The 72,089-nt window shown below is 38.9% G+C and overlaps 1 protein-coding gene and 1 long non-coding RNA gene across 2 annotated transcripts; one reads left to right on the plus strand and one right to left on the minus strand.

The window, feature by feature from the left end:
• The first annotated feature begins 4,832 nt into the window (after window positions 1-4,832).
• LOC127542713 (uncharacterized) lies at window positions 4,833-15,310 on the plus strand. Its single transcript, XM_051968485.1, has 2 exons — window positions 4,833-4,986; window positions 14,442-15,310. The coding sequence occupies exon 2, from the start codon at window positions 14,467-14,469 to the stop codon at window positions 15,133-15,135; it is 669 nt and encodes a 222-aa protein (XP_051824445.1). The 5' UTR covers window positions 4,833-4,986; window positions 14,442-14,466; the 3' UTR covers window positions 15,136-15,310.
• Window positions 9,302-53,604, minus strand: LOC127542716 (uncharacterized). Its single transcript, XR_007948796.1, has 4 exons — window positions 53,284-53,604; window positions 52,372-52,441; window positions 43,140-43,214; window positions 9,302-9,501 (listed from the first exon to the last, which is right to left on the minus strand). It is a non-coding gene; the product is annotated as an uncharacterized LOC127542716 (long non-coding RNA).
• Window positions 53,605-72,089: the final 18,485 nt, after the last annotated feature.

The raw sequence follows: 72,089 nt of genomic DNA on the forward strand, positions 1-72,089 counted from the left end.
GAGTGAAATGAGCAGACCAGGAGATCATCATACACAGCAACGACGAGACTATAAAAAGATCAAATCTGATGGACGTGGCTGTCTTCAACAAGGAGCTGACTAAAAACAGTTCCAATTGTTCAGTGATGAAGAGAGCCATCTATACCCAAAGAGAGAACCGTGGGAACAGTGTGGACCATAACATAGCATTTTCACTTTTTCTGTTGTTGTTTGCTTGCATTTCTTCTTTCTCAGGTCTTTTTTCTTCTAGATCTGATTTTTCTTGTGCAGCAAGATAACTGTATAAATATGTATACGCATATTGGATTTAACACATATTTTAACATATTTAACATGTATCAGACTACCTGCCATCTAGGGGAGAGGGAGGGTGGAAGGAAGGGAAAATTTGAGACAGAAGGTTTTGCAAGGATCAATGTTGAAAAGTTACCCAAGCATATGTTTGGTAAATAAAAAGCTTTAATCAAAAAAGGAATCCATGAATGTGTGTGTGAGCAGGCTCTCCTCTGATGAAGATACAGATGCATCCTCTTGTTAGCCCAACAATGAGTGTAGCTGAACAAATCCTAGGATAGCAGAAAAGTGTTTTCAGGCTGTTTGAGCTTATGTTCCTTTTCTGTAGTCACCTTCAAAAATCCATGATAATGTCTTCAGTCTAATGGGACATTAGAGAAAGGCTCCAGTAAGAGCAAAAAACTTATAATCACTAGAAAATGAATTCAAGGAAGAGCATGCCTCTCCATCTTAATACTAAAAAGGGTTCACTGCAAGGAAAACATTCCAAATAAACATTTCTTTTGGTGTCATGGGAAAAGTATTAAATGAAGTCAGAAGACATGGGGACTCCATCTCCTCCCATATAAAATGAGGTGGTTGGACCAAATATGCACTCAGCTCCTTTGCAGCTCTAGCAGTATTCCTTTTTTTTTAAAAAATTTAATTTTATTTAATAATAACTTTGTATTGACAGAATCCATGCCAGGATAATTTTTACACAGCATTATCCCTTGCAATCACTTATGTTTCGCTTTTTCCCCTCCCTCCCTCCTCCCCCCCACCCCAAGATGGCAAGCAGTCCTATATATGTTAAATATGTTGCAGTATATCCTAGATACAATACCTATTTGCAGAACCGAACAGTTCTCCCACTGCACAGGGAGAATTGGATTCAGAAGGTAAAAATAACTCGGGAAGAAAATCAAAAATGCAAATAGTTCACATTCATTTCCCAGTATTCCTTCTTTGGGTGTAGCTGTTTCTGTCCATCATTTATCCAATGAAACTCAGTTAAGTCTCTTTGTCAGAGAAATCCACTTCCATCAGAATACATCCTCATACAATATCGTTGTCGAAGTGTATAATGATCTCCTGGTTCTGCTCATCTCACTTAGCATCAGTCCATGTAGGTCTCTCCAAGCCTCTCTGTATTCATCCTGCTGGTCATTCCTTACAGAGCAATAATATTCCATAACATTCATATACCACAATTTACCCAGCCATTCTCCAATTGATGGGCATCCATTCATTTTCCAGTTTCTAGCCACTACAAACAGGGCTGCTACATTTTGGCACATACAGGTCCCTTTCCCTTTTTTAGTATCTCTTTGTGGTATAAGCCCAATAGAAACATTGCTGGATCAAAGGGTATGCACAGTTGGATAACTTTTTGGGCATAATTCCAGATTGCTCTCCAGAATGGCTGAATTCGTTCACAACTCCACCAACAATGCATCAGTGTCCCCGTTTTCCCGCATCCCCTCCAACATTCATCATTATTTTTTCCTGTCATCTTAGCCAATCTGACAGGTGTGTAGTGGTATCTCAGAGTTGTCTTAATTTGCATTTCTCTGATCAATAGTGATTTGGAACACTCTTTCATGTGAGTGGTAATAGTTTCAATTTCTTTATCTGAAAATTGTTCATATCCTTTGACCATTTATCAATTGGAGAATGGCTTGATTTTTTATAAATTTGAGTCAGTTCTCTATATATTTTGGAAATGAGGCCTTTATCAGAACCTTTAATTGTAAAGATGTTTTCCCAGTTTGTTGCTTCCCTACTAATCTTGTTTGCATTCGTTCTGTTTGTACAAAGGCTTTTAAATTTGATATAATCAAAATTTTCTATTTTGTGATCGGTAATGGTCTCTAGTTCATCTTTGGTCACAAATTTCTTTCTCCTTCACAAGTCTGCGAGATAAACTATCCTATGTTCCTCTAATTTATTTATAATCTCGTTCTTTATGCCTAGGTCATGGACCCATTTTGATCTTATCTTGGTATGTGGTGTTAAGTGTGGGTCCTTGCCTAATTTCTGCCATACTAATTTCCAGTTATCCCAGCAGTTTTTATCAAATAATGAAATCTTATCCCAAAATTTAGAATCTTTGGGTTTGTCAAACACTAGATTGCTATAGTTGACTATTCTGTCTTGTGAACCTAACCTTTTCCACTGATCAACTAATCTATTTCTAAGCCAATACCAAATGGTTTTGGTGATGGCTGCTTTATAATATAATTTTAGATCAGGTACAGCTAGACCACCTTCATTTGATTTTTTTTCATTAATTCCCTAGCAGTATTCCTGCATGTAGGCAAGGCAAATATGATTTCCATTTGAAAGTTCAGAAAACTTTGTAGCATAATTTGATATCTAGTATTGGTCAATTCCCTTCTTCCCGGTATCTTATGATTATTGGCAACTGATTAGATATAGGGTAGGGATTGGTATGGTAACAAGTAAGTGTGAAGAGTCAGAGGTGACTTCTAGATTGCTAATGTGGGTGAACAGAAGGATATATGGCTTAAAACAGATCTTCAATTCTGTTCCTCAATTGTTTAGTATAATAACTTGAAGGAAATAATGGGGGGAAAGCGATCATTAAAATGACTTGGTATTGGTTAAAAAATAAGACAATCAATGAACCAGACTAGTTATTCAACATACAAAAGTCAACCAACACAGTATTTTGGTGATTGAAAGATCTAAGCTTTAGGGTAAAATCCATTATTTGACAAGAACTTCTAGGAAAACCAAAAAAGATATTTGACAGAAATTAGATACAGACCACATGTCAAGAAAAGCTCAAGAAAAGATAGAATGATTTATGATTACACATAAAATCATAAGTAAATGATCATAAATATTAAAGAAGCAAAGAAGAAATTATTTTCTAGATCTACGTATAGGGGACGAGTTCATGACCACTAGTAGTGATAGAGAAGATCACAGAAGATAGGATGGACAATTTTGATTCTATAAAATTTAAAAGAATTAGCATGACATCCCAGCTTTTGGAATAGGAACTCACTAATTGACAAAAACTTCTGAGAAAATTGGAAAGCAGTTTGACAGAAAATAGGCATAGATCAACATCTCACACTATATACCAAGATGAGACCAAAATGATTTAGATTTAGAAACAGAGTGATGCCATAAGAAAATTAGAGGAGCATGGAATAGTTTACCTGACAAATTTATAAATAAAAAGAAAATTTATTAGAGAAATAAAAATTAAAGCCATTCTTAGGTTCCACCTCACACCCATTAAAGCAACTATGACTTTCTACTTCATAAATATCAGAGTAACAATGTTCACGAAAAGCAAAATAATAGATGTTAGAGGGACTTCAGGGAAAAGAGGCAAACAAATGCTGTTGGTGCTATGAGTTGGTCCAGCCATTCCAGATAGAAATTTGGAACTATGAACAAAAATGTCGCTGAACTATTCACACCTTTTGATCTAGCAATACCATTACTATGTTAAACCATGAGATTAAAAGGGGGAAAGCACCCGCATTTACAGAAATGTTCATAGTAGCTAAAAACTGTCAACAAAGGGAATAATGGGGAATGGCTAAACATTATAGTACAGTGTAACTCAAAAGTCTTAGTGAAATTTCAGGCTAATTGAAACTTAGAAAAGTAATTAGGCTTTTGTAATACCCTGTAGATGAATGTGGAAGATTTGCACATAAGAAATGACAAAAATGGGCATTTTCAGAGGAAACTGGGAAGACCTCTATGAAGTGATGCAGAGTGAAGTAACTAGTACCAGAAGGACAATTTAAATAATGACATTTTAAAAACAAACAACTTTAAAAGATTTTCAATACAAAGCATCTTCTGACAGAAAAGTAATGGACTTGAAATACAAAAAGAGATGTGTTTTTTTTTCAACATGACTAATGTGGATAACTTGTTTTACTCAACTGCATTATTGCTTATCTGAATTTTCTTTTTCTTTTAAAAGAAATTCTTCAGTGGGGAGTAGAAAAGAGGGGTGAAAGACAATAAATGCTTGTAAAAATAAATACAATTTTTATAAGAAAGATTGTAGAAAATGGGAGAGATACTATAGTGTAGTATTGTGGAAAGTCAAATATCACCTTCATTTTTAGAAAAAGAAGGAGAGTAGAATATAAAAACTTTAGAGCAGTGAGCTTGGTGTCTATGACCTATAAGCCTGCTTTCCTTTGGCACAATGCCTAATTTCTTTTTTAGCCCTCTGCTCGATTTTCTTATATGTAATAGTCTTTCTGCCTGATTTCTTTTCATTCCCCAGCCTGATTTTCTTTCTCAGCACCACCATATTTCTTTCCAGATTTCTACCTGATTTCTTTTTAGACCTCTGATTCATCTAAGTCGTCCTTTGCCTGATTTCTTTTCAGTCTCCTACCCAGTTTATTTTTATCTCACCCACTTGTACGCCTCACTCTCCATTCTGCAACCAGGGAAACATGCCCAGGGAGGGGCAGAGACAGGGCCGAATTGGGGGCTGGGCAGGGAGAAGCCCATCCAGAAATAGAAAGGAGAGGAGGGGGAGATTGAGTTTCCAAGCAGTTGTAGGGGGCAAAGAGGGAGGAGGAAACTCGGAGGAGGAAACTCAGAAGAGAGATTCTGATATAAAAGAAACTCCCCTTCCCCTTGGGCCTGGAATCCTGAACCTCTGTACCTTCTCCTGTCTCTACCTATAAAGAGGTCCAGGTAAGGGGTGCAAATATCAATACTGGGGGAAGGGTAGTGAGACACAGAAGAATCAATGGGGAGAGCTTCTCTAGTACTGTTGGACAAGGCTGATGCATGGGAAAGGTGTGTGTGTGTGTGTGTGTGTGTGTGTGTGTGTGTGTGTATGAGTATGTATGTGTGTGTGTGTGTGTGTGTGTGTGTGGTGAGACTGACAGAAACTGAAAGACAAAAGCAGAGGGAGAGCATTGTGTAGATAAGAATTAGAAATCTTATATAAGTTAATTTTTTAATCAGTAAGTTTTACATACTACTTTATTTGTTATATTGTTTTAAAATGCAGTTGTTAAAAGGATTAATTAAAAAGTGGTTTCCACTTTCCTATCCTTTTCTTTTGGGGTGAATTTATGGCTCAGATAACTTTTTAAATGATATAATTCCTTTTAGCATTTATAATGCAATTCAACAAATGTGTATCAAGCACCAACTAGATATTTAGATAAAAAAGCAAAAATGAAAAAAAAAAATAACAATTTGGTGATGCCTCAGAGACAAATGACAAATGATGGAAGGGCTGCCCCAAAACAGGCATGTATTAATATAGTCAAGAATCTTATAATCTAGTTATGGAACAAAACATGAACCCAAATAACTGAAATAAAAATTAGAATGTGATAAGTGCATAGAAGAGGCCTATTATAATAGGAAAGATTTCTATCTTATCTATCTTATCATAGTACTACCAAAATCTTAAAACCCTTTCCTTTTTATAGCATTCTCCTAAAAGCACTAGTATTTTAACACTTTACAAAATAAATATAATTCTAAAACATTGTGGTTGAAAGCAGTTTAGATTTTCCTAAGTTACATGTCTATATCAGATAGATTCTGATCTGGAAGGAAATGAAAAGGCTACTTGAGATTGTTAATGTGTTATTAGTTGATATTTGTAGACATAGATATACAAATTTATTCTGACAACCTAATTGCCACATTCCAAATGTAATCAAAGTTTTCAATAGTAATGGGAAATATTTTCTCTCATTCAGAGTCCTAATATTCCCCCTTGGAAATGTTACCCCAAAGACAGCTAAACAAAATGTTTCTATAGGCAGCCCCTACCTAATATAGTTTAGTGGTTTCCATGAAAACACGGTGTTAGGTGAAATAATAATACAGGTGAGAACAGTTAGTCCCATAGCGACGATATCACAAATGTAAGGATGGCACAGTAGGAGGTTGTCAACATGGTCATAGGTTTTGATCATAATGGATAAGCGATATTATCAGGAATGATGTTGACCAGAACAACACCATACAGGATATGGCAGGATTAAACCCCTCACTCTTTATTTTTTGAATTCCTATCCATTTTCCAAAGCCCAATTCAAGTGCTCTTTCCTACAAAAAGAACTCTCTCTCAACCTCTTGGACCTTACCTAATATTTTGCTAAAGAGCCCTTTAATACACCTTAGTTGCTGCTGCTGTTCTTGTTCTTTAGTTGTTTTCAATCGTGACTTAGTGACCTTACTTAGAGTTTTCTTGGCAGAGATACTAGTTAATCATTTTCTTCTTCAGCTCATTTTGCAGATGAGGAAACTGAGGCAAACAGGTTGAAGTGACTTGTCAAGGGACACATGGCTAGTAAATATCTGAAAATAGATTTGAACTCAGATCTTCCCAAGTCCAGGCCTAGCACTCTATCCACCATGCCACTTAGCTGTCCGATTTGTGGTAGAGCCTTCTAGGTTCATATTAGTCTGATCAATCACAACCAGATATACTATATCTAGACTCCAACATAGTGACATCATTTTGGGCCTCTTCAAAAAACAAGGACAACAGTCAAACAACCAACCAATTGCACTCATTGTGTGATATTGTGATTTTACCTAAGGTAGGATCATGCTCTCCTTCTACTGTGGGCTTCACACAGAGAGTGGCTCCATCACAGACTACTTTTCTATCTCCTCCAATTCCTCATATAGTGTTTTACACACCATACGCACTTTATAACTATTTTAAATCAATAGATGGTGATATTAGAACCAATTCTTAATCTTGGGAATGGATTGTTCCTCTTTGGAAGAAAGGGAAAATACAAAAGAAAATGAATAGATTTCTTTTGAAACAAAACAGAAGTGTCATTTGTGTGTGTATGGATATTTCTAAATTAATGACAGATTTATGAGAGATATTTCAGACACTTTTATATTTGAGGCTTTTATTTTGTTAGAATAATTCATATAAATGGTTATGGTCACAAATATTATTTTAACTAAAAATATTGCTAGTTCACCAAATTACTAGGAATGAGTCACTGTAGATGATAAGATGCTGCTACCCTTCAGCAATCTAGTGCCTCTTTACTTTATATATACTTCAATGGGTGACCAAAAAGCACAATGCTCATTTATACAAAAGCTCTCGAAATCTCTTTGCTGCTATTGAGTTCATTCGCGGAATTCATGTCTGAATCAAGAAATGCTGCTTCTTTATTTACTGAATTAGTCTTAAAAATAAGTAAGTAAAAAGAACAAGGCATTGTGTGGCACAGAAACTCCTAATGATTATGGTCAATTCAATTCTGCCAACAATAAATGGGCTGGGAAATTTGACTTCTATTCCAGGAAAAAATCTACAACAAATGACTAATGACACTCTAGAAAAAGCAATGGGTGATTTTGACAGACAGTGATGAGATCAGGGAGATACAGTAGCTATGTTTTAGCAAAATATTAGCAAACCATTTGACAAAGTCTCTTGTGTTATTCTTGTGGCCAAGATGAAAAATGTGGCACAAGAAGGTAAACTCAGAACAGGTTAAATGATACTGATCCATCGATGGCTTTTCGTGGCTACTTGTAATGGGGTCTCCAGTGGTACATCCCAGGGATCGGACCTTGACCTTATGTTGTTTAATATTTTTATCAATGACTTATATATAAATGTTTCAGTGGTATGCTTATCAAATGTATAGCTGACACAAAGCTGGGAAGTCATAGCTTAATATATTGAACATCAGAGTCGGGATCTAAAAACATTTCAACAAGCTAGGAAATTGGGTTGGGTCAGATAAGATGAAATTTATTTTTAAGATGCTTCATTGATGTTTTTGTTCTTATATTAGTCATTTCTGGGCAAAAACATTTTAAGTCCTTATACCCTCTTGCTCCTCCTATTCCCCCTAGAATCCTCCCTTATAACAAAGAAAATAAGTAAAAACATTCCACAACATTGGGGGTAACACCCCCAATAATCTCTGTTGTGAAGAGGGAAACATTTCTAGTTATGTTTTTCCCAAGACTATTGGTTTTTCAATTACTCAGAGTTCAGCTCCCTTTTAGGAATCTTTTCTTTTATAATGTTATAATCACAATATATATGTTCTTCTTGTTATGTTTATCTAATTTTGCATCAGTTCATAAAAATCTTCCCATGGTTCTCTGAGCTCTTCATATTCACCTTTTTCTTACTGAACAATATTCCATTATGCTTATATGCCAAACTTTTTTCATCTACTTCCCACTCTAGTAAAATGAAATGTAATAAAGGGAAATGTAAAGTTGGATATAAAAAAAATCAACTTTGCAAACTCAATATGGGAAAGACAGAACAAGACAGGTGTTCTCCTAAAGAAAATATTGGAATTGTAGTAGATTATAAGCTCAGTATTCATTAATGGCGTAATATGGCTATTTAAAAAGCTAGTGTGATCTTAGGCTGAATTAAAAGAGGTATGGTGTCCAAAAAGAGGGAGTGATGGTCCTGCTATCCTCTGCCCTGATCACACCACATCTACAATATCAAAGTTCTAGACAGCGAAGTTAAAGACAGATATAGATAACCATGAGAAGGTCAAAAAGGAGAACAATCAAGATGAAGGAGGATTTCAAGATCATGCCATAAGAGAAGCCATTAATGGAGCTGGAGGCATTGGTCTGAGAAGGATTAAGGGGGGCATGAGAGATTTTTTTCAAGTATCTCAAGGACTGTTCAATGGGAAAGACCTACTATCAAGAGGTACATGTAGCTATCCCAAAGTACAGCTTTGGAAGGTGGTAGATTCCCCATCACGGGGGCCATTCAAAGAAAGGCTGGATGATCACTTACAGAGTGTTGTAGAGGAAGGAAGGATTTCTTACACCTGAGTTTGCTCCTAAAAGAAATGAAGGATTTCTTTCTGTGGGGAGGGTAAGGGGGTACAACATGAGAAGAGTGTATATTCAGCTTGGGAGATAGCCTGTGCAGATATCAAAAGGTAGAACATGAAATGTCAAATTCAGGCAACAGCTAACAGTCAAGTTTAATTAGAACAGAGGAGGCAAAAAAAGGAATACCATGAAATAAGGAAATACAAGTCAAAGAGAGACTGTGGGAGTCTTTAAACATGCTTGTATTTTGTTCCTTTGTTACAAACTTGTTTTTCTAAGAGTTCACCCATTTTGTCCATTCGATCCACAAGGTAGTTCACAAGACCAAAGATTCAGAGGTAGAACGGATCTAGGAGAAGAGTGAGTCCAATCTCCTCACTTCTGAAATGAAGAAACACAAGTGGCAATACTAAGTGCTACAAATGGAGTTTGAACCCAATACCCCTAATTCTACATTATTAGAGATAGGACTTGAAACTAGGAGTTTCTGACTCTGTCCCCAGAGCTCTATTCACTACATCTCACTCTGATACTATCGATACCTCTCCAAAATGTCAAGAAGTCAATAGAAGCTGGACATTAAGGATTAGAATCATTATTTCCTATTCTAAATGAAGGATGATGTGATCAGCCTTATTTTCCCCGCTTCCAAAATATCACAGGATAATCTGACAATATGAATTGAAAAGATCCTTAAATACTGGTGACCCAAAAGTCTTAGTGTAGTTTGAAGCTTTAAGCTCTTTCTCGTCTTCCCTCTTGTTTTCTGCCAGTTTCCCTCTGTCCTACTAGGTAAAGGAGAGGAAAGAGATTAAGAAAATTTCTATAGAATAGAGGGAAGAAGATAGTGTTTTCTAATGATTATTTTGGAGGGAGAAAAAGAAAGGTTCCGTTTCCCAAAAGTACAATAAGTGAACCACTTGCTGCAAGTTTAAGAAAATTCACTGAAAACTGCCACAAAGCTCACACATCATATGGTGAACTTGCAACAGATTCATCTGGGGTTGGCAAACTTCGAGCTGAGATTTGGACCACAAGCTAAGGAAAGTTTTGGTCAGTAGTTCAAAATTGACCCAAGGGCCTGATTTGGCCCCCAAGCAGTGTTATGCTGCCCCTGGACTAAATGATGACACTCAATGCAATTGGCAAAGCAATTAATATGTACTTACTAGGTGCCAAGCTCTCTGCTAGGCTCTGGGAATAGAGAGACAAAACTCCAGGAACTTATAGTCTTCTGAGGGGAAACAACACTCACCCAGGTAAGTAAATATAACATGTCCCAAAAGTCATAGTGCCATTTGAAATTCCCCAAAAGTCTTAATACAGTTTTAAGTTTTTAAAACTTAAAATGATACTAAGACTTTTGGGATACATTGCATATATGTACAAAGTAATTAGGGACTGGGGGGGAGGAAGGAGGCATGAGCAACTAGAGAAATCTGAAAAGGTTCCCTGCAGGAGGCCACACTCAATATCTTGAACAAGAGACCTTCACTAACCTAGTCACCTTCTCCATGATATGATCAAGCTTATAAAGACTTTTCTTCAAAATGGCACCAGATCTGAAAAAAGTACTGGAGATGTGGTTTGACTAAAATAAAGAGTAGTGACTTTCTCGCATTCCTTACTCCTGGACCTCTGTACACTATGCTTTCCTTAGACTAGCAGTGGTTAAAATGTAAGACTTGGAACCTGGAAACCTGAGTTCAAACCCTGGGCAAGAACAAGTCTACTTGGCCTCTGACTACCTCAGTTTTTTGATCTGTAAAATGGAGGTAATAATACCCCTCCCAAAGTTGTTGTGAGGATCAGACAAGATAATAATTGAAAAGCACTGTGCCTGGCACATTATGAGCACTATATAAATGTTGTGGAATAGCAAGAAGCCTCCTCTATCCTCCCCTTTCACAGCTGATTTTTTAACTCAAATATAGATTTGTCCCTATTAAATCTCATTGTATTCCATTTGGTTCATTGTTTTAACCTATAAAAATCTTTTTGGATTCTAAGTCTGATGGTCAACATGTGTTAACAATCCCTTCCAAATTCATGTCATTTGAAAATCTGACAAGTATGACTTCTGTGTTTTATCTGAGTTGTTGGTATTAAACAACACAAGGCCAAGGAAAGGTCTTTTGTCCATTCTACTTGCACAACTTTCAAACTGACAATGAGTCACCCCTGACCGGTCTTTGGATCTGATCATTAAATCAGCTCCAAAACCATCTGTAGAAACCTATAGAATTAAAGCTTCCATTATGTTAGAAAAAATAAGAATTAGGGGGTGCAAGAGTGTCCTTGGATTCTCTTGAATCACTAAATAAATGAGAATTCAGGAGTGTCCTTAATACTTAATATATCTCTTAACCACATCTTCCCAAGGCTGTGTAACTATTATCCTTCCATTATGATAAATATGTCAAAATCATTACTGAAAATGGTGTGTTGGTGTGCCTTTAGTTACTATGAAATTTCTTCATCTTTTGTTTCATGATGGCTATAAATGTGAGTCAGAAATTTCTTGAACAAAAAAGGAATTCTGACTAGCATGGGGTCATCTGTTGTCGAATTTTCCTCCAACCAATCTGCTTGTAAAATAATAAATGTGGCTGACATACTAAAACTAAACACAGAGTAGAGAGTGTTTCTTCTACACTTGTTGATATGGTGACATGATTTTCAGTGCCAGCACTCCTTGGGACCATTCCTCTAAAACCCAGAATGAAATGAAGGCAAGAGACCTTTTGAAATCTCTAAAGAAAGGGAACAAGCAGTTCTCTGATTAGCCGAGGGAAACTTTTGACCTGAATCTCTCTCCAAACTAACTGTTGGTACGCTAATAAAGCATTGCAGGTACACAAACTTCAATTAAACATAGCATCTAAATTGTTTCCTTCCACATACCTAACTTATTATTTAATCCTCTTTCTTCCTCTATCCCTATGCATCCCTAAGCATACATAAGAGCTGTCAAATACTTTGCTAAAATTTAGGTAAAATATATTTACTATTTTCCTAGCACCTAGACCATATCAGGCTCCTTTTGGTTTTGTTTTTTTTTAAATAACTTTTTATTGACAGAACCCATGCCAGGGTAATTTTTACAGCATTATCCCTTGCACTCACTTCTGTTCCAATTTTTCCCCTCCCTCCCTCCACCCCTTCCCCCAGATGGCAAACAGTCCTTTACATGTTAAATAAGTTACAATATATCCTAAATACAATATATGTGTGCAGAACTGAATAGTTCTCTTGTTGAGGCTCCTTTTTGAAAAAAAATTTCTTAACTGATTATTTTATTGTTGTATTCTTGCCAGTGTACAAAACCAATCAATTAAAATTTGGAGATATAGATATGTGTACACACACACACACACACACACACACACGTAAAAGTCTGACAGAAGTAGATATTTGTATGATTAACCTTTCACACTGTTATATGGCTAAGTTTCTATACCTACTTTAGAATTTTCTCTCTTCTAAATAGCTGCAGTTCCCATTCCCTCATATCACTGCGCAGATCCAAATATAAAAACTAGATTAGGGCATCTTTCAAAGCAACTTAAGTAATTCTTACCAGGGGAATGAAACAGATTTTGGGGGGGGGACTAAAAAGATCTATATTTGAAGATACCACAGGCAACAGGGGCTTGTATTATGTATTCTGCAGGCAAAGTGTTTCAAATCTGCTGCAGCTTGAGAAACCCTCACCGTGGTGAGCCCAATCTCCTGCCACAGCTACCAAACCATCTTCCTCATAACTTATGACAACCAGACCAGATCATAGGTAACAAGCAGTCGAATAAGAGTTTGCATGCCCACCCAGTCACTCCATTTGGTGGCAAGAGCACAGACATAATTGTTTGGTCATTTCAATTGTAACCAATTCCTCATTACCTCATTTGGGGTTTTCTTGGCAAAGATACTAGAGCGGTTGGCCGTTTCCTTCTCCAACTCATTTTATACATGAAGAAACTGAGGCAAATAGAGTGAAGTAACTTGCTCACCTGATTAATAAGCGTCTGAGGCTGCATTTGAACTCATGACTCCAGGCCTGGCATTCTGACACAGTAGTGCCATGTAATTGCCCTTTACATACCTAGATTCTCCTGACCTCCCAATCTAGGAACCTTCTCCCAAATGGAAAAAAAAAGCTTGGTTTTATATATATATATATAAACCTTTATATCCACATGGTGAATTTTAGTGAGTTCTCCTTCCCTTTCTAAGTACTCACATACTAGCTCTTTCTAAATACTCACATACTAGCCCTTTAAATGCCTTCTAGATTTTTGCCAGGAATAGAATTTAAACTCAATGAACTGTTTAATAGTCTTCTCCCTTCTTCAAGTTGTTTGGTTTTTTTCTTTTTTCCAATCAGGATATCATAGTCTTTCAGAGATCACTGAAAACTACTCAGTCATTCCAACCTGCAGTTGGTTATTTCAGTGTGCTAGAATGTGAGCCTTGTTACTTCAATGCATTAAAATCACCCAAATATTCTCTTACCATCTCCATATCCCTTCACTGGTCAGCCAACGAGCATTTATTCAGTGTCTACTATGTTCTAGGCACTAGGGCAACGGGGGCCAAAACATCAGCAATGACCACAAAAACCCTAGCCTGTCTTTGAGGCGAGGAACACTCTACTGTGGGAGTTTGAGTGGGTAAAAAGGGAATGAATGGAAGAGATGCTGTAGAGGTAAAACAGACAGGTCCTGGTTATTGATTACATTTAAGAAGTGAAAAAGAGGAAAGAGTTAAACTATAAACTGGGTAGTTTAGTGAATAGCAGCACCACAGATGGAAATAGTCAAGTCAGAAGGGGGAGCAAGGGAAAATGTTCATACATTTGGTTTGGGATACGGGATCATTAGGACTCAGTATGAGGAGCTTTATTGATCACCTAGCAAAATCTCCCTCATCTTACAATTGGGAAAAACTGTTACCCAGAGAGATAGAGGAACATATCTAAGATTTCACAGTTAGGAAGTTCCACAGGAGCTTACCCGATCAACACTTAAGCAACACTTTGTTGCCTTTTTTTTTTTTACACTCAATATACATATGATGTCATTTCCAGGGCTTTTGTGACCTCACTCATTGTGAGGATATCAGAGATACTAAGGGGCATGAAGTAGTGAGCTGAGCTCAGTCTTGTGTCTGCTAAAGACCAAAGTGGGGATGCTGCGAAGCCCTAGAACAAGGGCCTCTCTCTACCCCCTACCAGCCAAGAGGGTAATGCTCTACAGAGACTGATTTTCAGGGCCTGGAAAAAGCCTCTCTTCTCACTATTCATCATTTCTTGTTTGTTCCAGGCCCTCTGGGTAAAAAACAATCTACATGGGTTTCTCTACAGCTCTAGAGGATGTGGCCTCCCACTATCTCTCCATTTTTGTGATCGGATTCTACATCTTGGGAAGTCTGCAGGAAGGTAGGGAGCTGGTCATCCTCGTGACCCAAGTTCTATCTATGGAGCTTCTGACCCCCATGCACCTAGTTCTGATGAAGACCTTGCATGTGCTGAGGGTCTGCTCCATGCGATTCTTTTCTACCCTGTCCCATTGGAGCCAAAGATGCAACCTGTCCCTGTGGAAAGAACTGAAGCAGAAACAAGCAAAGGTCCTTTTCGACTGGACCCAGCAGGCATACATTGGGTTAATCATCTTCTACCGGGAAAAAAGCAATGCCTGCAAGACCATTCTGGACAAAACCACAAAGCAGCTTTTCTTCATCACACTTCTTGACTACCTGGACAAGTTCTGGATACTAGTCTATCAATGGACCCAGATCATCATAACTTTTTCCATCCTGAAGCAGATCAAGACATGGTGGGGCTTCCAGTCCACTGATGAAGAACCTTGTATTCCTTTCTTTTCAGGATGCCAGCTGTCTGACCCAATGAGCATTGAAGCTGACTTTGCCTACTGTAAAAAGCCTTCCCCCCGATTCCATCTACGTCAGATTCCTGGCAGGGCCCATAAAGTCAAGAGAGAAAACCAGGAGCTGTAAAGTGTTCCTCAAAACCACAGTTCCATGCAACAGAAAGAGAAAAAGCTCCACCTTATGACCTTCAAGTAGAGCTGATATCAATGCACCTAGAGCTCTGAGTATCACTGCACTTCTAATGCACCAACATCCACTTGACCTGTTAAAAAGAAAATAAAATGACCCGGTGTGAAACCTCTTGGAAGTCTCGGTGGTGTTTTGTTGGTCAGGGACAGACAAAAACCTGTTGAATTGCTCCCTATCCCTTTGATTTCAGCTTAAAGGGGGACAAAGAGGAGGGGGGCACACTAGACACAGTGAAAGGGCCAATGTGACTGGGTAAACAAGAGGAGATTACTAATGATAATTAATTATAGCTAACACTTATATAGCACCTAGCAGATGCCAGGTACTGAGCTGAGCACTTTGTAATCATTATCTCATTTGACCCTTATCACAACTCCGCAGGGTAGGTGCTATTATTATCCGCATTTTACACTTGAGGAAGTCAAAGGTAAAACACCTTGGCCAGGTTACCCAGTAAGTGTTTTAAGCTAGATGGGAAAGAAAGGCTTCCTGACTCCACGTCCAATGCCACCTAGTTACCCTAGATTAACCCTAACCATGAGAATTTTCCCAACCAAATTGTAACCCCCAAAAGTATGTCCATATTCCAATAGGGTCTGATTGAGGCCTATTGCAGCAGCAGAAGCACAGCAAATAGCTGGAAGAGGCATTCCTGAGTGGTCCAAAGTCACTCCTTTCCCTTTGTCTAGTAACAAGAGTCAAGTCCAAATTACCCTCTTTTATTGGCCAACTTAACTTTCTACTTAGCTTCTGTTATATGGGGAGAATGAGTGAAAGACACATCCCATTCCCTTAGCTGCTCATCAAAAAATGATGGGAGTTTAAGCTCTCGTTCCACAAGTCCAATTCCTAGGTAATCTCAACTAATATCTGAAATCAATCTGGAGGCCACCAACACAAGCGAATGTAACTATTAGCCACATGGAAGATGATTGAGAAAGGGAGTTTGTTTTTCCTCAAAGAGACAGAAAACAATATTCCCTCTCAAAGGAAACTAAGATTGGGGTGAGTCTCAAAATCAACTAGGGACAGAAAGACAGAGACACAGAAACAGAGACACACACACACAAAGAGAGGCACAGGCAGAAGCAGAGAGACAGAGACATGGAAACACAGAGACAGAGAAAGTCACAGTCAGAGAGAGACAGAGAAACCAGGACAGACAGACTAAGACAGGCCCAGTTAGAGATATAAACAGTCACGGAAATAAAAGCATAGACCCAATAGAGACAGAGAAACAGATATGTAGACATTAAGAGAGAGAAACACTAAGGCACAGAGACAGGGTGAGACTGAGAGACAGAAACAGAGAGATACAGAAAGAGATAAAAAAGAGACAAGAGACAAAGAAACAGAGAAAAAAGAAAGAGCTAGAAACAGAGACAGACACAAAGAGACAGAGACATAAAGACAGGGACGAACAAATGGAGACACAAAGTGAGAGATAGAACTATATACAGAAACAGAAACAGAAATACAAAGACAGACTTAGAGACACAGAGAGTAACACAGAGGCAAAGAACACAGAGAAATACAGAGACGTAGAGATAGAGACATAAAGACCCAAACACAGAGACACAAAGATATGAAGACAGAGACAAAGTGGTTATAGGAATACTGATCATCTCCTAGACATAGTCTCATAAAGAAAATGAAGCTGAGGAAAAGTCTGGATGGGAGGGGGTGGAAGAACTAGAGCCACAGCTGCTGACGGCAGTGAGACTACTTGGCATTGGCATTAGTGTGGCGGGCCAAATAGCTTTGGAGCTGCTGCTAGCCAGCCTTATCTATTGTCAGAGGTCATCCAGAATCAAAAACAGCTCCTATCTTCCCCCTTTCCTCCCTGCTACGAGGTTATTACACATCTGGAGTGGGAATCAGATTAAAAGATATCTGAATTCACATGAATGAACTAGCCAATTCTGATTTTGGAAGACTGACGATGAAACCTCGCCTCAAAAGAGAGGTGGGGCATTACTAATGTACTGTCAGACTTGAAGTTTCCATTTATGTAATTGTCTATATCTCTTTGTAGAAAAGGAAAGTTTTATGGATTAAAAGGTAGTAATTGGGAGAAGACAATGATGCAAAAATCAAACCAAACCAAAAAACACTGAAGCCAAAATGCCTAAAGTGCTGTTGCTGTTGATGATAATGATGATGATAAAGACGATGATGATTTTTGAGAGTTGGCCATACAGGTAATTCACTTTAATTTTTGGCTCTTTTTCTTATCCAGAAAACATGGAGCTTCCTAGGCTAAGCTCCAGGAATGGAAGAACCATGCGTTTCTGGCTTCTCTCAAGAGTCCATCATGTGGACGTGGATATATTTGACAAAGAGAAGATCTAATTCAGTTCCAATTGATCAAGAAGGAACACTGGGAAGTTGAGTGTGAACCGTTTTCATTTTTGTTTTTCTTCCCAAATTATTTTTACCTTCTGAATCCAATTCTCCCTGTGCAACAAGAGAACTGTTTGGTTCTGCAAACATACATTGTATCTAGGATATACTATAACCTATTTACCATGTATAGGACTGCTTTCCATCTTGGGGAGGGGGTGGGGGGAGTGAAGGGAAAAGTTGGAACAGAAGTGAGTGCAAGGGATAATGTTGTAAAAAATTACCCAGGCATGGGTTCTGTCCATAAAAAATTTTTTAAAAGAGTCTATCATGGCACTCTATACCCAGGAGCCATATTGTAGGGCTGAATTATTATTGAATGGGGATAACTAAACATTGTAAGAAATTATTAGATTATATAAATGTTAGGTTTGAGTCTTTGGAGGAAATAAAACTCCTGAGATACTGAAAAATCCAAACCAACTATGGCTAAATCTCAATGTTTCTTCAAAAGCATAATGATCTTAGACTAGAAGAGCCAGAAAAGACAATTAGAGGCTGTCAAGTCCAACCCTATCAGCAACAAATGGTCATCTAGCCTCACTTTTCAAACCTCCAGTGGTGAGAACTCATTTATCCAACAAAGTGGTTCCTTCTATTTAGGGACAGCTCCAACAGTTAGAAATGTTTACTGCTATTAACTCAAACTTCGCTTTCTTGTGATTGTTGTCTTTAGTTCTTAAAGGGAGCCAAAGCAACATCACTATGTTAGAGTCAAGGTATAGTGAGTCTGATTGTGTTTGATCAGACTACATGTGCTCAGAATGCTCTCTCACAAGTTGCACACAAATAATCTATGTGAATATTTGAGATGACTTCTCTAAATCTGTGCATCTTGCCTCTCTTTTGAACAACTTCAATTATGCTTTGCTCATAGAGCATAGCACTTCTCCAATAAGGGCACACCATAATGGCTGAGGCTCAAGTTGATGCACTGAGGTCCCAAGCACATGAGGCTAAATAGTAATTGGACCATATTCTATTAATATATAAGCTTGGAGAAAGAATGGCCCCCGCCCACTCTTTGTGCAAGTCCTGATTGTGTTGTATAGGAAATGACGATTCTGGTGGGTGGAGGCAAGGGAGTGGAAAAGGAAGGGGAAGGAGAGACTGCTCACATTGCCATTGCAACGGCCCTTCAGCTCAGCTCTCTTTCTGCTAGCTGGCTTCCTGTCGCAGCTGCCCATATTGCTATCGCAATCCTTCTTGCCCATATTGCTATCGCAATCCTTTTTCACCTCTTCACTTCAATAAAGACTGAAGATTTTTCCCTTAACCTGAATTCCTGACTCCGGCTGATTTTAAATACGTGGTCATTACAGCACACCATGCTGGGTAATCCTGTGCCAGTGTCTCCCATGTCACATAATTAATTCCAAAATTCTACAGAGACCTTTGGAATTACTTTGGCTTAAGAGGTTCAGAAAATGTTTCATAAAGAATACAAGATCTGAGCTGGGTCTTGAATGATAAGTCCCAAATTATTTAGTTTATCTAGAATTTTGATGAGTCACATGTTGCTTGGAAAGACTTGGCTTTTGGAGGTCAACAGATAGGAGACATGAAAAGTAAATTAATGACAATAAGGCATGGAAGGTAGGAAAAGCACAGGCAATACTCAAGGATCCTTGAGTAAGACAGCCTAACTACAATGTAGAGTGTCTCAAGAGAAAAGCAGATGAGAAAGCAACAAGTTTTCCACTGAAATGGATGTTCATAGGATCCAAGATGGGAAGCAGAGCAAGTGAAGCCAAAACAGAGAGAATGGAAAGCTTGAGCTCACTTTATTTCTGAAGGTCTAAGTTTTCTCCTCTCAAAAATGAGGAAATTGCCCCATCCTAGGAATTCTTAAACTTTTTTACATCCTAGACCCATTTTACACTCTGGTAAAACTTATAAACACTTCTCTAATGGTTACAAATGCAAAAATAAAATACATGGGATTACAAAGGTAACTAATTATATTAAAATAGAGTTAACAATTTTTTAATTTACAGGCTCCTCTAAAATCTACTCATGTACCCCTTGGGGTTAAAAATCCTATAAGTGGAACAGCTCCCAAGAACAGAACAAACTGGCCAAGAAATCCAATGTAACACAGAGTGTCCTTCAAAGAAGATGAATCTATTAACCCACCATTGGCAGAGCACACATTTTTGGATGTTTTCACAGGAATAGAGCTGTTTTCACACTGAGATATCGGTACTCCCCCAAACTGGCTGGAGTTTTAAAAGGAGCTAAATCTGGGCTTTACTGCTGAAACCAAATGAACCAATATGTCAATATAATTCAACTAACCTCTTAGCCCCGAATTAACTTGTTCCTAAAGTGCCTGCCACCAAAGACATAATTAGTCACATAATTTAAATGACTATAAAGAAAAAAGATGAAAAAGAAGGAAAGCAAAAGATAGGTGGCTGTGGGGTTCCCACGGAGTACAGACTCTGGGATCACCCCCTACCATAGAGAGTTTCTTCATCTGGAAAAACAAGGTAGTTGAACTAGATGTCCTCATAGGTCTCTATGATTTTAGGATCAGCTGTAGAATTTTTTCTGCATGAATTGAAGAAGAAAACAGATAACACATGGTCATTTATCTCCTTTAGATGTCAGGAATGACTTAGGTCAGCTCTGCCTCAAAGTAGAAGGGATGGGCCTGTGGAGGTCCCTGCCAGTCTTCTGATCCCCAAATTCTCTGGCCTTCCTCCAGCATGAAGATAAAGCAGAGATTGATTTGGAGGAATGCCAATGATTGATTCAGCTTCCCAGATTATAGGGCTTGGGAGTTTGATTGAATTTTGGAGAATAGGAAAATTCCCATGAAAATATAAGGTAACCAACTTAAATCTACAGCATTCCTATGTAAGGTCAAATCATATTGATTAGCATGACTTTTAAATGGACAGTGTCCAAGGGATGTTTGGTTATTATTGGGGATATACATAGCCATTATTTCCTTTTAGGGGAACAAATCCCCTGGATAAACTACTTAGTCAAAATATGAAATAGGCATCTTGAGTTTTCAAGATTGATTTCAAAACTCTTCTGATTCCTCATTATCATGGAACCGGCCCCCTCTCTTATATGTTAATCTGTTTTTGTCTGCTTCGTGGCCTCAATTTTAATTTTCTTAATTAATTCTCAATCTGCGGTCCATGAAACCTCTATGTATCACTCATAGATTTCAGGAAGCCTGTTACCTGGATGGAAAAAACATCTTTATTTCTAGATAATTGGTTTTCTTGTATTTTATAGCACACATTAAAAATATGAGGTTGACAATTTCTTGAAAATCTGCCCCACTTAAATCTAATTCATGAGCAAGACATCAACCTATAATGTCAGTGGTGCTCTTAGAAAACAACGGATGAACAACAGAACAGATTCTGAGGAGTGGTCCAGAGGTTTTCCCAAGTCACAGAAAAGAGCTAAGAACTTCCTTGCTTAAGTAATATGCTCTTGAGGATAGGGACAAGGATGGGAGACTAAATGTGATCTCATTGGCACTGGCAACTCCCAGAAAAGAAAACTCTCTTTCTAAATGCATCTTAATAGTTTCTCTGCAATTTGTAATCTCTGAGTTCCTTAGGTCCCGGTCCCATAGGTTCCTTAGGTAGGCAGCATAGGCAGGACTTGACCCTGGGCCTTCCTGGCTTCAAAGTCAGCTCTGCTATCTACTGCACCATGGGGCCTCCCATTTGCTCCTGATACATGGCAGTAATCAATCCTAAGAGAAGTTATCACCAACATTTCCATGCCCTGTCCCCATAAAATTGTTTTCAGTCTCACCAAATTAGATCCTTTTCTTAGACACAGCAGAATTGCGATTCATGAGGAAAGGAGAAAAGGTTTTTCTTTTGTCACAGATTTGGATCCCTGGCATCGAATTATTGCTCTTCCATGTGCTAGCTGTGTGCCCAAAGGCAGAGCCCTTCATATCCCTTACTTTTGGTTTCCTCATTGGTAAAATGGAGGCAAAACATATCTTATCTATCTGGTGAGAATGCTCTTCAGATCAAATCAGTGAAAATACCTAATAACTCTAGAATGCTCCTGTTTCATTCTAGGCTCAGTTCTGGTGCCACCCTCTGAAGGAAGCCTCTCCTGAAAAGTCAAGCCCCAAAAATGCAAGCTGTCCATTCAGAGGCCAGGAACAATTAAAGCCACTAATCAAAGAGGAAAGTATCTAAGACAGAATTTCAATGTCACTCATGCAAGAAAAAAATGTTCCACAGAATTTAATGCCTTCCTGTGGCAATTCATGCAACTGGTAGTCAAAACTAGGATTGACCCATATGTCTTTGTAGCCTTGGCTCTGGTCCTAAGCTACCAGCTCCCACCATAGAGAACTGACATCCTGGGTCACCATTCTCAACAGTTTCCAGAGCCTGAACATTCTTAGTATAAGAAGCAGCACTGGCATACCCTGCTCAATAGATTGTGTGGTAACATAGCATACTGTTCTATTTCAGTTCTCTGCCCATGGTAACTCAGTAAAATTCTAGGACTTGACAAATACTATATCTAGTTACCTCTTCATGAGGTTTCCCCATCTGGTCACTTCAAGTTCCTTTTTTAAAATCTTTGCAGCTTGACATAATCCCTGCATCTGGACACCAGTCTCATAATAATCTGACATCACAAGCCTTCATCCAATGAATACTAGACTTCCCTTATTCTCCATCATGAGCACTTGAAGCCACACTGAAGAGGTCAATCATGGGCAAAGGTCCACGTCCACATTATAATAAGAAGTTAAAAAGACTACTTCAACACTTTAAAAAAATTTGTGGTTTCCTTGGTATGTGGGCTCCTTTCATTGATGTGGCTCTCTAGCTCTCTGAAACTTAATAGTTGGCCTTTGAGAGTTTATGTAGTCAAAAAATATATTGCATTGGATCCAACCATGTGATGAGGTATATTTAGCTCCAAATGTGTCATCTGAGATGCTAGGACAAAAGAAAAATAAATGAAGTGTTCAGGGATCAGATTACAAGCATGGCATGTAGATATAAATGAGAAGTGATGGGAGATTTCAATTATCAGGGAATCTATTAGAACTCTCTCTCTCTCTCTTTCCTTTCTCTCTCTCTCCTCTCTCTTCTCTTCCCTTCTCTCTCTCTCTTTCTTCTTAATCTCCCTCTGCCACAAAATAGGTGATAATATCATCCTCTAGAAAGAGAAAGTAATGAAGTAAAAGGAAATTTTTAAAAGAAATTCTGAACCTTTTTTTCACCAATAAGGAGGAACTACTTGCTAGAGTGGAAATGATGGGAACACAAAGGTGAAGTGGCCTTTGAGTTTATTCTAGAAAATGAAAAGAAAGCCATGATTATCTAGCTTTTTGGAAAAGAAAAATTCAAAATATTCAGGGAAAAAATATGAATTATCCCATGGATAGTCAGGAAGTCAGCTCAGGAGGATGAAATTCTAAACATAAAAGCAGAAACCATTCCAATTATCAAGAAAATCGAAAGCCATATCTTAAGATATGGATATATGGATACACAGGGATCTCACTAACCACTATAGAATTTATACATACATACATACGTACACACACACACACACACACACACACACACACACACACACTGAGATAAGATGGAAAGTAATGAATTCAGAAGCACAGCAGTTCATATAAGAATAGTGGTTAGATAGCAGTTCATCTGGAAAAGATTTAGGGTTTGAATAAACTAAAAGTTCAATGAGTCAACATCATGATCCTCAAGTAGATGTATGACTTTATTGATCTAGATATTCCCTCCAATGATGCAGATACTCTTGCTCATATCCTCTTATAAGATCACCACAGGGGATCCAGCCAATGTTCTGAGGGGTCTTCTTTCCTTTCTCTTAACATTGTGAGATACTAATGAGCCACATAGACTGTACATTGCTCATCCATAGCCCTTATTACATGACCAATCATCATTTTTTTGCTGAAACATTTCATTTAATTGACTTTTAAATTTGCTCCTTTTGGTAATTCCTTGCTATTAATGCACTGCAGTCTTGCTTCTCATTGCTCTCTCAGTTATGTTGTCATTTTTCAGTGGTGTCCAACTCTTCATGACCCAATTTACTATATTCCTTTTTCAATTTTTCAACGACTGCATTGTTCCTTGACTCATATAACAACCCTGGGAAAATGTTGGTATTAAAAAGATGTGATTTTGTTTCATGGAGAAATTTAAGATCATTAAAAGAACTCTCTAATTTCCCAAAGGAAATCCATCCTATTCTCCTCCTCCAGTCCAGTTCTGGGTTTTGCCTATGTTCTATCTGCAATTTCTGTCCAAGACATATATACCAATATATGAATCCTATAGGCTGTTCTTCAACTTTTTCATAGTCAGGCCAATACTATCTAGAACATTATGATATGGCAGCCAAGAATTCCAATGAAATTTTCCAGTGATTGAAGAGTGGTAGAGATCTAAGAAGCAGAATCAGAAACAATGGGGAGAAGTTACAAAGAAGTAAATTTAGATAATTTCTTGCTGTCAGGAAAATTTTCTTCACATCTATGGCTACTCAAAAGTGTCCTTGATTGCCTAGGAATCCATGGTCAAGACCTCAATGAAACCTTTCAGTCCAATTCCCTCATTTTGGAGATGAGGAAACTGAGACCTATATTGCCTCCCCTCACTGGAGGTCTTCAAGCAAAGGTAAAATTACCACTTCTTGGGTGACTGTTGCAGAGGGCATTCTTTCATGAGTATAGATTAGCCAAGATGGACATAGAGCGCTCTTACAACTCTGAGACTCTAAGATGGGCTAGTCCTTGTTCAGCTGATATACAGTCTAGTACTGGATTTTGGTAGAACCTGCTGGGGCTCATGCTCCTACTAGCAAAGTCTTTGAAAATTAAAGACCACCTTGCCACCATGCTGAGAAATCAGAATGGGATTTTAGTGGAGATAAGTTCAAATGCACTTATTACATAAAAATATGGGAATGTTTGTAATTCATAATTACATGCAATAGACAGACTCCTAGGGGATAAACTTGAGCTCAAGAAGTGTCTCAACAGACAGTATCAGGACACATATGGCCAAAACAAGAGGTGATTCAGCAATATACTGAGTAAGAGGCACTCAATGGACAACCCAAATGGTATGTCCTCATCCTCAGGACATGAAAAGAACCAGAGGATGTCCCATAGGGAGTTGGATGATCCCTGTATGGAGATTTTATGGATAGATATGGGTAAGAAATACACAACATTAAGATGGCAGAGTCACAAACTAAACCTGTGGAGTATATTGATAAAATTCATGGATATACCAGAGATACTAAAGAATAAAAACTTATATTTGTTCACCCAGATGATCCATGAAATCATGAAGGATAAGCTTTGCTCTAATAAAGTGGTGTCAAACTCAAATAGAAACAGATCCCCGCAGGGTATACATTGAATTAGAAAATTAAACATTAATATTGTCTATGTTGAAATGAATTTTTATTTATTTGGTTATGCATTTCCCAATGAATTTTTTTTCCTTAGTTGTCCTGCTGACCAATTGACAACTCCAATTTAATAATACTGGTCTAGGTAAGCTCTGTTGCTTTTAAGAACCCTGCTAATATGTAACAGCTATCCCAACTCAATTAGCATCCTAGCATCATACAATTTAGACCTAGGAGAGACTTCAGAGATTATCCACGATGTTCCCTGAGTTAGTAAGGATTTCTATAAAATATAATTTTCCCCTGCTCAAACTGAGAAACATCCAGTTGTTGCCAATACTTTGCAGATCAAATCTCAGTTTGAAGAGTCCTTTTTTTTGTTGACAAAGGAGTTTGACATTGCACCCTTTCATTTTAGCTTACAGAACAGGCAAACATTTTCAGATGCTTTATTGTGTTTCTCTAGTTTGTGAATGAAAAGGAGAAGACTGACGTAAACACCATAGTTTGAGAAATTGTCAATATATTAGGTACCCAAGAATTATTTGTTCATTTCACATTAGTCATCAAAATCAACATAGGCCTAGAAGCATGACTTGATCAATTGGCTATTTCTATACATGGCAAATGAGCAAATTAGCTTAATCACCTACTCAGTGCATGACCTTAAGGAAGTCCCTTTTCTGTACCAGTAGGGTTCCCATCTGTCAAATGGAGAGATTTAAACTGGATAATCTCCAAGGTCCCTCCTAGCTCTGAAAGTCTATTAAAAGCAAAAGTAACAGTGAAGTTTTAATAGGACCAGTGTGTATGCCACATGAGTATTTCTAATAACTATATGTAGTGCTTTTTATCCCTCATCCCTCCTGAGGCATACCACATCCCAGTCATACAAAATGTGTCCCCCCCAAAATACAATAGGTCATCGGGTTCTAACTAATGTGATTTGCATATTTCTCATAAATCAGTCCTGGGTTTTTCCTTAAACTACCATTTTTAAAGATTAAACCATCAAATGAACAGCTCTCAACAAAAAGCTATATTAATGCAAAAAGGTCTGATGCAGACTAAAAGCTCTCCAGGTTGACTTTTCTTGTTTTGTACCATTTTAAAATAAACATCATATTGGTTCTTTCTCCCTGACATTACCCGAATTTCCTAATGACCCTTGTGACTCCCTTTCTGTTTTTTCCTCCCTGTCCATACCACCCTCCTTTGTAACAAAGAAGTTTGAACTAAGTAGTCTCTATGGCTCCTCCTACCTGTTTTTTCCAACCTAAATCTGTGATTCTTATAGACTACTGCATTAATACAGTCACTGTGTAGTCAGTGACTTCACTCTGAGTCAGTTCATACAAGTCTTCCTTGTTTCTCTGAATTCTTCATATGGGTAGTTTTTTATGCAGCTAATATTCCATACCATTCCCCAATCAATGGGCACTTATCCAACTACATCCTCATGTAAACGTTCTCTCAATTTGGCTAACAAGTATCGAACTTTCTTGATATTATTCGGAATAGTGATCATTTTTTCAGACAGTTGGTTAAAGACTGTGTACACAGGTAACGCAACATACATGGCACCCATCGGATTTCTTGTCCTGCTCCAACAGCAAGAACGGTATAAAGAACTCAACTTCCTGTTGATTTGATTGATCCATAGACCTGAAATTGGAAAGGATCTTGAAATCTAACAGATTATTTCCTGTAGGCAGGCCTTAGTTTTACTCCTTGATCTAATCTGTCTCAATTTACCAATGAAGAAATTGAGGCCTGGAGAGGAAGAGTGATTTGGTCATATATCAGATCAAAGACCTAGTGTTGAAAGAGAACCCAAAGTCTTTAAGTTCAATGGTGTCAAATTCAAATAGAAACAGAGACCACCATACAGAGAAAACCCTATCTACTGTTATTATTTATTAACCCTAACTATGTGTGGTTATGTTTTTAGTTCATTTTGTTAAATATTGCCCAATTACATTTTAATATGGTTTAGGTTTGACATCTCTACTCCAGTCCCCAACTTCTTAAATTGTGGGTCATGACCCCAAATGGGGTCTCATGGTTGAATGTAGAGGTTATGAAATGATGATATCAGTGTTTGACACTTATTTTATATACCTATATAACTGAAATGACACAAATATTTCTCAGATGAAAAGAGGTCACAAGTGGGAAAAGTTTAAGAATCCCTGATTTGGTCTAACCCCCCTCATTCTATAGATAAGGCAATTGAGAGCCAGAGAAGGGAAGTGACCTGTAGACACTCTCCAACTTGTGTGTTTTTCAAATTAACTTCAGTGGCCAATGAGTGACGGCATTAAGAATTACAATGGTAATCTATGATACCAAATGCAAAATTCTTTATACTATAGTAGAAAGACGAGAAAGAATTATGTCTATTTCGATTATTAGCTGTGTGACCAAGGACATCTCTCCTGGAGGCAACAGGTATAGTGGGAAGACCTTTGACCTAATGATCAGAAGATTTGGGTACGAGCACTCCCAGATCTGCCACTTATTTGCTTGACTGAGTTCTTTCCTCTCTTTAAGCCTCAATTTCCTCACCTGGAAAACAGGGATCTTAATACCTGTAGTATCCATTTCAGCAGGGGTTTTTACATGAGAAAATATACATGGAAATGCTTTCCTAATCATGCAACTGGCAGCCATGATTACCTGTTACTAGTGACCTGTTGAGAGGCTCACATGAGATCACAAATGTAAAGGACTATAAAGGACCTGGATTCAAATCCCACTTTGGATATTTATTAGTTGTGTAGCCCCAGCAAGTTTCCCTTGCCCTCAACTTCTCATCTGTAAAATGAACTAGATGGCCTTTAAGTACCTTTCTATGTTGAAATCTATGGTCTTATGCCTTTGTAAACCACAGAGGGCTACACCAATGTTATTTGTCATTATACAGTATTGTTATAAAGGTTTTCACATCTCCAAATTAAAACCTGCCTGGCCTGTGAAATGGAGAAATTCCTTAGGGTCCAGCATCCTCTGGATTCTAAGAGATCCATTCCCATCAGCAAGCTCAGGTAATTAAGACATCAGCTAGAACACAGCAGGAAATTTGCAAATCTGTGTTCTTAGGCACTTAATTCTCTCAGCCTCAGTGTGTTCATCTGTAAAAGGGCGCTGCATTTTGTAAAGTTTCCCAACTTAATGTTCTGTCACTATGATTTAAATATGTTGACTAAATTGATCAATGTCCTCAAATCCATCTAGTCCAACCTAAATCTCAAGGGTGGGTAGCTAAATGGCACTGCAGTAGATACAACACTGGGCTTGGAATTAGAAAGATTCACCTTCATGAATTCAAATCTGGTCTCAGACACTTATTAACTGTATGTCCCTGGGCAAGCAACTTCCCTGTCTGCCTCAGTTTCCTCATCTGTAAAATCAGCAGGAAAAACAAATGGCAAACCACTTCAGAATCTTTGCCAAGAAAACCACAAATGGGGTTAAAGAGCTGGACATGACTGAAATGACTGGACAACAAAAAATCTCAGGGGTTCTTGACCTAATGTCCCTGAATTGGTCTTTTAAAAATAAAAATAGAGTTGATACTCTATTTCAATATAATTAGCTTCCTCTGTAGTCTATGTATATTATATTATGCATTTACAAACATCACTGTGAGAAAGGCCTCATTTGACTGACTGCCAAAGAGGTCCAGGACACAAAAAAGGCTAAGAATCCCTGGTGTAATTGAACAGGAATTCCCTCTCCAGCATATGTACCAAGTGGTTATCTGGCCTATTCTTGAAGCCTCAACAGAAGGGAATTATAGCACTTTTCTAGGCAGTCCATTCCACTTTTGGACAGCTGGCTTTGTTGGGAAGTTTTGGCAGACATCAAGCCTAAATATGCTTCTGCCACTTTGCAGCTTCTATCTACTGTGCCTCTAAGGTCCAAAAGAACAAGTCTGATCCATCCTCCACTGGCAGCACTTTTTTTTTCTTTTTTTTCTTTTTTTGGCTAACTTTTCTGAGTTTTTCTTTTTTTTATTTTATAATAAGTTTTTATTGACAGAACCCATGCCAGGGTAATTTTTTTACAATATTATCCCTTGTACTTGCTTCTGTTCCAATTTTTCCCCTCCCTCCCTCCACCTTCTCCCCCAGATGGCAAGCAGTCCTTTACATGTTGAATAGGTTACAGTATATCCTACATAAAATATATGTGTGCGGAACCGAACAGTTCTTTTGATGCACAGGGAGAATTGGATTCAGAAGGTAAAAATAACCTGGGAAGAAAAACAAAAATGCAAACAGTTTACATTCATTTCCCAGTGTTCTTTCTTTGGGTGTTGCTGCTTCTGTCCATCATTTATCATTTGAAATGGAGTTAGGTCTCTTTGTCGAAGAGATCCACTTCCATCAGAATACATCCTCATACAGTATCATTGTTGAAGTGTATAATGATCTCCTGGTTCTGCTCATTTCACTCAGCATCAGTTCATGTCAGTCTCTCCAAGCCTCTCTGTATTCATCCTGCTAGTCATTTCTTACAGAACAATAATATTCCATAACATTCATATACCACCATTTACCCAACCATTCTCCAATTGATGGGCATCCATTCAATTTCCAGCTTCTAGCCACTACAAACAGGGCTGCCACAAACATTTTGGCACGTACAGGTCCCTTTCCCTTCTTTAGTATTTCTTTGGGGTAGAAGCCCAGAAGTAACACTGCTGGATCAAAGGGTATGCACAGTTTGATAACTTTTGGGGCATAAATCCAGAACACTGGCAGCACTTTTAATACGACTATGATGTCCGCCTCAGACTCTCACTCTCCAGACCAAATAGTCCTATTTTGCTTTAACTGAAAGAACATTGGACTTACAGAAAATATTCTAAGTCTTGGCTCTGTCATTTATTAGCTCTATTCCTCTAAGTTGCTCCCCATTCTAAACCTCAGCTTTTTCATCTGTAAAATGATGATAATACTTAGGTCTATTCTATCTCCCTGAGAGGGTTGCTGTGAACAAAATCTAGACTACTCTAAAAACATGACAGCTTAGAAAATTAAATAACGATGATGAAAGATGGGCTAGCCAATGTTGGAGGGGATGCAGAAAGACAAGTATACATACTCCTCCTCTACTGGTGAACTGGTGCAGCTCAACCATTCTGGAAAGGAACTCAGAATTATGTGAAGAAAGTAACCCAACTGTCTACAGCCTTTAATCTCACTGCTAGATACATACTGTCTAGGAGGTCAAAGAGAAAGAAAGGTCTCATGTACACCAAAATATGTATATCAATATTTTTTGGTAGTGGAAAAAGATCAGAAAGTCAATATCCATCAACTGGGGACTAGAAGAAGAATCTATAATTTGTGAATGTAACAGGATATAAGTGTGCTGGAAGAAATGATGAGGAAGAATTCAATAAAAAATTAAAAGGAACCGATTCAGAATGAAATAAATAGGAAGACAATATACAAAACAACTGTCACAATATAAATGGATAGAACAAAAATCACAAAACGAAACAATATGATTATAATGAAAGAGTGGTATGAAACGTTGCATGTACTGTCAGTATTTTGGTTAGTTCCATTGTTTTACTTTGCTTTGTTTCCAGTCTTTGTTTTAAGGGATGGCTCTCTCCATAGTGGCAGAGGGATAGATTTTTAAATAAATATGAAAAAATAAAATGTAGCAATGACTTTTTGAAAAAAAATACAGCTATTCTTCTGAAAGGCCTACTTTCAAGTAGTGGTGATTCAGTCCAACTCAACAGATACTTATTAAATGCCTATTATGCAAAAGGTGTTATGCTAGGTAGGCACCAATGGTCATAATGTACAGGATTTACAGCAGGAAGCTCTCAAATTGAGCTAGAAATCAAGGCAGCTAAACGGTCCAGTAGACCAGTGACAGACAGAACAGTAGACTTCAGAGGCAAGAAAACAACCTTGCCTCAGGTGCCAACTTAGTAAGACATTTAATGGCTCTGAGTCTCAGTTTCCTCATCCAAATGAGGGAGGTCGATGTGATGGCCTCCATGATCCTTTTCATCTCTAACTCAAAGTTCCTATAATTCTTAGCTTCTGAAGTTGCTTGCCAGCTCTGGGTCTATGATCCTATGTGTGACTTTAAACAAGTAATTTCACCTCCATGAACTTCAATATCCTTATTGTAAAAAGATATTGTTGGAGTAGGGGTCCCTTTCATTTTTAATGTGAGAAACAGTTAGGTGATGGCATGGATAATGAGTGGGACTTGGACTGACACTCACCAAACTGTGTGACATTGGACAGGTCATTTCCCCTCCCTGGGCCTCATTTCTTCTTCTGTAAAATAACATGATTGGACTCTATCACCTCCGAGCTCCCTTTTAACTCAAGACCTCTGAACTTCTGATCTTGGCACAGAGTCCAGAGCAGATTTCTTCACCCTCCTGCACAAAAGCCCTGGAGGTATAAAAAGCTCTGGCTTAGGAGTCTGTGCACCCAGGTTCAAAGCCTGCCTCTGCCCAGAATCCCTTGGGCAAGCTCCTGCTCTGGTCCTCAGTTTCCTTTTCTGTAAAAAGAGGGCCTCTCAGAGTTTTTCCAGTTCTAAACCCACGCTCCTTTCTCTTGAGTTCTTTATCTCCAGCTCCCAAAGCTCCTGGACACTCTAAATCTTCCCTAGCCACAATTTCCTTCCCATTAATCCCCTCCCGCCAAGGCTCTCCAACAACCTCCCAGTCAGCATCCCGAGTCACCACACCTCCTTCAGAATCTTCCCAGCACCCCAGAGATGGCTCCTGGACCCCATTGTCTTTTCAGGACAAACATCAGCATTTTAAAAGATCGATTTACATTGCAATTACTCCAACCTCAGCCAGGCTGATCCTCTCAATCCCCCCGGGATTTGGGGTCCGGGTGGCCCAGAGGGGGATGGGTGATTTGCTAGGATACATCCTACCAATCAGCAATTGCCTCAGACTGACCAAAGTGAGCTGCCTAGCCCAGAAAGAATGCGCAGCTGCAGCTCCAGACAGTGAAAGCATCTCCTTGGAAAATGGGCTTTGACACCAAGTTTACTCTCTTGCTCCTCCCCCACCTCTGGCTCTCTCCTGTCTGTTCCCTTCCCTCCCACTTTCTCCTCCCTCCAATTTTCTTTTTACTCTGTCATCAGTTCTCTCTTCCCCTCATTCTTCTATTTGTTTTTGCCCCAGTCTCCCAATCCCTCCTTGTCTTCATCTCTTTCCTCTCTCCCTCCTCTCTTTTCTATCGGTCTCTTTCTTTCTGTCTTTCTCTGTCTCTGTGTGTCTCTGTCTCTCTTCCTCTCTATCCCACCTCTCTTGTCTTTGTCTGTGTCTTTGTCCATCTGTCTTTCTCTCCCTCTCTCTTTCCTTTCTCTGTCTCTCTCTCACTGTCTCTCTCCACTTGTTCCCATCTGTCTCTGCCCCTCTCTCCCTCTCCCTCTCTCTTATCTCTCCCTTTTCTCTTTCTGTCTCTTGTCTTTGTCCATCTGTCTCTCTTTCTCTCCCTCTTTTCTTTCTCTGTCTCTGTGTCTCTATCTGTCTATTTCTCTCACTCTCTCTCCCCCTCTTTCCCATCTCTGTCTCTGTGTCTCTCTGTCTCTCTAACACACACACACACACACACACACACACACACACACACACACACACACACACCCAACACAGAGAGAGATTTCTATTCATTCTACCTACTTTTCTTGATGTCACAGAAAGTCTCCTTCAGGAGGAAGCAGATTTAAGCAAGCTTTTAATCCATTCATTTATTCACTGCTCCAATATGTATTGAGCCCTTACTAGTTCTCACAAGTCCAGCAAGACACGGGGAAGAAGAAAGAATGGAGTCTCCCTAAGCAGCTAGGGTGCGCACAGAGAGTGTTAAATATCATTATTTCCTTCGCCAAACGGTTATGGAGTACATGCTAGATGCAACTGTGAGTAGAGCAACTCTGACTTGAAGAGATTTCTACTTTGGAATAGCACCTCCCTCCCAGGTTGCTGTGAATCAAACAATCAGATGCTCTCAGATACTGAACTGGAAAGGCCCTCAAAGACCATCTATCCAACCCCTTCATTATGCAAATAGGGAAACTGAGGCCAAAGGAATGACAGGGACTAGGATCATGGAATCCTAGATCTCAAGGTAGAAGGGACTCAAGAGATCATCTATTCCACCACCTACTAACCTTCATATTACAAATAAAGAAACTGAGGCTGGAAGAGATAAAATGGCTTAGAATCAAAGCTCTAGAGTTGGATGGATCCCAAGATGTCATTCCTTTAGTTCACCTTCTCATTTTACAAATGAGAAAGCTGGAAACCAGAGGAAGAAATGACTCAGGGTATTACTTAGACGAGGCAGGATTTGAATCCCAGTCCTCTGGTTCCTTGCAGGGGACTTTCCTTAGGCCTCACAAATGTCAATGGCCAAATTGATTGTGATAACAAAAAACCAAAAAACAAATATATGTCCAAATCTTAAAGAACAGCAGGGTAAATCAGGATATAGAAACACAAAATATATTATTGTCCCATAAAGGATAAGGACTATGAAGTTTCCGGTGAAATGAGAGATTTGTGTGAAGCAGAACATTTGGCAAACTTTAAAACACTCCACGTTAGCAACTATTATTAGTATCATTGCCAAAAAGCTTTGTCCTATTTCCTCAAATACCAAAAGAAATAATATAGAGAGATGGCATGGGAATGAAAAGCCAGACTTCCACCGAGCCTAGCTTTCCTCCACTCATCGAAGCTCTGGCACTAATTCCAACCTCTGAATACCTGATGAGTAGTCATCTGCTTTCCACCTATCTATCACTCTTTTCTTGTATAAGGTCTAAACCAGTCTCTGTAGCTTCTATCTATGGTTTCCATCTCTACTCTCTGAGGTCAAACAGGACAAAGCAAATCTTTTATCCACGGGAGAATCCTACACATATCTGAAAACAGAAATTGTGTCCCAAGGTTCTCTTCTTTTTCTCTTGGCTAAAGTCCCAAGTTCCTTCAACTGATCCTTTTAAAATATGGATTCGAGACCCTTCACCATCCTGAAAACCTTCCCTGTACACTCTTCAGCTCATCAATAGCTTTCTTAGAATGCAGGATATGCCAGAAGTCTAGCCATAGTTGTGAACAGTGGGATTACTGCCTCCTTCCAAACAACTATGCCCCACAATGCAACCATGTGAGGTTTTCTGGCTGCTCTTATCCATACATTCAGGGCTCATGTGAACCTCAGGTTCATTAATAATAGTAATAGCTAACACTTAAATAGCATTTACTATGTGCAAGGCACCGTGCTAAGCACTTTATAATTATTATCTCATTTGATCTTCAAATGATCCTGAAAGATCAGTGCTATTTTTATCCCCATTTTACAGAAGAGAGGCTAAGTGGCTTGCCTGAGGCTCCATAGCTTGTGTTTAGGGCTAGATTTGTACTTGGATTTTCTTCATTGCACATCTAGTACTCTATTTACTGTTCCATCTAGTTACTCCCTTAGACATCTATATCATTTTCAGACCTCCTGCTATACTTCCACTGTCTTGTCCTGATAGTTAGTTGTTGTTCAGTGGTGTCTAGCTCTTTGTGACCCCATGGACCATAGCATACCAATACTGCCTGTGAAGTTTTCTTGACAAAGATACTGGAATAATTTGCCATTTCCTTCTCCAGTGGATTAAGGCAAATAGAGATGAAGGGACTTTCCTAAGATCACACAGCTAGCAAGTATCTGAGGCAGGCTTTGAACTCAGTTCTTCATGAGTCTGGGCCACCATTCTATCCACTGAGTCATCTAGTTGCCCCATAAAGTTGATTTCTTTACATTTATTCTGAGTCACATCCCACACAGTTTCACTGATACCTATAACATCAAATCTGCCATGTTGCATCAAGAAGGTTAGTTCACTTTCATTATTTGCTTATATATAAAAGTCAGTCATTTGTGCCTTAATAGTTGCTCCTTTCCAGAATATTGTCACCTGAATATTACCTATTCAGCTTCTTACATTGTAGGTACTTTCAATGGTACTTGGGTTGGCAGATATGCGTGGGTAGTTTTCTTCTCCCCTTCTCTTCCATCCCTTCTTCAATCTAAAGCTAACCTCTTTGGTGAGACATCATGACTCTAGAAAAATACTTTACTAGAACTTTACTAGACCTGAGCAAGAATCTATGTTTTAAGCAATGGTCCAAGAAAACCAAAACAATTTTCAGACAACATCTTAACTAGCTGGAACTTCTGGAAGCTTTTGTCCTCTGTGATCAACAGTGATGAAAGTACCAGCTATACCTTTAGTTTTTTGCTCAGGGTTTTAGAATCCTTAGCAATGCTTCCTGTGTTCCTTCTGGCAATATCATTTTGCAGAAGTTGTAGTTGTGTTTCATTCTGGAAGAGGACCATGACATCGGGGAGATGATGGCATGACATGTAAAGTAAATTGGATTGAATTGAGGGAGGCTGTGCAAGGTCACCTGCTCCACTTTCCCCTCCAGGGCCATCGGGATCCAGCAGCCACATATGGATCAGGATGACTGGAGATGGCCCTGGATGCAAAAGAAGATGCAAAGGACGCATTTTTAAGAATGATCAAAGTGGACCTTAGTCATCTTTCTTTGGGGAGACTCCCTCTTATATCCTGGATATATGATTTAAGCCCACAACAAATCTGAACCATTATTATCACATCAACTCTTGCAGAACAATCCCTCACTACAATCTACCTCTACTCTGATCTTATCATCATTCCCTGATGAATAAGTAGGCTGTCTTTCATAGTCTCCAAAAACAGTCTACTACTCACTTCTAAGTGCCCAGGGAAGCTTCTTCCTAGCCTCTGGATATAGGTCAATATGCCCCTCTACTACTTCCTTCAGGGCCTCCTTTCTTATTTTTTTTAAATGAAACCCTCCTTTTCTTAAGGTAGAGAAAGAGAGAAGGAAAGGACAGAATATTTCATTCTCCCTGAAAACCTAGAGTTTGGAGAGCTATTTTTCAAACCTTTTAACTTTTCTTTTTTTTTTTTTTAAACTTTTCTTTAAGGAGCAAGTCCAGCCTACACTTTGAACAAAAAAAAAACCCAAATTACTTAGTTGCAGCAACAAGGCAAATATTACACACTCTGGGCAGATCATTTCAAAGTTGTCTCCATACTTTCTGGACACACAATCTTCTGTCCTTCATTGTTCTCGGTAGGAGCTGTTTGGTTCACTGGTCTAGAGAACTACTGTGGCAACCTATGCATTCAAAAGTGCCAAGATGTAGTCTATGGAATAAGCTTTTTAGATAGCTGACAAATGGTTATACAGGCCTCTTGAATACCTCTCCACCTCACGAATCAGCCCATTCCACTTCTGTATAGGTCTAGTTGTTAGGCCATTTTTTCCTTGAATTAAAAGCTTCTTTTTGCAACTTTAACACATTGCTCCTAGTTCTACTAATCCCTCTCACACAACAGACTTTCTAATACTTGAAAGCAGCTATAACATCTCTCTTTGTAGTCAACAGCCTAGGAAAGTAATTGTGACATGTGACCTCCTCTAATGTTAGGAAAATTTTTATTTATCTTATCAAAGTCTAGATAGAAGACAAAACTTTTTTTTTTTAAACAGCAGACAGCAATGACAGAATAACATAAAAAATATTTGAATTAAATTTAGAAAGTGATTTAAAATCACCTACTCTCAAAGCTGTAAAGGATCTCAGAGTTCATTTAATCCAATTCTCAGCTAAAGAAAGCAATAATAATGACCCTTCACAATATCCCTGGATAAGCAACATTTGCTCATTTAAAAATATATATGTAACACACATGAGAATGTATATTTTGAAGGCTGAATATTTTTAATTATTTAAAATAGGAATCCTAAAGTTATTCCTAGGAGGCCAAAAAAATATGTTAAGTAAACACTGTAAAATCTTTAGTAATATATTTTCATTCATTCAACAAATATTCATTAATATGCAAAGCACAATTAACTCTAGTTCAAGAAATCACAAAAACGGCAGAATCTCATAATTAAAAGGGACTTCAGAAGTCATGTAATGCAACTGATACCTGAACAGGAATCCCTTCCTTTAATTTTTTTTTAATTCCTATGAGTAGAATCATAAGCTATAGGGCCGGAAGGGCTTTTGAAGATCATCGGAAGCCTAGAGAGGGAAAATAACTTTTTTACGATCTCACAAACAATAAATAACAGAACTAGAAATTCAACCTACGTCTTATGTCTCAAAATCCATGGTGACCTGGAGGAAGACCTGAGTTCAAGGCTGACCTAAGATTAACTTCATCTCAATTTCCTCATCTGTAAAATGGAAATAACAATAGTACCTTCCTATCAGGGTTTTTGCGAGGATCAAATGAGATAATACTTGTAAAGCACTTTGTAAAACTTAAAGCACCATATACATGCTTTATTGTTCTTATCATTCATTCATTTCAGTTGCATTCAACTTTTTAAGACCCCATTTGGCATTTTCTTGGCAAAGATCCTAGAGTAGTTTGCCATTCCTTCTCCAACTCATTTTATAGATGAGGAAACTGAGGCAACAGGCATAAGTGACTTGCCCGAGGTCACTAAGCCAGTAAGTGTCTGAGGCCAGATTTTAACTTGTCATCCTGACTCCAGGCCCAGTTCTCTATCCACTGTGGCATCTAGCTGCCCATTTATACATGCTACCTATTATTATAATTGGTTATTATGAGCTCCTTCAGGGAAGGGACTGTCATTTTGCCTCCTTTGCATCCCCCTTGCTTACTATAGTTCCTGGCACATAGCAGGCACTTCTATAACATTGACTGATTGATCTGTTACATCCATCCTACCATATTTGTAGTTTCCTATTTAGAGATTTCTTCTAATTCCAATTTCAAAACAAGGTAAACTTGAATCAGGAGTGTGGTGTAGGGACAAGCTAAATGACATGTGGATAGAGCACTAGCCCTGGAGGCAATACACGTGTGATGTAGCAGAAAAAAAAGCTACACTTATCTTGAGCTACCTTAAGAGAGACATGAATTTCAGGAAGAAGGAAGGGATCATCCCATTGTACTTTTTTGTCATTGGACTTCATGGCCAATGTTTTGTGTCGAATTCTAGGCACCGTAGTTTAAGAAGGACATTGATCATTTAGATAGTGTACAGAGAAGGCCAACCAGGATAGTAGAGTGCTAGGATTGAAGTTTTTTGAGGATCAGTTAGCCAAAGGACCTGGGGATGCTTAGCCTAGAGAACAGAAGATTTCCTGGGGAACATGAAAGCTGTCTTCAAGAATTGGAAAGGCTGTATCACTTGGAAGAGGAATTCGCCTCGTTCTATTCGGCTTGAGAGGGAAGAACTAGGACCAGTAGGCTGATGTTACAAAGAGGCAAACAATGAGAATTGTCCAAAATTTGGATGGGCAGCCTCAGAAGGTGATGAGTTCCCCTACCTTGGTAGTCTTCATGTACAAATAGCATAACCACTTGTTTATTAGGTTGCAGTGGGGATGGCTTTCAAGTACAGGTTAGCCGAGATGGTTGCTGAGGTCCCTTATAAGGAAAATTCTGTCTTCTGTGATTAACCTGCAGCTGTTGGTTTGCCATTCATCCTCATCCTGTTATCTTTCAAAATATCTTAACTACAAGAAATCTCTTTATGGAAATACATTTCTACCCAAAATGAAGGTTCTAGTCCCAGTGCCATTAGAATGCCACTGAAAAAAAAGTCCTTTCCAGCATTTGGCAGAGAGGAATTGAATGCTGGGGATTTTCAATCATGGATGGTTTGTGAACCATGCTTAATCTGCTATCTGCACATGCTTATTAGAACTATTCACGCACTTGCTATAATCAACTTGTTTATATATTTACAAGTAATGACTTTCTGGTTATTATTTTAATTAAGCAACCCTTCATTCAGTATGATTCAGTCAACTAATGTAATTCCTTCTGATGGGGCAAACTAGCACTTACCACAGTCAAGGAAAAAACGGGTTGTTTGGTTGCCACAAGCTCCTCTATCAACTGAATGACCTATCAGAGTTAAATTGGGGGGAGGAAGGGAGATCACAAAAGCTCAGAGTTTCAAAAGGCCAGCTAGTCCAATCTAAATTTGAACAAGAGTCGAGTCTACAACAGATATCAAGCTTGATGGGTTATTCGGCTTTGACTTAAGGCCTTCCACTGATGGCAGTCCACCAAGCTGCCCCCTGCTCAAAAAGCTTCCTATAACCTCTCAAAAATACCAATGTCTTAAAGTCAGTCACAATCAAAATCCCATGTACCTATCCAAATTTACAAGATACGTAACTCCACCTTACTGCCCTCTCTGGTCTGTCCAGCCAAAGTGGTTTATTTGTTGCTCTTTGTACACATCATATCTTCCATTTCTAAGCCTTTTCCAAAGCTGGTGCCTTGCTCAGGGCCTCTCTTCTCACCCCAAACATATTCTCTTTTTACCTCTACCCCCATAGAATCTTCAGCTTTCTTCAAAGCTCACCTCAAGTCCCCGAAGGTATCACAGGAAAAGTAGAAAGGGACTAGACCTGGAGTCACAGACTCCAGTTTTAAATCCTTCTAATATTCCTTCACCTGTAGACTATGGCTGCGGAAAATTCACTTTGTAGACCTCAGCTTACACATTTGTAAGACTGGGAAGAAAGGTGATGACCTCTGGATAATTTCTGAGGTTCCTTTCAGCATTAAACTATGATTCTCTGATCCTAGACAAGGCCTTTCCTGATCTCCCCAGTTGCCAGTGACTCTCATCATATTACTTTGTATATAGCTGGCACAGATTTTTATCAATCAAATGAGTCCCAAGCACTTATTAACCACCTACTATGTACTGAGCACTAGGGCTACAATTACAAAGATTCCTAATAACAAATAATTACAAGTACAAATAATTGTAATAAAAATATTCATTATAATTACAAATACAATTCCTAATTGCAAAAAAGGTGCTTACATTCAAATGGGGAATGGAATAAGGACATATAAATGAATAAGCAGTGTAAAGTTCATACATACAAAAATACACATGAAACTGATAAACAAAGTAATTTGGGAGGGGGGGAAGATTGGTACTTGGAAACAATATGGAAAGGCTTCACATAGAAGATGGTACCTGAGCTGAATATTAACAGAAGACAAGTGATGGTGAAGAAGGAACTCAGTCCAGGCATGAGAGACAGCTGGCGCAAAGGCTCAAAGATGGAAGCTGTAATGTCATGTAAGAGGAACAAAGAGAAGGCCAATTTGACTGGATCACAAAATACAGTATGTGTAGGTATCAGGGAGGGGATGAAGGGCTGGAATGATGGGTTAGGGCCAGGTTGGGTAGATTTTAAAAGTTAAACACTGGAGCTTACCTTTTATCTTAGAAGCAATAAGGAACTGGTTAAGTAGGGAAGTCACGTGGTCAGATCTTCCACTTATGGAAAATCCTCTTGGCAACAGTGTGAAGGATAGACTGAACTGGGGAGAGACTTGAGACAAGAAGACCAATTAGGAGACCAAAGAAGTGATTAGGGACTGAAGTATAATGATAACTGAACGGGGGGAGACTGGGAAGGTAGAAATGGCAAGTTAGTGGATAGATATAGGGGCTGAGAAAGAGCAAGGACTTCTGAATAGTGCCAATATTACAGACTTGAGACACTCAAAGAATGACAGACAAAGGGAAGTTTGGAGGGGATGGAGTTGGGGAAAAGATAATGAGCTCTGTTCTGTCTTGGATGTGAGTTTAAAATGTCTCCAGGACATCCAATTTGAAATGCCCAGTAGATAACTGTCTGGAACTGAAGCTCACAGGAGAGACGAAGGCCAGATATAGAGATCTGGGAGTTATCTGCACTGAGGTGAGGTTTATATTTGTGGGAACTGATGAGGTAACCAAGAGTCAGCATATGGAAGAAGAAGAGAAGACCCAGCACAGAGCCTTGAAGAAGGTCCACAATTAGGGGAATGATAATGATGATGATTTACATTAAGACAGCACTTCAAAGTTTGCAGAGTGCTTCACATGCAACATCATTTGATCCTCACAACAACCTGAGGAGGTGGGTGTTCACATTATCCCTATTTCACAGGTAAGAAGAGTGAGGCACAAAGAGGTTCAATGACTTACCCGGATCACACAACTAAGAAGTGTTTGAGACCAAATATGAATGAAGAGCCAACAAAGGATCCTCTGACAGTCAGAATCAGGAGAGAATAATGAACTGAGTTCAAATCCTGCCTCAGAAATTTACTAAGTATATGACTGAACAAGTCATTTAATCTCTAATTATCTCAGTTTCCTCTTCAGTAAAATGAATATAATAATAGTACCTACCTCCCAAAGTTCTTTTAAGGATTAAATGAGATAAGCCATGTAAACTGTAAAATAACATGTAAATGCTTACTATTATTAATGCCACAAAAATCCAGAGAGACAGTATTAAGGAGGAAAGCACAGGAGATACAAGTTGAGAAGGATTATGGAAAGACCAATAAGATTAGGAGATGGCAGTTTCAGTTATCAAAAGTCAGATTGCAAAGGGTGGAAGAGCAAGGGAGGGACTTCCCAGGAGCCCCTCTGTCTGCCTCAGGTCTGTCTCCAGCCTGAGGCTCCTTCACTACAGGGACTTCTTAAGATTAGGGCACGTGATCTGTGGCCTTTCTGCTGGATCCAGGTTGCCCACATGTGCTCTGTCTTGCCTCAGGGCCTTCTCTGGTTGCCAGAGGCCTATCACCTTTCTCAGATGCCCCACCCTGAAATGCCAGCTCTTGATTCCCCTCCTCTCTCTCCCCAAACCATATTTTCCCCTGTCCTGCCAGCAGTGTTACTACTGGGCTTATATCCCAAAGAGATCTTAAAGAAAGGAAAGGGACCTGTAGGTGCAAGGTTTGTTGCAGGATTCTTTGTAGTGGTCAGAAACTGGAAACTGAGTGGATGCCCATCAGGTGGAGAATGGCCGAATAAATTGTGGCATATGAATGTTATGGAATATTATTGTTCTGTAAGAAATAACCAACAGGACGATTTCAGAGAGGCCTGGAGACATTACATGAACTGATACTGAGTGAAATGAGCAGGACCAGGAGATCATTATACACTTCAACAACAATACTTTATGATGATCAATTCTGATGGACGTGACCCTCTTCAACAATGAGGTGAACCAGATCAGTTCCAATTGAGCAGTAATGAATTAAACCAGCTACACCCGGCGAAAGAACTCTGGGAGATGACTATGAACCACCACAGAGAATTCCCAATCCCTCTGTTTTTGTCCACCTGCATTTTTTATTTCCTTCACAGGCTAATTGTACACTATCTCAAAGTCCAACTCTTTTTCTACAGCAAAATAACTGTTTGGACATGTATACTCATATTGTATTAAACTTCAACATATTTAACATGTATTGGTCAACCTGCCGTATGGGGGAAGGAAGGAAAAACTTGGAAAAGAAGGATTTGCAACTGTCAATGCTGAAAAATTACCAATGCATATGTCTTGTAAATAAAAAGCTATAATAATTATTTTAAAAAAAGGATCTGCTTCCCTCAACAGAAACCCTTCCCCTCACACCACTGACAGGTGGCCTGGACTCGTTCCTCAATACTTCCTCTTCCTCATACTCTCCCCACCTCAATGGTTCTGAACCCCCAGTCATCATTAGGAAAACCCCATTCAGAAAACTGTTCGGTTCTGCACACGTATATTGTATCCAGGATATACTGTAAGCTATTCAACATGTAAAGGACTGCTTGCCATCTGGGGGAGGGAGTGGAGGAAGGGAGGGGAAAAATCGGAACAGAAGAAAGTGCAAGGGATAATGTTATAAAAAATTACCCTGGCATGAGTTCTATCAATAAAAAGTTATTTAGCACTGCTTTCTTACTTTTATTCCCCTGATGCCTGGCCCCAAATATTCCTCTCCAAATCCCACTCACACATCTACTGTCCTCTCTGGAATGCCTGCTCCATAAGTGACAGATTTGCTTTCATCCTTTGCCTTTGCCTTACCACCCCCTCCATATTCTAGCTGTCATCAAGACCTGCCTCCCTCCTAATGACACAACATCCCTGGCCATTCTTTCTAGCACTAGCTGCTTTTTACTAATACCCACACCATCCCCTCCCCTCTCAACTTACTAGTTATGGAGTGAAGGTCAGAAGTCTCCTTGCTTCTTGTTGCCATTTCCAGACTCTTTCTTGAAAGTCAATCGCCTTAAAAAAAAACACAAAGTCAATTAACTCTCCTCCTTCATTAATTAAGTAATGATTAAATTTATTATCTGGTCAAGATTCTAATGTTATCTACTGATATCCAAAATACTTCCCCCTTCCTTATTCAGTGTCTGTCTCAGTCTTTTTCTTCCACCCAGCTCCTACCCTCATACTAGGGGAATTATTAATAGGAATATTAATATCCTCTCAAATACCCTAACTTCATTCCTCAATCTCTCCATCTCTCATGACCTATTCCTTCACCTCTCTTCAGCTTCTACACAGAGTTAGATGGCCATACTCTTAATCTTGCCGTCAGCCATGCGTTGGATTTTCATGTTCTTGAACTCTGAAATTTCTTTATCTGATCCCGATCTTTTATCATCTCATTATTTCCATTGACTTATAAGCCCTACCTGTTGTTTGTCCTCACTGTGACCTCCTATCCTTCCACCTCTCAGTTCTGTCCCAGGCCTTCACTCCTATACTGACAACATTATCCTCCGTTCCCTCTCTCAATCCTTTGGTGAATCATGTCAGCCCTAAACTATTCTCTACACTTCAATCCCTTGCCTCCTTGTCCTATCACTTCAAATCACGCCTCACCAAGCCCCAGCCTCGAATCACCGCACAACAGAGCTGGAGAAAACTTATCAGGTCTATGACAAATTTATGTTATATAAATCTCAAATGGATCTTTACTGTGGCAAAGCAATCCTGTTATAACTCCCTATTCAAATCACCAACTCACCATAGTGGCTGTTCCAAAACTTTTCATCCCTTCTCAAACCTGCCATGATATTTCCCCCTTCTCCCATTCAGCTAAATACCCACCCTCTTCTTTTTCTTTTTTTTGCTGAGACAATTGGGATTAAGTGACTTGCCCCAGGTCACATAGTTAGGAAATGTTAATTGTCTGATATCAGATTTGAACTCGGGTCTTCCTGACTTCAGGGCTGGGGCTCTATTCACTGTGCCACCACCTAGCTGCCCCCTACAGCCTCCTCTTTCATCGAAAAGAAAATGGAATCTGTTTGCTGAGAGCACCATCTTCTCTTTCTCTTGTCTCATATTAGTCAAATGCCTTCAATGCTGTCTCACATGAAGAGGTGACTCTTCTTTTTGCCACCACAAAGTCTCCACATGTTGATCCCATTCCATCCTGTCTTCTCCAACAAATCATCTTTACTCTTTTATTCATCTTTAATCTCTCATTAACCACTGGCTCCTTTCTTGCTGCTTCTATAACTGCTAGAGCTAATTCTCCCTCTTCCTTAAGGGAAACCTCTGAGGTTTCCAGCCTTATAACATACTCTAGAGTCCAAGCATAACGACCTACTAGCTGTTCCTCACACACAACATTCCATCTCACGTCTCTTTGCTTCTGCACTGTCTAGTCTCATGCCAGAATACTCTCCCTCCCTAATTCTGCCTTTTGGAATCCCTGGTTTTCTTCAAAATACAAGTCATGTGTCCCTTTTTTTCATGGAGCTTTTCTTAGTGGCTCCCAACTCCCCCTTCAGAGTCAGCATGTATCCGCTTCAAATGCTTTTTTGTATATGCCTATTGATGTACTCCCCATAATAACATAAGCTTCTTGAGGGCAGGGATAGTTTTGTTTTTCTGTATATTCTATATACTTTTGTACATCCTACATCTACCCAGCAGGCATATGGTAGGTATCTGAGAAATGCCAACTAATTGGCTGAGACAGCCTAGTGACTTTGGGAAAGTTCAGATCGCTAAAAAGGCTTTCCTTATACTATGCTCAAATTTATTTCTCTAGCTTCTACACACTGGCTCCTAATCCTACTCCCTGAGACCAAACAGAACAAGGGTAACTCTTCATCCACAAAATGGTCCCTCCAATGGAATATAAGGGTATCTTATAAACTGAGTATTCATGATTTAAGTCCCTGGAATAACAAGGTAGCATTTTGGTTTTATAAGAAGCTATGATTTCATTGGCATAAGGAATTCCTAGTGAGGAAATTTCCTGTTATCTTAGCCAATCTGAGAGGCGTATAATACTACCTTAGAGTTGTCTTAATTTTTTTCTTGCACAACATGACAAATACGGAAACATGTTTAAAAGTATTGTAAAAACCTATATAAAAATAACATCAGATTACTTGCTGTCTTGGGGAGGGAGAGAAAAAGAGAGGGAAAAAGAAAAGAAGATTTGGAACTCAAATTAATACAGGGGCAAACGTTGAAAACTATATTCACATGTATTTGGAAAAATAAAATACTACTGAAGAAAAAAAAATATTGAGAGGTTCTTGGGAAAACTTAAGAAGCCATCAAAAAGGTTTAGAACAAAATCCCTTTTAATACCACAGAGGGCAAGTATAAAGTGAAGGATGCTGTCTTATGCTGTCACACAATTGGGTGAGAAACATTACGCCTCTGAAACGTCCGAGGCAGCTGTTGGTACAACAGATAGTGCATTGGACCTGAAGTCAAGAAGGCTTGAGTTCAAATCTATCTTCAGATGTTTACTGGCTATATGATCGTAGGCAAACCTCTATACACCTCAGTTTCCTCAATTGAAAATTTAGATGTCTGGCACACAGTAGGCACTCTATATTTATTTTCTTAACTTCCTCCTCCATTATACCTAAAAGTGACATCATTCATTTTTTGTCTATTTTAAAAACTGCACACAGCTGTAATTATAACCTAAATTGTATCATCTATAAGCTTTTAAAACTTATTTTTCATACTCCCTAGTTTCATTCCACAAAATATATTCCAAATCAAACCTTTCTTTTACAATATTTATCATGAAAGGTTGGCGATCATTTAAAATTGATCTTCTGGGGCCTTTTTCTCTGGTGCAATGTTCAGATAATGATGACCTCCAACTCAAAGACAACTATCATTCCCCTCTACCATATCCTCTTTTCCAAATTAAACAGTCCCAGTTGTTTCTACTAATTCTTCTTACATGGCATGATTTCAAGCCCTTGGCCATCATGCTCACCCTCATTCATATCCCTAAGAAAGTCTAGAAATTACACCTGACCCATGGGTAACTTTCCAAGCTCTGCCTAAAAATAACCCCAATGAAGAAATTCAGCCAGGGTAAGAGTTATAGCAGTGAGATGGGGGAGGGAAGGCAGGAGCTGGTCTATTTTTAGAAAAACATAGAAAATTTTTTTTCTTGAAAGTATTATTTTTGAAAACCCTCACAATTTCTGTCCATGATATTGTTGAAAATCCTGGTAAACACGTCACCCAACATGCATAATTTTCAATATCAACATTTTTCCATTCTCCCCATGAAAGTTGCCTTTGATTGCTCTCTCTCTTCATTTCTTTAGCTCTACTACTTCTTCCTTATATGACCTTGGAAAAGTCATTTTCCTTCTCTGCTTCCCACCAACTCAAGTTATAAAACAGAACATTAGGCTAAGTGATCTTTAAGGCCCTTAACAACTCTGATATTCTATGATTCCATTTGTGAGATGGTGAACCAGAAGTGAAATATGGAAGTTCAAAGGCATTCATCTAATTCAAGACAGTATCACCAGAAGAGTAAGTCTTGCCTCATAGCCTGATGTCTATTTGATCAGCATCTGGAAATTTCAAAATTCAAATCCAAGCAGGAACTGATCTCGAGTTTTATGAAAGTATAATTTGACCCTGACACAAAATGGTTTTGTGTTTTCCCTATTCAATGAAGAGAAAGCTTCTTAGAGTAGACTCAGAAGGGGAAAATCAAGGAAGTAAATTATGCCCCCTGCTTCCTCTCCATCTCTTAAGCCCTCCAAAAACAAAACCAAATCACCAACAACAATGTAATAGGTCTCCTTTCAAAAATAGAATAGCAGAAAAGTTTAAAAAAATAAAAGAACAACAGCCTCTGAGGAAAAGGTGAAGAGTAAATTTCAAACAAGGACTGTTCCCACTGCTAGCTTTTTGGTGTAAGAGTTGAATATTCCCTTTCAAATGGTTTCTTAGCCTTTGAAGTTAACAACACCACTAGAAGAGAAAAATTCACACTTTCAATGGTAAGTTTGGGCTTGAAATGTTTTTGGCCACTGTTTGTAGTGGCTAGAAACTGGAAAATGAATGGATGCCCATCAATTGGAGAATGGCTGGGTAAATTGTGGCATATGAATGTTATGGAATATTATTGATCTGTAAGAAATGACCAGCAGGATGAATACAGAGAGGACTGGCGAGACTTACATGAACTGATGCTAAGTGAAATGAGCAGAGCCAGGAGATCATTATACACTTCAACAACGATATTGTGTGAGGACATATTTTGATGGAAGTGGATTTCTTTGACAAAGAGACCTGAGTTTCAATGGATAAATGACGGACAAAAGCAGCTACACCCAAAGAAAGAACACTGGGAAACGAATGTGAACTATCTGCATTTTTGTTTTTCTTCCCGGGTTATTTATACCTTCTGAATCCAATTCTCCCTATGCAACAAGAGAACTGTTCGGTTCTGCAAACATATATTGTATCTAGGATATACTGCAACATATCCAACATATAAAGGACTGCTTGCCATCTAGGGGAGGGGGTGGAGGGAGGGAGGGAAAAAAAATCGGAACAGAAACGAGTGTCAATATAAAGTAATTATTAAATAAAAATTAAAAAAAAAAAAGAAATGTTTTTGGCCAGATCCAAGGTCAACTACTCCTGTTCCATTGATGGTGGAGATGGTGAGATCTCGGCAATGGAAAGTCACTGTTAGAAAGTAATCTTGTTCGGCTCTGATATTTTGTAAATGGAAACATTTTAAATCCTTCTATGGGATGAACTATTACCAAAAGATACTATGCTCATCACTTTAAGAAAAGCATTGTGTAAAACTTTCATGAACTATTATGTTGTTAGAAAGCTTCTAGAGGATCCTGTGATTTAGTGTAACCTAACTTTAAAGTATATGTAGACAAATGAACCCACAAGAGAAAGGAAAGGTGATTAATAAAAGAATGTTTGCTCCATTGAATGCGTTTAAAAGGATTCCATCTGCAAAACATTGATTTAGATATATTTTTCAGGAATACATCTGCAGCTTAAATAATGCAAAGCCTGAATTGACATACATTAACAGGTTTAGAGTGAAATGTAATAAGGGCACTTTATTGGGCTCCCATCCCGGCCGAGCTAAAAACTTCTAAATTCTAAACTAGGTTTTCATTAGGCTAAAAGAACAGGCAAGATATAGATAGGGTTAGGGGTGTGTGTGTGTGTGTGTGTGTGTGTAATATTCAGATCAGCTAGATGGCATAGTGAATAAAGTGCCAGGCCAAGAGTCAAGAAGAATCATTTTTCATGAGTTCAAATGTAGCCTCAGACAATTATTAACTATATGATTCTAGACAAGCCACTGTTGAGCTCAGTTCCATAACCTGGAGAAGGAAATGACAAATCACTCCAGTATCATTGCTAAGAAAAGCCCAAATGGGGTCAGTCACAAAGCACCAGACATGACTGAATACAACTGAACAAATCTGTGAGTGGATGTTCCTTCATGCTCTAGTATAGAGAGAGCAGGGTGACTACCTCTTTCTACACAGCTAGATCAAAGATGGTACGGACCCTTAGGGACATCATGGGCATCATCGCTCAGAGTAATTGAAGCTCTCTCCTGTGTGGATCAGAGCTGAAGAGCCTTTGTCTCTGATCTCCTCACCTAGCTTTCAGTAGTCATCAACTAATCTAGCAGTCTGCCGACCCCTGTCCTGCACTGGGCATGACCATTTCCACACACGCTGCTGCCTTCTCTACCTTCACTCCCAACACCTTCTACCACAGGCATATTGGGAACTTTAATTAGACCCATCTGTGAGGCCCAGAGCCTCACAGAAAATGTAATTCTTACCCTTTGATCTGCCCAACTTAAATATCTATGTTTTCTGGACAGATAAAGGCATTGTGGCTATTAGACGATCCCTTATAAGCTTTTTTGAGGAAATTTTGAAGAGTTTTCAACATTTCAGTGCAAGGCAGTTCCATTCAATAAGCATTTATTAAATACCTACTATGTGAAAATTTTTAGATAAATTAAAAGCATAAAAGCTCCTGCCATAAAGGCAGAGTTTCCTTTCCTAGTGCCCAGAATACTCGGCCTGCTCCATGCCTTTCTTGGCAGCACAGGTGCCCTGAGGAGCCAGAACACAAGGCTTCCACAACAAATACTGAGACCAGAGTTAAAATCTTGAGAAAAGACTATGATGTTGAGAGCAAACCAAGAACACTCCATTCAGCTTTCTTCATCAGCAAGCCTCCTCCAATCCAATGACCAATTGCCTAGACTCATTTCCCAATAGTCAGCAAATTCCCATCCTATAATACCAAATCTCTCTGAAGTTCACTCTATCTAAATAGGTTGTCTAATACAGATCCTGGTGGCCATCCCCAAGATCTCGCCTTCTCAATGAATTCAATGCCTAAGCTTCCCTCTCTACATTAATTTCTGTTTTCCCAATTCTAACGCTAATCTTCAACATATATGTGGGTTTTCCCTCAAATGCCCTACCCTCTCAGTTCCTCAATCTATTCAACTCCTAAGACCTACTCCTTTACTCCATATAACCTCCATACAGTGGGAGTCCTGTTCTGAATCTTGTTGTCACCTACAACTCTTCCATTTCCATGAACAAGAACTCTGAAATTTCTTTATCAGATCACAATTTCCTATCATTCCATCTCTCACTATACCTACCTCTCTTAAATTCATTGTCTTTATCATAATGGATCTTCAATCCCACTACCTCCTTAGTACTTTTTCAGGTCATCAGCCCTGCTCCAACCATACTCTATGCCCTTGCCAGTCTTGACCACCTAGTGAAACAATTCAACTTCATCCTATAAATATACTGTCCCTTCCTACCTTTCCAGTGTTCTTATACATTACATCCTTCCACATTCCCTAAAATCAAGCCATGTTGGCTACTTACTATCTGACAAGCCAATCTTTGGACTGGCTGTTCCTCACATTTGGAATGTATTCCTCCTCTTAGTAATTCCTGGTTATTTTCTTTTTTTTTTTAATTTTTGTCATTACATGTACGTTTCAATCTGTTTTCCCTCCTTCCCTCCCAACCCTGAGCTAGAGCTTTAACACATTTTAACATATTTAACATAGATGTAGATATAAATACAGATATAAATGTAGATATAAATATTGAGACATAGATATGTGTGGGTGAAACTGAAACCATACATCACATAGATCCATATATCAGTTCTTCCTTTGGAGGTGGATAGCATCTCCTTCTTTGTAACTGATTTGAATATTCACATTACTCAGAATGTACTAGTCATGCACAGTTATTCTTCAAACACTATTGCTATTACTGTACACAATATTCTCTTGGTTCTGCTCATCTTACTCTGCCTTATTTCATGGAAGTCTTTCCATGTTTTCCTAAAACCAACTGCTCGTCATTTTTCATAGCACAGTAGAATTCCATCACAATCATATGCCACCACTTATTCAGTTGTTCCCTAATTGATGGGCATCCCCTCAATTTCCAGTTCTTTGCTACCACAAAGAACTGCTATAAATATTTTAGAACATAAACATTAATTTCCATTTTGCCTGCCATATTTAAGCTATGAGGCCTTTACCCTAAAAACTGTTCATAAAATTTGCTCCCCCCAATTTTCTGCTTTCCTTCTAATCTTGGCTACATTGGTTTTATTTGTACAAATCCTTTTAATTTAATGTAATGAAAATTATCCATTCTGCATCCTATAATGCTCTCTTATCTTTTGTTTATTCACAAATTTTCCCCCTATCCATAAATTTGATGAGTAGTAACTGCTCTCTTTCTCTTTTACAGATATAACCATTTAGAGAGATAAATTTTCAGCTGCTTACTACTTTTGCTGTATCCCATAAGTTTTGATATATTGTCTTATTATCATTGTCTTTAATAAAATTATGCATTATTTCTATTTCTTATTCTTTAACACACTCATTCTGTAAGATTAGTTTAGGCTCTAATGAAGTTTGAATCTGTTTCCATGATCCCTTATTAAATGTAGTTTTTATTACATTGTGAGCTAAAAGAATGCATTTAGTACTTCTACTATTCTGCATTTGAATACAAAGTTTTATGGCCTAATATATTATCAATTTTTGCTGACAAAAAAAGCTATCTGCCTTTCTATTCCGATTCAATTTTGTTCTGATGTCTATAACATGTCACTTATCTAAAATCTATTAATCTCATTGATTTCTTATTTATTTTTTAGTTATACATAATTAGTTCTGAGAGGGGATGGTTGAAATCTCTCACGATTATATTTTTGCTGTTTATTTCCATCTGTAATTTACTTACTTTTCCTTTAAAAATTCGAATACTATAGTATCTGATGCATATTTGCTTAGTATTGATAGTAGTTTATTAATAACTTTTAGCATAATATAGTTTCCCTGATTATCTCTTTTACTTATATCTATTTTAGCTTTAATTTTGTCTGATACCTTGATTGCTATGCCTGCTTTTTTTTAAACATCAGCTAAAGCACAATAAATTCTGCTCCAGCCCTTTATTTCTACTTTATATTTCTCTCTCATTTTTAAAAAAATGTATCTTGTAGACAACTAATTGTTAGGTTCTGATTTCTGATCCATAGTTATAATTACTAGTTATGTTTTTTTTCTTCATCCTATTTTTCTTCACTGTTTATCCTTCTCTCTTTTTTAACCTCTCTCTCCTCAGATATCTAATTTACTTCTGACCACTGACTCCCTAACCAGCACACCCTTCTAAAAGTTGCCCTCCCTTATCCTATTCCCTTGTATTCTTATTTCTTTGCCAGTTAAGAAGTCTTTTATATCCTACTAAAATGTGTGTTTTAATTCTTCCTTAAACCAGTCCCAATGAGAATAAGGTTCCTGTACTACCCGCCATCCATTCTTATCTTCCTCTCCACTGTAACTTCTTCTATTCATGTCTCTTTTCTATAAGATAATTTATTCCATTGTACGTTTCCCTACCCAGTTTTATTTTTAAGGATCATCCTATCATAGTTAACTCAACCCTGAGCCTTCTATCTATATCCTACTCTAGCTATTGTAGTCATGATAACACTGAATTATAAATATCACTTTCCCATACAAGAAGTAAACAGTTTAACCTTATTAAATCCATTATAAGAAGTTATTCATGTTTACCTGTGTATATTTCTCCTGGTTCTTCTAAGTCAAATTTTCTGCTCACTTCCGGTCCTTTCCTCAGGAATACCTGAAAGGATTTTAGTTCATTAAATATCTCCTTTTCCTCTTGTATGATTACAGTCCGCCAGCTTCTTTGCTCTTAGGAACAGTATATTCCACACCCTTTAGCCTTTTCATGTAGAAGCTGCTAAATTTTGTGTTATCCTGACTATCGCTTCATGATATTTAAATTAATTCTTTCTACTTGCTTTTATAATTTCTCCTTGACCTGGGAACTTTGAGACTTAGAATGGTTCTCTGCATTTTCATTTTGGATTCTCTTTCAGACAGTGATAGCTAAGTTTTTTTCAATTTCTATTTTACCCCCTAGTTCTAGAACTTCAGGGCAATTTTCCTTAATAATTTCTTTGGCGTCTAAAGCTTTGTTGTTTGTTTGGTTTTTTTAAGATCATCATTTTCAGGTAGTACAACAATTCTTATATCATCTTTCCTCACTCTGTTTTCCAGGTCAACTGTTTTCCTAAAGGGATGTTTTACACCCTCTTCTATTTTTTTCATTCTTTCCATTTTGTTTTATTATTCCTCACTGTCTTATGAAGACATGAGTTTGCCCTAGTCCAATCCTAATTTTTAAGGATTTCTTTTCTTTGATAAGTTTTTGGAGCCCTTTTTCCAATTGGTTACCTTTCTTTTTATAATTTTCTTGCATTACTCATTTCTTTTCCCGTTTCTATCCCTTAATCTCTCTTATCTGACTTTTAAAGTCCTCTTTAACCTCTTCCAAGAACTCGTTTGGGGCTTGTGGCCGTTGGGACCTTGATCTTCTCTATCACCACAGGAGCATTCTATGGTCTGGTTCTTTCTCTGTTTTTTATTCCTTTTTTGAAAGTTCTTTTTCTTAGCTGTTACCTTTATGGTGGAGTTGGGCTCTGCTGCTGGGGCGTGGGAGACAACGGCTCAGCCTTCGGGTTTCTCGTGCCGTTGCTTTCTGAACTCTACCTGGGAGCCTTTGACCCCCTGGCTCTTCCAGTGTTCTCTATTCCAAGGCCAGGCGCTCTTCAGGTTTACTCCTCCTCCTAAAAGTGACCCCAGGTATTCCGTGCCCCAACCCAGCCGGAAGTACCACAATTATGGCAAACCTTTTTGTTCCTCTTGCTCCTTTGGGGCCCTCAGGAGGCTGCGAACCTCAGTCCTGCCCTCTGCCCCGGAACTGAAAGCCTAGACTCAGGGGCAAAGCGTCAACAACCAGAAGAGCCCTACCCCTCTACCACTACACTCAGGCGCATGCTCACTGCTTCTTCTCACCCGTTGGCACCTGGGGCCACATCCCGCTGCAGCTGAGGGCCTGCACCATCTTCCCCTGCTCAGCCACCCCGCGGCTCCACACTGTCCAAAGAGTGAAAGCTCCCAAAGCTGAGGCTACTGCCTACCCAACTGCCCTCAGGGTTTGCTGTTTGTTGATTCGTGGAAACTGCCCGGAGGTGTCTGCTCATCAATGGAACCAGGCCTCGGGGACTTAAGATCTTTCCCAACATCCTCCCATCTCGTCCCAGGCCCCTCTAATTATTTCTGCTCCTCTAAACTTATTGAAACTTTAAGTTATATGGGAGATCTAGATAGTTTCCTGCTTTAGTCCACTATCTTCCCACAATTCCCCGTCTTCCTGGTTACTTTTGAGACTCAGCTTAAATACCACTTTCCACACAAAATCTTTGCTGAACTCACCTTCTTTTAGGGCATTCATTATGTAGATGTGATGTATTTATTTTTGGATGCAAATATCTCCCCGTTAGAACATAAATTCCTTGAGAGGAGGTACCTTTTCATCTTTTTCCTTTATACTTTAGCATTTTGCATAGTTCTTAGCACACATTAAATGTTTAATAAATACGTGTTGCTGGATTTTTTTAAACCCAAGGAACTGACCAAAGCATTAAGTTGTACCTTAAAATTATTTGTGAAAAAATTATCCATTACGTGCCTCTTTTCAACAATGAGATGATTCAAAACAGTTCCAATTGTTCAGTGATGAAGAGAGCCATCTACACCCAGAAAGAGGACCCTGGGAACTGAGTGGGGACCACAACTTAGCATTCTCACTCTCCCTGGTTATTTGCTTGCATTTTGCTTTCTTTCTCAGGTTTTTTTTTCCTTCTTGATCTAATTTTTCTTGTGCAGCAAGATCACTATATAAATATGTATACATATATAACTTCTATTTTAACATATTTAATATGTATTGGACTACCTGCCATCTAGGGGAGGGGGGAGGGGGAAGGAGGGGATAATTTAGAACAGAAGGCTTTGCAAGGTCAATGTTGAAAAATTACCCACGCAGGTGTTTTTGTAAATAAAAAGCTTTAATTAATAAAAAATAGCCATTAAAGTCTTACTCTAATGCTTCATTATGGGATAGAGATGGGTTGCTGAAGTCTCTACCAATAGGACATAAATCCTTGGGTTTTATCAAATAGACTTCCCACAAAATCAGTCAGATTTTAAATAACAATATTCTATCAGTATTATCATATAGCAGCAAGCCACAGAATACAAGTCATCTCCAAAGAATTCAAAATTAATATCACAGAAGGGCAATGGAGAATGCCCAATAATATGTACCCTCTTCCCCCCCCCCAAAAAAAAAGAAAACTGCCTCTATTTTAATATATAGGAAAAGACTGATTATAAGCGGAGTAGTCAGTTGTGTATGCTAGTTGTGTATAGTCAGATATTTTATTTGTTGGAATAGTCAAAATTTATAACAAATTAAAAGATTAAAAATAAGAAACAGACACTTCAGCTATTTTATTTGCTGAGGCAATCAGGGTTAAGTGACTTGCCTAGGGTCACACAGCTAGTAAGTGTCAAATGTTTGACAGACTTGACTGCCCACTTCAGCTATTTTAGAAATCTGTTGACTCTAATAATGGATAAAAGGGAAGACATTGATTCTCATAGCTGGTAATGACTTTTCCACATAGCTTCTAGAAAGCACCTATTATGATAGGAGATCTTATTTCCATCTTATTTCCTTTCAATTTGTTCTCACCACCCAAGAAAGAGGCTACTGCTGTTCTTCATGAACATGCTGTCCTTCATGAACAAAACATGGCACGATCACTTCTCCATGTGGCTCCCCCTTTTCCTCAGAAGTCTCTACCACTCTAATAAGATCCGTGGAATCCCAAGAATATGGTCTCACGAGAAATGGAGTCTAGTGGATTGGAATAAATCCAATCCTTGAATACTGGTACCTTATAGGAAATATTATTTCTCCAATTAAGTGTGCCTCTATCACATTATTATATATGATGAAAAGATGGTTATGCAGGTGACTATAGGGATAAAAGAATGACATAATCCCATCCTCAAGGAGCTGAGATGAGAGTGCACTGATAGAAAGGATGATTAGAGAATGAGAAAATTCATCTTGGGCTAGATTTTTGGGAAAGCTTCATGAAGAAGCCCCAGGATAGGGCTATAGATCGCTAAGACTGTTCCCCTTCTAGGTGGGGAAGTCTCTTTAAAAGTCTGTGTGCTCATCATATGAGTCCTTATTCTGTTTTGAACCTTGAAAGTCAAGGAACAAGGGGGGAAAGCCTGATGATCTCACGACCAGTGCTTGTACTGAAGTTCCCAATACTCTCCCTGAGGGGAAGGCAATGAGTCACTTAAGCAAGAATGTGCTTAGGCCCTTTGCTGACACAAAATCATCCAAAATCAGAATCATTCAAATTTTCAAAACTTAGGTTAAAAAAACTTAGGTAAATTTGGGCAGGGATACGTTTTGCCTTAACCAAGAGTTTTTATGAGAGATTAAGTGTACTCAGCAAGATTAATCAGTATGATTAGATTACAGCTGCCACCAAATGGGGATTTTCTTCAAAAAATGGTTTAAGGAGGGCATGATGTCTTCCCGGTGTAAGAGGGATAAATCTGGGTGTGCTTGGCCCCAGAAGGCCCAAACATTATTATTGAGTGAAACATATAAAGAGATAATTAAAACTTGATAACAAGAAAAAGCTTCCTCAACCTTAGATGGGCTTCTTTATAAGGATTCAGGGGTCCTCAAACTACGGCCCGCGGGCCAGATTCGGCAGCTGAGGATGATTATCCCCTTCACCCAGGCCTATGAAGTTTCTTTATTTAAAGGCCCACAAAACAAAGTTTTTGTTTTTACTATAGTCCGGCCCTCCAACAGTCTGAGGGACAGTGAACTGGTCCCTTATTTCAAAAGTTTGAGGACCCCCGTAACTAGATTATCCTTCATCGAATAACTTCAAGTACAGGTCAGATTGGCCATTTATCAGGAGAACTGTAGTAGGAGGTATACGTGGAACTAGATGCTTTCTACTGTACCTTCCCACTATGCCATTGTGTGATTCTGAGGGGGAGATGCTAAGCTGGGAAACAAGTCATCTATTTACACATAAATAATGCAATTACAATAGTAATTAGAGCTTAACCTGCTTGTAATTAGTTTGAATGTGCTAATTACAAATAATTCTTATCTATTCATGAAGGCACATTTGACCATCCTCAATTTTTAGTTGTTATGTCCACTGAACATGAAATCAAAATGCCTTCAACATAAGTCTGAATTCTTACAAATTCCTACGATTTTCTCCCAGTTGGTCTGAATCAGTAAGGCTTACCTTATGTAGAATGAGCTGTTGTAGTTTATAAATAGGATCTCATAAACCTGAAGAATTCCCTTAAAATGAACTGATTGGCTCAAAAAGGCAGACATTTTATAATTGATGTGCCTACTTTAAGGTTTAAGACAGCTTTCCTTGACCCTGTGACTCTCTTCAAATAATCACCTCCTTCCTGCCAGTCCTTTCTCTCTCTCTTTCTCTCTCTGTCTCTCTTCTTCTCCCTCTCTCTCTCTCCTTCTCCTTCTCTGTTCCCTCTCCCACTTTCCCTCTCTCTCCCTCTCTCCTTTCTCTCTCTCCTTTTCTTCTCTGTATCGATCTCTATCTCTCTATAGAGATGTTTTCCCATCTCTCTAACCACTCCTCTACATCTAATGCTCTCCTCTTTGGAGACCTTTACTCTTTATACTCTGTTTTTATCTATCTTCTTTGCCACTTGTTAATCTATCCTCTCCATTGGCTTCAATTATCACCTCTATTTTGGTGATAATTGCTATAATGGAAAGAGGGTTTGCTGTGAGGTCAGAAGAAGAGAGTCAGTTTCTCGGTCTGATATTTCCTCTCCCTATGACCCTAGACAAGTCATTTAACTCGGCAGTATTTCATTTTCTGACTTCCAGCTGGAGTGAAAATCCCAGCACCATCCACCTCTTGGGACTGATGTAAACAAAGAGCGCTGTTAACCTTAAATAGCTCGCTATTAGGCTCCTAAATCTGTGTCCTCAATAATTATGTGGAGTTGATCACAATCGTAACAGCAACTAAAACTGATTTTGAATCAGTTTGGAATGGAATCACTATCAGTGGAGCCTCAAGGGGTAGCAAGGCCCAGAATAAGCACTTACAAATTCTTGTTGGTGATTGGTAGTTTCCGTGTGACACAGCCTCTCAGCCAGCCCCACGAGGCCACTCTCTAAGGCTAACCATTGCCAAGGAGTATTTACTCTGCACTGGTGGAGAGAATTTTGTCATTGGGAGTTCTCCACGCTAATAAAATCATACCTACTGTGGAGGGAAATAAGGGAGCATTCACTGTAGGAGCAAGGTGAAATCTAATTAAGCGGGCAAGTTGGGTCCATTGTTTGTTCATTTGTGTGGAAGTTCTATGGGAAGTTAGTAATAAATGGTCTGAAGGTTATGGCCTGGCACTGTTGGCTAAAGCTAGGCCAAATGTCAATTAGATACATACATGTACATGTATGTATCTAATTGATTGACTATATATATATATACCAATCATATGTATAATATATATAACCAGTATAATACCAATGATTCACCTTTCCAGCCTCTGACACAGTAGCTACTTAAACAATAGCTCTATTTTTTACATATGAGAAAACTGAGGCCTGGAGAAATTAAGGTTATGATTCACAGACACAACAGCTCTATTTTTTATATATGAGGGAACTGGGTTCTTTTTTTTCCATATGAAGAATTTAAGAGTATGATTCACAATCACATAAGTAAGAAGTGTGGGGGATAGAAATGAAGCCCAGGGCTCTCTTGAATCCAAGTCTAAGACCCCCTCTACCCCTACTTCATTATCTATTCCCCTAGAAGGTCTTCTCATTCCATATAAAAGCTATCATTTCTCACTACTATCTGGTCAGGAGGCTAAGCCCATGTTTTCTATCCCCATCAAATAAAAATCACTCTCCCATCTCTATTACCATTTGCCATATGACAGCAATCTTCCTACTTCCTGACATCCTCGAATAGCCTCCAGAACTGCAAGAGACTTCCCCTTTTATTAGTTTCTCCATAGCTGTGAAGACCCCACAGGAAGGCCTGTACCTGTGGGCCTTTTTCTCAAACGCAAGAGCAAACCATTTCCCTTCCCAGGGTCATCTTGTTCCCCCCACACACACTCCTTCCTTCTCCTAGGCCTGAAGCAGGTATTAATTAGCCCATTAGAGTGGCTCCTCCAACCAGCCCCCTTAGACACTCTCTAAAGACCCAGGAAAATGAGCTTCACAAGAGGGATGTGCCGTCAATAATGCAATATGTCAGCAGCTCTGAGATGCTCCCGCCCTTATTTGTACGTGTTGACCAATGTAACTATGTACTTGAATTTGAATGATTCGAATAATATCATAGACAGGGATGAATGAGTGTCCCTGCCTGCAAGTATACAAGCCTGTGACACAGCACTAGTGAAGCTTCTGAGTTATCACTTCCTGAGAACTAATTAATCTTTCAAAATCTACCTTCTTTCTCCATCGGGTTCCTTGGATAGCTCAGCTTAATTTATGCTTTGCTAGTATGGACAGTGTTGTTGCTTGAAGGCAGAGAGACCTGGATTCAAATCCTGCCTCTGACACATATTGGCTGTGTGGTCCTAAGTAAATCACTTAATGTCTTAGTGCCCCCACATGTATAGGTCCAAGACTCTAAACTGTAAAGCAGGACATATACTATTGAAGGAATTTCTTCATCTGGAGTTCCCTAAGCTGGGTCCAATCTGATCCAATGTCCACATCTCTGGTCCAGACCTCCCTCAGGGGGCCTCTCATCCCACACTTCCCACTGCTTGCTGGAAAGCTCTATCTGGCTTTTTCCTTGGTACATCAAACTCAACCTATCCATCTCTGCTTGGGCAAATCCTTCCTTCAAGGCCTAACTCAGATGATATCTCCTCTGCAAGGGCTTTCTGGATTTTCTCCACCTAGAAATAATGTCTTCCTTCTCAAACAGTTTGTAACACCTTGCTGGGAACTTCACTTTGTATTCATTTGCTACAAATGCATCGTTTTACAATTCTTTGTCAAAGATTCACCCATCCACCCATTGTAATCTCCACAGGGGCAAGTATTGCCCCTTCTCATTTATTTCTGCAGTATCCTGTATGGTATATTCACTTGACTCTGCCTCCTCTCAAGTTAGCATCCTATATCTCCCCTCTATTTCACAGCCAACTCACAGAAAATCCTCAATCCTCATCCATCATGATACCTCAGACATTTGATCCTATTGACCACCCCCTCATCCTTGGATACTCACACCTCTCTTGGAAGAGTATGTGAAAGATGTTATAGAAACAGCAAGAAGACTTAGTAATTGATTAGATATATGTGACTCCAATTGCCATGCTGAAAACAAAAAAAGAAAAAGACTAGAGATGGATATCTATATCTGGGAGTGATCTGCAGAGAAATAAGTAAACTCACAGGAATCAACGAAGTTAAAAGTAAGATAGTGTAGTGAAAAAAGAGAATGGGACCCAGGATGGAGTACTGGGTTCCATCAACAGTTAGAAAGTAGACCATGGATGATAATCCTGGCAAACTATTTCACCTCATTGGGTTTCGGTCTCCTCCTCTCTCAATTAAAAGGGTTGGGCTAGCTGGTCTCTGAGATCCCTTCCAGCTCTAGATCTAAGAGCTTATGAGACTCTGGACAAGTCCCTTCCTTTTACTGGGCCTCAGTTTCCCCCTCTGTAAAATGGGGGTTTGGACTAGATAGCCTCTGATCAGGAGCCCGCCAGCTACAGATTCATGAACTTATGATCAGTAGTGGATAAAGTCACAGTATAGATTGCTGAATAACAGTTTCCAGAATGTCCATTCTTTGCCTCAAACCAAGGTGGAGGGACCGAAGATTTTGAAACAGGATACCCAAGTATTAAATTACAAAGATGAATTTGAATAATAAGCAGGATGGATGTGGGGAGGGGGGGGGAGGCTAGGACCAGTAAGTGGCTATTTCTGGAGTTCAAGAATGAGATAAAAGGAACCTCCAGAATGCAGGCAACATGGAAAGAAATGTCCAGTCCGAGAGATACTGTAAACAGAAGACAATTTTTGTCAGCTGCAAAAGGAAGGCGGGGGTAAACGTTCAATAAGTATGCAAAACGAACACGCTTCTAGCTTTTCTGTTTCTCTCATTCTCCTTTTCTTCTTATCCTTGTCTCCTTTTTTCCCCCTAGGCTGTCTGGAAATGCTCTATACACTCACACACAAAAACATCACGTGGCCGACCTCCAGTTACCAAATTCTGGCCCTTTCTGTTGTGTTCCCGGATTTAAACTAAAATAAAAGAAAAACAAAAACAAAATAAACCATGCACACATAAAATACAGGAATCTGGAGTTGAAGAGAGAGAATTTGAGAATTCCCTACTTGTCTCTGAGGCCCCGTCTGCTTTTTTCAGGGCCGTATTAAAACATGCACAATGTTTCAGTGCCGTATTAAAACATGCACAATGTTTCTGCCTCACTCAGACATTTCAGTCTGAATGATGCCCAAGACAAAGACACACCAATTAAAGATGACATTGTGTGAATCGGGAGTCTCTCTTTTTAAATGGTTTGTTATGGGAAATAGGAAACGATGCTCTCCTTCCTTATTCTCCCATCCGGAATCTGAAGCAAAGCCAGGAGGCAAAATTAAAACAAAGTAAAATGATGAATATCATTTTTGTTACTAACGAGAACTTAATCTCTAAATTCAGAAATAACCTGAATCAAACCCTCTCTGACCTGCGGTAGGGCCTTGATTCGACAGGCATCGGCTAACTACTATTTCCTGCCTCCTCCTCTCCCCCCCAACTCCTTTAATCATTATCATTGTCTTGCCTTCTAGAGAATGATGCTACTTTGACTGATTTTGTTCTATGACTCAATGAGTCGTTCTAATTACTAAGACCCACTTTCAACCAATTTTACCCCCTCCCCATCACCCTGCTACATCCATATTAAATGTCTCCTAGTGGCTTCCAATGTTTGGTCATTTGAAATTAATATTCTGACAACATATTTGAAACAACATGGTGGAATTCACCATTATTGTCTTAATATTTTCTTAATGTGCTCTTTCAGTGATGGCAATAGTGCATAACATAAAGAGAATAAAAGCATGCTTTCCCGACTGCCGCCCCCCCATCCTCAAGCATTGTTCATGTGTTCCAGGGAAACATAACGTTCAGCAAAATTACCTTAGGAGAGGCAGTTAATTCCTTGAAAACAATGTTCTAATTGTTCCCAAATCTATATGGGTCGGGGGACATTACGGTAGGGTTCAGTTTTAATATATTAACCATATTGTTATCAGTAATAACATATGATTCCATGGGGTGCAAAGGACTGAGAAGAGCAGGCTTTAGGAGGCGTATTCTCTGCTTATATTCTACTGAGATCTCCCTGGCCCATACCTTTTTCCCCTTCCTCCTCCCAGTTACAGAGCAGACAGAGACACTGACACTGCTTCAATGAGTTGGAAGGCTTTGATTTTAAACCTGCTGGTAAAAGAGAGGGATGCTAGGACTTAGCACCCACCCTGCAACTACATCTTCTGACCTACCAAACGTCTGCCCTATAACTAGGCCCTCTAGACCACTGGACAGTGCCATTTTAACTGTACCTAAACCTTTCTATATGTGTCGTCTCCCTCGTTTAGAATCACTTGAAGGCAAGATTTCTCACATTTTTATGTGTATCCCTAGTACTCCCCCCCACACACACACACAACGCTTGGGACATTTGTTATTGTCTAGTCGTTTCAGTCTTGCCCAACTCTTTGTGGCCCCATTTGGGGTTTCCTTGGAAAACATACTGGGAGAGGTGTGCCATTTCCTTCTCCAGCCCATTTTATAGAGGAGAAACTAGAGCAAACAGGGTGAAGTGACTTGTCTGAGGACACACAGACACACGGTGAGCTTTCCTGACTCCAAACCCAGTGCTCAATCCACTACGTTATCTAGCTGTCCCCGCTTAGGACCCAGAAAACATTTAATAACTATTTTTCCATAGTAACTCACATTCATAAAATCCATTAAGATTTACAAAGTGTTTTCCTTACCAAAACCTTACAAGGTAGTCAATACATTATAGTTGTTACCATCTTATAAAGGAGGAAATGGAAACAGAGAGGTTAAGCAATTTGTTCAGCATCAGCATTGGAGCTGGGAAAAGAGCATGCTGGATTACGGTCCTCATTTTATGGCCAAGGAAATTGAAACAGAAGGGGGTTAAATGACTTGCCCAGAGTCCCACAATAAATGGTAGAGCTATGAGCTGAACCCCAAATTTCTGACACCGAGTAGAATCTTCTTTCCAATACTAGTATAGTTATGTTGTTGTGTGCATGTTATTGTCCCTACTAGACCATAAGGTATTGGAGATTAAGAATTACATTCTGTACACTTCATGGTGTAGTAGAAAAAGCATTGATTTTGGAGTAAGAAGGCCTATGTTCAAATCTCAGTTCTGTTATTTTTTTTTTTAACTTTAGATAAATAATTTCTGTTCTCTTCTGTTCCTCATCTGAGAAAAATTAAAAGGATAGACTAAAAGACTTCTAAGTTCCTTTCTAGTTTTAATATATATATATATCTATATATCTAATATAATCTGCTGATTTTTGTATTTATCAGTGTCTAACACAGACATATCCAAAGTCAACATTTATTTATTGAATTGTATTGGAGGAGGAAAATGACCTGGTAGGGGTAAAAAGCATTGGGATTTACAATCAGGAGCCCTAGGCTCTTAGGCAGCTAGATGGCATAACGGGTAGAGCACTGTCCATGGAGTCATGAGGCCCTGAGTTCAAATCCAGTCTCAGACATTTAATACTTCCTAGCTGTATGACCCTAGACAAGTCACTTAACCCCAATTGCCTCACCTTTCCCCCTCAAAAAAAGAAGAAAACAGCTGTAGGCTTACTTCCTGGCTCTGTGTGATCTTAGGCGAGTCACTGCCCCTCCCTGGCCCAGAGTCTCCCCCTCTGTCAAATTTCTGGCCACATGAGATATGCTCGAAGTCAATTTCCAGTTCAACATCTATGATACTGTAGTAACGTGGCATCTTCCAGTTTGTTTTAGTCACTTAAACAGAGCAAGCCAAAAAATTTATTGGCATTAAGGAACTAAAATATATACTGATTCCATGGTTCTCCAAACACTTATCTATCTTCACTGCCTTAGTGAAAAAAAAACCCGTTTTCCTCTTTGGGGTATTTGTAGGAGTTAAAATTAAGAGCTTATACAAGAATATATAAGAATGTATAAAAATAGTGAAAAGAGCAAAGGGTTTGGAGTCGAAGGAACTGTGATTGAACCTTGATTGTGCATCATTCCAGCTGTGTGAACTTGGTGAAGTCTCTCCCCTCACCTGGGCCTTGGGTTCAGCATCTATACATGCAGTGAGATACATTGGGCCGGCTGCCCTCTGAAGTTTATTCCACTACAAACTCTGGGATTCTAAGAGAGTATGTCCCCCTCTCTTTCTGTGTCATGGAGGCCTCCCAAATTATGTTCCAATTTGAGTCTATCAAATAATTGAATCCACCTGCTAATGGTGCTGTTTGAAAGATGCTCCTTGTCAAACATGTTCTGAGTTAGGCCTTATGGAAAATACTGATGGGATGTGACAACTCCAGCAGCAAGGGAAATCTGCCCATTGTGGGTCCTGAATTATGAATTAAACATAATTCAAGTTATGAATTGATCATAACTCCTTATGATCAAAAGTATCAGGTCTTTTTATCGGATTTGGCAAAATGTAAACCTCCCCCTTCCCAACTGAAAAGACAAAGGAAACTGAAAAATCATGAAAGTTCCTCACAAAAGCGCTTGTGAGGAACATTCTAGCAGGGATTCAAGTGCTGAACTGAATAAATAGTACGGAATAAGCAATTCACACAAGAAGATAAGAAAGAATAAATAGCAATAAGGAAATGGATTATTTCAATTGTCTGTCCTAAACGAGAGCAATAATCCCATTATATACATTAAAGGTGTTGAAAACATCCTCAGTCGTGACCCATGTCTCATTTTCCTCCGAGATGTCTCCAATTGTGGGATAATAGTCACTCTTCATGGCTACTAGGTAATGGGAAGTGGGCGTTTTCTCCTTTCTAAAGCAGTGCCTCTTAAAGTATAGTTCAGGGACCTGGGTCCCTAAGACTTCAGGGGGATCCATAAGGCTAAAACTATTTTCATGTTACTAAGACATTTTACTTTCTAATATCAATAGATATAACCCATACTTAAAAAGCTCTTTGAGGGAGAAGGTCCTTAGTAATTTTTTTTAATCTACCTAACTGTATATATTTTTATAATAATAGCTTTTTCCTTTTCAAAATACATGTAATGATAATTTTCAACATTTATCTTTGCAACTTAGTAATTTTTAAGACTATGCTCTTAATGGACTCATTGCATTAGAGAGTCTATCTTGTGAGTAATAGTTCACCAGCCCTGGAATAGAAAACTGGCCAGTAGAAAATAATGGAGAATATTAAGCAGAAATCGGTGCTAAAAATGGTCAATTGAAAGGTGAATTGCCCCACAATATCTTAAACTTTGACACCAAATAATTCTAGAAGAAGCTAGATTTCTAGAATTGGAATATTTCTAAATTAAATTTATATTATATTGACATGATTCTGAAACGGCATGGTGGATAGAAAGCTGGCTTGTAAGTCAAAAAGGATTGCAGATATAGTCTATATTGTATATAATAATCAAGACCTGTTTTTGACATACACTGGCTTATAGGACCCTGAGCAAGTCACTTAATCTTTAAGTTCCTGAGGGAACTCTTAAGATTACAAATTGCAGAGAAAAGCCTATTTCCCTTGGTGGAGGAACTTTCCATATTCCAGGGTTCTTCATATCCGTGAAATGACAGGTCAGTCCCTTTCCCCTATCTCCAATATAATTTTGTATGATCAATAACATATCTCAAAGTTTGAAACAAAAGGTAGAGAATGAGGGAGGAAGAAAAGGAAGGAAAAAAGGAAGGAAGGAAGGAAGGAAGGAAGGAAGGAAGGAAGGAAGGAAGGAAGGAAGGAAGGAAGGAAGGAAGGAAGGAAGGAAGAAAAGAAGGAAGAAAGGAAGGAAGGAACTAAGGAATGAAGGAAAGTAGGAAGGAAGCAGGAAATCAGAAGCTATAGTCAAATAAATTGTTTTCCTTTTCATTTTGGTCTCCTTCTTTTCAGTAGGCAATCTTCATATAAATATGAATTTTTTTCTTTATGGGAATGTCCCACTGAGGAAAAGTGTTGATTTCCTATTAGGAAAGTTTGAAAAAGAAAAATAAAGAGAACTGACTATTGTCACTGACTATAATCCATTTACTTTAATGTGAGAATAATTTATCACTGTCACAGATTTCTCTGGTCTACTTCAATATAATGTAACTTGAGTAGATTCAATTGATTCATTTTTGCATCAGACAAATTTTAAACTGAAATTTTTTTTTCAGTTTTTCAGTTTTTATTTCAGTTTTAAACTGAAATGCAAGTGACCATTTTACCATAAGATAAGGCAGAAAGGAAGGGACTGTCAGCAGCTATGGGGAAGAAAACTCAGGATAAACAGTCTATGCAATTGCTATGACTAAATCGCTTTGACTTTGGACAACTCATTCATTCTCTCTTAACTAAATATTCTCATCTCTGTGTAGGCAGTGAGTTAATCCTCTACTTCAGAGTCACTGGTGCTCATACTGTGAACAGCCACTAATTTTGGCCATCTCTGAGAAAAAGCTTGGGTTAATTTGCATAACCCAGTCCAACTAACTTGAGGAAGACTGGAGAAGAAAGGATAAAGGGAGAGAGGGCATACCTCTCCAATGCTCAGGGGAATAAGGCCTAGGGTAAATACTACTGGGGCCCTGGGAAAAAGAGGTGGTAAACTGACTCACCATGAAGCAAACGGAGATCAGAAAGCAAGAGATCTGTTTTTAACAATGATTTAAAGAAATTTTTTGTGTAGAATTCAGGCCCTGGAACTTGAGTATAAAATAATGAAAGGTTTAAATAGTGAAGGAATTAGATGCCTTGGGGATGGCAATGAGTTAAAGCACTAGGGTCATCACACTATGGTCTTGAAACTTCTTGAAAGGTGGTACCTGAAAAGGAGGTAATTATCATTATTTGATAGTGAGATAAACAATAGGGAACAATAAAACAGAGCTAAGGACAGTAACAACAGCAAGAAAGGCTCAGATCACCTTCATGGAATAAGGACAATAGCAGCGAAGAAGCAACAAGAGGACAATGTCGTACAATATGAGCTTTCCCCTTTTTGTGGTTCTCTTCGAGGTATGACTTTAAGTTACAGAAAGCGTACGGGTCCCTTGGAAGAGAATGGGTTAGGAAACAGCTCCCATATCTCACGAGATTTAAAACAGTGCCCAGCACATAGTAGGTGCTCAATAAATATTTAATGATTGACTGGAATATCACTCCCTTCTGAAACTTTTGCTGGGAAAATCATTTTGTTATGTTTCTAAGCCTTGTGAATCAGACCGCTCATACGAGGAAATTAAGGACCATCAGAAGGTCAGATTGGAAATTTCCACATTCCACCTTGGTAGGAGTAAGAACCACATAAATGAAAGCTTCCCAGAGTTCAGATACTTTCTTGTTAGGTCACTTTAGACAAGTGACTTAACTTCGGTCTCATCTCCTTACCTGTAAAATGGGGATAATAGCAGCTACCTTACAGAGCTATTATAAGGATCAAATGAGATAATGGATATAAACGTGTGAAACTTAACAACATATAAATGTTATCTCTTATTTGTAAAATTCAAATGACCTGAGTATCCAATAAGATGGTTAATTCCGGATAATGAAGAAACACATCTGGATTCACGATGTCCAAAGGTAACTTTGGACCCTCGCTGTTTTCTCTATCATTGCCACGAGCTGTCCCTGACACAAGTTTCTGGGGAGGTTAATTACTGTGCTTGCTCTTCACAGAAAAAAAGCAAGGATATCATATTCCAATTTGGGGAATGCTACAAATTCCTAAGCCAACCCCGTATTTGGTAAAGAGGCTTGGATTTGGAGCCATTTTGGCTCTGCAAGTTACTGCCTGAATGACCTCTCAGGGTGTCAGATTCCTCGGTTGTAAAATGAGGCTAGCCTCGATGGCCAGGAAGGTACCTTCTATCTCTGAACATGTGAGCCCATGCTATTATTTCTAAGGTGACTGCTTTAAAAGTAACAATCTGTGACCCAGAAACTCACAGGATGACACAGGATGAATGACAAACTGTAAGAAATGCAAAAAGGCCTGGGCTTGAGAGGTTGGCTTAGAAGTTCATAGGACGACACATTGTGAGCTATGAGACTTAGTCCAATTCTATCCTTGTATAGAGGAAAAAATCAGAGCCCAGAGAGAGGAAATTTTGGACTTGGCCAAAGTTACATGGGTAGATAGATATTGGCAGGGCCGCTATCCAAAGTCAGGCTCCCTTTCAATCGACCTAAGTGGGAAAACCAAAAGAGATTCAGTGGAAAAAGGAGAACTTTGGCAATTACAGGGTTTGGGTTCAAACCTCAGCACTTCTACTTACTATGGATATGTACGGTGTATGTTTATGTATGCGTGTGTCCCTGTGTGTATGCGTGTTAAAGTCCCTTTACTCAGTTTTACGAAGTGACAGGATTGGACTAGATGATCTCTAAAGTCCTTTCTAGCTCTGAACCTATGCCCCTTTGCCAGGGCTTATGATTCATTTAATTCTAAATTTCAACCATCTATGTCCTCTCTAGCCTAGGTGGTAAGTATGTTATGGCTGGGAAGAACTTAAGATTACCCAGATAATTCAAGTGTACAGAAAGCATTTTGATTTCTCTGCTAAGCTGGATATTTAAAACAAAAGACAGATTATGTGTTTCTGAGCGATATTAATATTTTGCCTCAATGGTACAACGGGGCAATGTTTCCTAGCGGTTAGTGACAGCACGGGGGTTTGTGATCAGGCAGAGTTGAGTTCATAACTGATCTTTGGATATTTATTGGCTGTGTGATGCTCTGAGTCCCATAACCTCTCTGAGTTTCAGCTTTCTCTTTAGTAAGAGGGGGCATGGGGGGAGGGGATGGTAATAATGACATCCCTGGTGTCTGAAAGGCTCAAATGAGATAATGGACAGAAAGCACTTTGCAAACCTTTAAAAATAAAAGCAGTTGCAAGCCTTTCTAAATGTGAGCTATTACTAGCACTTAGCCTGAGAAGGACCAAGACAGGAGGGGTTTATAAAGGTAATCCTTGAATATGAGTGTTGTCAAATTAAACACTGGGCTTCACAGCCAAATTGTGGAAGCTGGATCCATTTAAGCCCATGACTTCTCCAACCACCCTTTATAGCTCCCCCTCCCTTCCTTCTCCGGGCCTCTTAGCAAGCCAAGTGTTACTTAGCCGGGGTTACTCAGGCAATTTATATGACAATTTGTTTAACCACTGCTATCCATGCACAGTTCAAATGTGTGAGCTGTGGCCATTTGATTATCCATTTTGGAGAGGGTCCCATGGGATGGTGAAGAAACCGCTAAGCTGACTACCACATTTCAAGTTGGGATCACTCCCCCGATGCCAAGAAAGTTTTCGAAGCACTGTCCTCTGGTTAAAACAAGTGGTAATTTAACAAACTGGAAAAACGGCTATCAAATTTCCCACTTTGTTTTCTATGGCACTAGAATACCAGTTTTGGCACTCGGGAAATCCCATTGTGGGAACTTTCTCCATTATGAACATCATGACTAATTAGATAAGTACCAGGGAACTGACTAAGACACAGAGCAGTTGATGATCTATCTAGGGCCACACAGCTTGTATTCAGTAAATCAGCAAGCTTTTATAAATCATCAGGCACTGGACTGGGTCCTAAAGGTGAAAAACCTAAGAGTCTCTGTCCTAGGTGAGCTTACATTGATATGGGAGGGTCAGAGAATATATTTGAACTCAGATCTTCCTGACTTTCAGCCCAGAACTCTATCCTTCCTGTCTACACAACATCCAAGCATTCGGCCAGGTTGAGGAATCAAGAAGGCTCGGTCTGGAGTCCTGATGTCCTAATTCTGCTATGAGTCCCGGACTCCTGATGTCTTAATTCTAATATGAGTCAGAATTCTATCAGGCTTCATTCTGCTGCTTACCTTTACCTAAACTAGACTCTAAACTCTTTAGTCTAGAAACTAAACTCTAGTCTAGCCAAAGGTAAACAGAATAAGATGATTTTTTTTCCTGAGTAACTAGATGTTTTGATATCCTATAGCACTGTCTTTGAATGTCTACATGAAGAAAACCACTGAAAGTTTATCTTTTTTCAACATGTTAGCTATTTAATTTAACAAGGATTTTTTAAAATTTATTATTATAGCTTTTTATTGACAAAGCATATGTATGGGTAATTTTTCAACACTGACCCTTGTGAAACCTTCTGTTCCAACTTTTCCCCTCCTTCCCCCCACCCTTCCCCTAGATGGCCGGTAGTCTAATACATGTTAAATATGTTATAGTATATGTTAAATCAAATATATGTATACATATTTATACAGTTCTCTTGCGGCATAAGGAAAATCAGATCTTGAAGGAAAGAAAAAAACCTGAGAAGGAAAACAAAAATGCAAGAAAGCAATAAGAGAAAGTGTGGAAATGCTATCTTGTGGTCCACACTCATTTCCCATAGTTCTCTCTCTGGTTGTAGCTGATTCTTTTCATTACTAAACAATTGGAAGTGGTTTGAATCATCTCATTAGCCAGGATTTCTTAAGGACATACTATATACCAAGGATTATGCTGAGGCAAGGAAGGCAAAAATCAAAAAAGGAAGAAGCTTCTTCTCTCCAAAAGCTCACCTTCTAGGCAAAGCATAAAAGACAACACGCACACAGATAAGTAAATGTGAAATAAATACAATGCAGTCAGAGGAAAGGGTGGTTAAGGTGAGGAAGGTGGGCATTGCAGGCAAAGCGATGGAAAATGGAGCTTCCTGGACACAGACCATTATTTTGACCACTTTTACTGATATATGGAGTGTGGAAAGAAGAATAATTATTGGGGAGAGAGAAGAGGATTGTAACTTCAGCCCGGAAAGATAGGTTGGGGACAAACCAAGAAGGACAGAACAAACTCAAGAAGAGTGGAGAAATGATGCGTTCCAATCTATGTTTTAGGGATATTGATTTAGAGGAAGACAGAAGAAAGAAGAATTAGGTTACATGTGAGGAAAGCAATGGAGAAGCTATTGTGAGGCAATTATGGCTTTGAATTGGGGAATTGGTTATTTAAGTAAAAACAAGGAGAGATGTAAACTTGTCGTGAAGGTAGACTTGACAAGATTTGGTATAGGGAGTGTGTGGAGGCAAATGTTGACTCTGGAGTTGTGAATCTGGTTGACGGTGGTCCCCTCAGCAGAAAGAAGGAAATTAGAAAGAGGTGTAGATTTAGGGGCAAAGATGAGTTCTGTTTTGACTATGTTGAAACTGAGGTCTCTGTGAGCTATCTAGGTACAGATGTCTAGGTGGGAATGTGGGATTGGCGTTTAGGAGAGAAGTTATTTGAGAATGATCTGCCCAGAAATAATAGGTGAAACCATGGACATTGATGAGAGAGACAAGAGGGTCACACAGCAAAAGTGAGAACTCGGTTGATGATCTAACAAAAGAGAATGAGAAGGAATAGACAAGAGGGAAGAAAATAAGATGGTAAGAGTGGCAAGGAAACCCAGGGAGGAAGGAGTCAAGACCCCAGCATCAAAGCTTTTGTCTAGGGGTCAAAAAGAATGAGGACTGAGAAAAAGCCACTGGATTTTCAATACCAAAAAACCCTGACATCAACTCCCCTGAAGAGAGCAATTTCAGTTGAACAGTGGGGTCCAAACACATATTACAAAAATCTGGGAAATCAATGGGAAACGAGAAAGAAGAGGGAGCTTTTTTTCTAGGAGCATTTCTGTAAGTCAGTAGCGAGCAACCTGTAATACAGCTCTGCATTGCCCTCGGCATATAATACTGGACATCCTAATCATAACGTCTTTCATTCTCTTGTTTACTGGCTAGTCTTCAGGACTGCTATACTATCTTCCTTCCCATCCTCTTCATCTGTTATCCAAGTCTTCTTTTAAGTCTATCTCAGTGGGTCTACCCAACATTCCCAAGATCTCTCGAACATTTCACGAGCACCAGTCGAGGACAAGGGTTGCCCACTGACAATTTGTCATTTCTGAAATATGGCTGGCCTTTTTTCTTGCCAAGCATACATTTCTCTGGCAGTCTTTCTTATTCAGCTTCTCCCACCCATCCACTATGTACTTGTCCACT

This window comes from Antechinus flavipes, chromosome X (genome assembly GCF_016432865.1).
Source record: "Antechinus flavipes isolate AdamAnt ecotype Samford, QLD, Australia chromosome X, AdamAnt_v2, whole genome shotgun sequence".
NCBI classification, from domain to species: domain Eukaryota; kingdom Metazoa; phylum Chordata; class Mammalia; order Dasyuromorphia; family Dasyuridae; genus Antechinus; species Antechinus flavipes.

Coding starts and splice junctions, on each gene's coding strand:
- LOC127542713 (XM_051968485.1), top strand. CDS start 14,467: ATGGGTTTCTCTACAGCTCTAGAGGATGTGGCCTCCCACTATCTCTCC.